Genomic DNA, 69,863 nt, shown 5'->3' with positions numbered 1-69,863 from the left:
TGACTGCCGCTCCTTGGTGTTCTTCTGGTTTGTTTTCCTGAGCTTCGATCTTCAGGCTTTCGGCCTATATTTTTAATAAGAAACTGCATTTGGGCTACTAGTTTGGTTGGGGCCTACTAACGGCGTCTGCCGCTCCTTGGTGTTCTCCTGGTTTGTTTTCCTAAGCTTCGATCTTCAGGCTTTCGGCCTATAATTTTAATAGGAAACTGCATTTGGGCTACTAGTTTGGTTGGGGCCTACTAACGGTGTCTGCCGCTCCTTGGTGTTCTCCTGGTTTGTTTTCCTGAGCTTCGATTTTCAGGCTTTCGGCCTATATTTTTAATAGAAAATTGAATTTGGGCTACTAGTTTGGTTGGGGCCTACTAACTGTGTCTGCCGCTCCTTGGTGTTCTCCTGGTTTGTTTTCCTGAGCTTCGATCTTCAGGCTTTTGGCCTATATTTTTAATCTGAAACTGCATTTGGGCTACTAGTTTCGTTGGGGCCTACTAACGGTGTCTTCCGCTCCTTGGAGTTCTCCTGGTTTGTTTTCCTGAGCTTCGATCTTCAAGCTTTCGGCCATTATTTTTAAAAAGAAACTGCATTTGGGCTACTAGTTTGGTTGGGGCCTACTAACGGCGTCTGCCGCTCCTTGGTGTTCTCCTGGTTTGTTTTCCTGAGCTTCGTTCTTCAAGCTTTCAACCTATATTTTTAATCTGAAACTGTATTTGGGCTACTAGTTTGGTTGGGGCCTACTAACGGTGTCTGCCGCTCCTTGGTGTTCTCCTGGTTTGTTTTCCTGAGCTTCGATCTTCAGGCTTTCGGGCTATATTTTTAATCTGAAACTGCATTTGGGCTACTAGTTTGGTTGGGGCCTACTAACGGTGTCTGCCGCTCCTTGGTGTTCTACTGGTTTGTTTTCCTGAGCTTCGATGTTCAGGCTTTCGGCCTATATTTTTAATAGGAAACTGAATTTGGGCTACTAGTTTGGTTGGGGCCTACTAACGGTGTCTGCCGCTCGTTGGTGTTCTCCTTGTTTGTTTTCCTGAGCTTCGATCTTCAGTTCCTTCGGGCTATATTTTTGATCTGAAACTACGTTTGGGCTACTAGTTTGGTGGGGGCCTACTAACGATGTCTGCCGCTCCTTGGTGTTCTCCTGGTTTGTTTTCCTGAGCTTCGATCTTCAGGCTTTCGACCTATATTTTTAATCTGAAACTGCACTTGGGCTTCTAGTTGGTTGGGCCTACTAACAGTGTCTGCCACTCCTTGGTGTTCTCCTGTTTTTTTCCTGAGCTTCGATCTTCAGGCTTTCGGCCTATATTTTTAATCTAAACTGTATTTGGGCTTCTAGTTGGTTGGGGCCTACTAATGGTGTCTGCCGCTCCTTGGTGCTCTCCTGATTTATTTTCCTGAGCTTCGATCATCAGGTTTTCGGCCTATATTTTTAATCTGAAACTGCATTTGGGCTGCTAGTTTGGTTGGGGCCTACTAACGGTGTCTGCCGCTCCTTGGTGTTCTCCTGGTTTGTTTTCCTGAGCTTTGATCTTCAGGTTTTCGGCCTATATTTTTAATAGAAACTGCATTTGGGCTACTAGTTTGGTTGGGTCCTACTAACGGCGTCTGCCGTTCCTTGGTGTTCTTCTGGTTTCTTTTCCTGAGCTTCGAACTTCAGGCTTTCGGCCTATATTTTTAATCTGAAACTGCATTTGGGCTACTAGTTTGGTTGGGGCCTACTAATGGTGTCTGCCGCTCCTTGGTGTTCTCCTGGTTTGTTTTCCTGAGCTTCGATCTTCAGGTTTTCGGCCTACATTTTAAAAGGAAACTGCATTTGGGCTACTAGTTTGGTTGGGGCCTACTAACGGTGTCTGCCACTCCTTGGTGTTCTCCTGTTTTTTTTTCCTGAGCTTCGATCTTCAGGCTTTCGGCTTATGTTTTTAATCTGAAACTGCATTTGGGCTACTAGTTGGTTGGGGCCTACTAACGGTGTCTGCCGCTCCTTGGTGTTCTCCTGGTTTGTTTTCCTGAGATTCGATCTTCAGGCTTTCGGCCTATATTTTTAATAAGAAACTGCATTTGGGCTACTAGTTTGGTTGGGGCCTACTAACGGTGTCTGCCGCTCCTTGGTGTTCTCCTGGTTTGTTTTCCTGAGCTTCGATCTTCAGGCTTTCGGCCTATATTTTTAATCTGAAACTGCATTTGGGCTACTAGTTTGGTTGGGGCCTACTAACGGTGTCTGCCGCTCCTTGGTGTTCTCCTGGTTTGTTTTTCTGAGCTTTGATCTTCAGGCTTTCGACCTATATTTTTAATCTGAAACTGCATTTGGGCTACTAGTTGGTTGGGCCTATTAACAGTGTCTGCCACTCCTTGGTGTTCTCCTGTTTTTTTCCTGAGCTTCGATCTTCAGGCTTTCGGCCTATATTTTTAATCTGAAACTGCATTTGGGCTACTAGTTTGGTTGGGGCCTACTAACCATGTCTGCCGCTCCTTGGTGTTCTCCTGGTTTGTTTTTCTGAGCTTCGATCTTCAGGCTTTTGGGCCTATATTTTTAATCTGAAACTGCGTTTGGGCTGCTAGTTTGGTTGGGGCCTACTAACGGTGTCTGCCGCTCCTTGGTGTTCTCCTGGTTTGTTTTATTGATCTTCGATCTTCAGGCTTTCGACCTATATTTTTAATCTGAAACTGCATTTGGGCTACTAGTTGGTTGGGCCTATTAACAGTGTCTGCCACTCCTTGGTGTTCTCCTGTTTTTTTCCTGAGCTTCGATCTTCAGGCTTTCGGCCTATATTTTTAATCTGAAACTGCATTTGGGCTTCTAGCTGGTTGGGGCCTACTAATGGTGTCTGCCGCTCCTTGGTGCTCTCCTGGTTTATTTTCCTGAGCTTCGATCTTCAGGCTTTCGGCCTATATTTTTATTCTGAAACTGCATTTGGGCTGCTAGATTGATTGAGGCCTACTAACGGTGTCTGCCGCTCCTTGATGTTCTCCTGGTTTTTTTGCCTTAGCTTCAATCTTCAGGCTTTCTGCCTATATTTTTAATATTAAACTGCATTTGTCCTACTAGTTTGGTTGGGCCCCACTAACGGTGTCTGCCGCTCCTTGGTGTTGTCGTCCAAGGAAAAAAGCTGAGCTTCAGTTTTCAGGCTTTCGGCCTATACAAGTTATATCACTGAATTTGGCCTACTAGTTTGTTTGGGGCCTACTAACGGTGTCTGCCGCTTTTTGGTGTTCTCCTGGTTTGTTTTCCTTAGCTTCGATCTTCAGGCTTTCGGCCTATATATTTATTAGGAAACTGCATTTGGGCTACTAGTTTGATTGGGGCCTACTAACGGTGTCTGCCACTCCTTGGTGTTCTCCTGTTTTTTTCCTGAGCTTCGATCTTCAGGCTTTCGGCCTATATTATTAATAGAAAACTGAATTTGGGCTACTAGTTTGGTTGGGGCCTACTAACGGTGTCTGCCGCTCCTTGGTGTTCTCCTGGTTTGTTTTCCTGAGCTTCCATCTTCAGGCTTTCGGCCTATATTTTTAATAGGAATCTGCATTTGGGCTACGAGTTTGGTTGGGGCCTACTAACGGTGTCTGCCGCTCTTTGGTGTTTTCCTGGTTTGTTTTCCTGAGCTTCGATCTTCAGGCTTTCGGCCTATATTTTTAATCTGAAACTGCATTTGGGCTACTAGTTCGTTGGGGCCTACTAACGGTGACTGCCGCTCCTTGGTGTTCTTCTGGTTTGTTTTCCTGAGCTTCGATCTTCAGGCTTTCGGCCTATATTTTTAATAAGAAACTGCATTTGGGCTACTAGTTTGGTTGGGGCCTACTAACAGCGTCTGCCGCTCCTTGGTGTTCTCCTGGTTTGTTTTCCTAAGCTTCGATCTTCAGGCTTTCGGCCTATAATTTTAATAGGAAACTGCATTTGGGCTACTAGTTTGGTTGGGGCCTACTAACGGTGTCTGCCGCTCCTTGGTGTTCTCCTGGTTTGTTTTCCTGAGCTTCGATTTTCAGGCTTTCGGCCTATATTTTTAATAGAAAATTGAATTTGGGCTACTAGTTTGGTTGGGGCCTACTAACTGTGTCTGCCGCTCCTTGGTGTTCTCCTGGTTTGTTTTCCTGAGCTTCGATCTTCAGGCTTTTGGCCTATATTTTTAATCTGAAACTGCATTTGGGCTACTAGTTTCGTTGGGGCCTACTAACGGTGTCTTCCGCTCCTTGGAGTTCTCCTGGTTTTTCCTGAGCTTCGATCTTCAAGCTTTCGGCCATTATTTTTAAAAAGAAACTGCATTTGGGCTACTAGTTTGGTTGGGGCCTACTAACGGCGTCTGCCGCTCCTTGGTGTTCTCCTGGTTTGTTTTCCTGAGCTTCGTTCTTCAAGCTTTCAACCTATATTTTTAATCTGAAACTGTATTTGGGCTACTAGTTTGGTTGGGGCCTACTAACGGTGTCTGCCGCTCCTTGGTGTTCTCCTGGTTTGTTTTCCTGAGCTTCGATCTTCAGGCTTTCGGGCTATATTTTTAATCTGAAACTGCATTTGGGCTACTAGTTTGGTTGGGGCCTACTAACGGTGTCTGCCGCTCCTTGGTGTTCTACTGGTTTGTTTTCCTGAGCTTCGATGTTCAGGCTTTCGGCCTATATTTTTAATAGGAAACTGAATTTGGGCTACTAGTTTGGTTGGGGCCTACTAACGGTGTCTGCCGCTCGTTGGTGTTCTCCTTGTTTGTTTTCCTGAGCTTCGATCTTCAGTTCCTTCGGGCTATATTTTTGATCTGAAACTACGTTTGGGCTACTAGTTTGGTGGGGGCCTACTAACGATGTCTGCCGCTCCTTGGTGTTCTCCTGGTTTGTTTTCCTGAGCTTCGATCTTCAGGCTTTCGACCTATATTTTTAATCTGAAACTGCACTTGGGCTTCTAGTTGGTTGGGCCTACTAACAGTGTCTGCCACTCCTTGGTGTTCTCCTGTTTTTTTCCTGAGCTTCGATCTTCAGGCTTTCGGCCTATATTTTTAATCTAAACTGTATTTGGGCTTCTAGTTGGTTGGGGCCTACTAATGGTGTCTGCCGCTCCTTGGTGCTCTCCTGGTTTATTTTCCTGAGCTTCGATCATCAGGTTTTCGGCCTATATTTTTAATCTGAAACTGCATTTGGGCTGCTAGTTTGGTTGGGGCCTACTAACGGTGTCTGCCGCTCCTTGGTGTTCTCCTGGTTTGTTTTCCTGAGCTTTGATCTTCAGGTTTTCGGCCTATATTTTTAATAAGAAACTGCATTTGGGCTACTAGTTTGGTTGGGTCCTACTAACGGTGTCTGCCGCTCCTTGGTGTTCTTCTGGTTTCTTTTCCTGAGCTTCGAACTTCAGGCTTTCGGCCTATATTTTTAATCTGAAACTGCATTTGGGCTACTAGTTTGGTTGGGGCCTACTAATGGTGTCTGCCGCTCCTTGGTATTCTCCTGGTTTGTTTTCCTGAGCTTCGATCTTCAGGTTTTCGGCCTACATTTTAAAAGGAAACTGCATTTGGGCTACTAGTTTGGTTGGGGCCTACTAACGGTGTCTGCCACTCCTTGGTGTTCTCCTGTTTTTTTTTCCTGAGCTTCGATCTTCAGGCTTTCGGCTTATGTTTTTAATCTGAAACTGCATTTGGGCTACTAGTTGGTTGGGGCCTACTAACGGTGTCTGCCGCTCCTTGGTGTTCTCCTGGTTTGTTTTCCTGAGATTCGATCTTCAGGCTTTCGGCCTATATTTTTAATAAGAAACTGCATTTGGGCTACTAGTTTGGTTGGGGCCTACTAACGGTGTCTGCCGCTCCTTGGTGTTCTCCTGGTTTGTTTTCCTGAGCTTCGATCTTCAGGCTTTCGGCCTATATTTTTAATCTGAAACTGCATTTGGGCTACTAGTTTGGTTGGGGCCTACTAACGGTGTCTGCCGCTCCTTGGTGTTCTCCTGGTTTGTTTTTCTGAGCTTTGATCTTCAGGCTTTCGACCTATATTTTTAATCTGAAACTGCATTTGGGCTACTAGTTGGTTGGGCCTATTAACAGTGTCTGCCACTCCTTGGTGTTCTCCTGTTTTTTTCCTGAGCTTCGATCTTCAGGCTTTCGGCCTATATTTTTAATCTGAAACTGCATTTGGGCTACTAGTTTGGTTGGGGCCTACTAACCATGTCTGCCGCTCCTTGGTGTTCTCCTGGTTTGTTTTTCTGAGCTTCGATCTTCAGGCTTTTGGGCCTATATTTTTAATCTGAAACTGCGTTTGGGCTGCTAGTTTGGTTGGGGCCTACTAACGGTGTCTGCCGCTCCTTGGTGTTCTCCTGGTTTGTTTTATTGATCTTCGATCTTCAGGCTTTCGACCTATATTTTTAATCTGAAACTGCATTTGGGCTACTAGTTGGTTGGGCCTATTAACAGTGTCTGCCACTCCTTGGTGTTCTCCTGTTTTTTTCCTGAGCTTCGATCTTCAGGTTTTCGGCCTATATTTTTAATCTGAAACTGCATTTGGGCTTCTAGCTGGTTGGGGCCTACTAATGGTGTCTGCCGCTCCTTGGTGCTCTCCTGGTTTATTTTCCTGAGCTTCGATCTTCAGGCTTTCGGCCTATATTTTTATTCTGAAACTGCATTTGGGCTGCTAGATTGATTGAGGCCTACTAACGGTGTCTGCCGCTCCTTGATGTTCTCCTGGTTTTTTTGCCTTAGCTTCAATCTTCAGGCTTTCTGCCTATATTTTTAATATTAAACTGCATTTGTCCTACTAGTTTGGTTGGGCCCCACTAACGGTGTCTGACGCTCCTTGGTGTTGTCGTCCAAGGAAAAAAGCTGAGCTTCAGTTTTCAGGCTTTCGGCCTATACAAGTTATATCACTGAATTTGGCCTACTAGTTTGTTTGGGGCCTACTAACGGTGTCTGCCACTTTTTGGTGTTCTCCTGGTTTGTTTTCCTTAGCTTCGATCTTCAGGCTTTCGGCCTATATATTTATTAGGAAACTGCATTTGGGCTACTAGTTTGATTGGGGCCTACTAACGGTGTCTGCCACTCCTTGGTGTTCTCCTGTTTTTTTCCTGAGCTTCGATCTTCAGGCTTTCGGCCTATATTATTAATAGAAAACTGAATTTGGGCTACTAGTTTGGTTGGGGCCTACTAACGGTGTCTGCCGCTCCTTGGTGTTCTCCTGGTTTGTTTTCCTGAGCTTCCATCTTCAGGCTTTCGGCCTATATTTTTAATAGGAATCTGCATTTGGGCTACGAGTTTGGTTGGGGCCTACTAACGGTGTCTGCTGCTCTTTGGTGTTTTCCTGGTTTGTTTTCCTGAGCTTCGATCTTCAGGCTTTCGGCCTATATTTTTAATCTGAAACTGCATTTGGGCTACTAGTTCGTTGGGGCCTACTAACGGTGACTGCCGCTCCTTGGTGTTCTTCTGGTTTGTTTTCCTGAGCTTCGATCTTCAGGCTTTCGGCCTATATTTTTAATAAGAAACTGCATTTGGGCTACTAGTTTGGTTGGGGCCTACTAATGGCGTCTGCCGCTCCTTGGTGTTCTCCTGGTTTGTTTTCCTAAGCTTCGATCTTCAGGCTTTCGGCCTATAATTTTAATAGGAAACTGCATTTGGGCTACTAGTTTGGTTGGGGCCTACTAACGGTGTCTGCCGCTCCTTGGTGTTCTCCTGGTTTGTTTTCCTGAGCTTCGATTTTCAAGCTTTCGGCCTATATTTTTAATAGAAAATTGAATTTGGGCTACTAGTTTGGTTGGGGCCTACTAACTGTGTCTGCCGCTCCTTGGTGTTCTCCTGGTTTGTTTTCCTGAGCTTCGATCTTCAGGCTTTTGGCCTATATTTTTAATCTGAAACTGCATTTGGGCTACTAGTTTCGTTGGGGCCTACTAACGGTGTCTTCCGCTCCTTGGAGTTCTCCTGGTTTGTTTTCCTGAGCTTCGATCTTCAAGCTTTCGGCCATTATTTTTAAAAAGAAACTGCATTTGGGCTACTAGTTTGGTTGGGGCCTACTAACGGCGTCTGCCGCTCCTTGGTGTTCTCCTGGTTTGTTTTCCTGAGCTTCGTTCTTCAAGCTTTCAACCTATATTTTTAATCTGAAACTGTATTTGGGCTACTAGTTTGGTTGGGGCCTACTAACGGTGTCTGCCGCTCCTTGGTGTTCTCCTGGTTTGTTTTCCTGAGCTTCGATCTTCAGGCTTTCGGGCTATATTTTTAATCTGAAACTGCATTTGGGCTACTAGTTTGGTTGGGGCCTACTAACGGTGTCTGCCGCTCCTTGGTGTTCTACTGGTTTGTTTTCCTGAGCTTCGATGTTCAGGCTTTCGGCCTATATTTTTAATAGGAAACTGAATTTGGGCTACTAGTTTGGTTGGGGCCTACTAACGGTGTCTGCCGCTCGTTGGTGTTCTCCTTGTTTGTTTTCCTGAGCTTCGATCTTCAGTTCCTTCGGGCTATATTTTTGATCTGAAACTACGTTTGGGCTACTAGTTTGGTGGGGGCCTACTAACGATGTCTGCCGCTCCTTGGTGTTCTCCTGGTTTGTTTTCCTGAGCTTCGATCTTCAGGCTTTCGACCTATATTTTTAATCTGAAACTGCACTTGGGCTTCTAGTTGGTTGGGCCTACTAACAGTGTCTGCCACTCCTTGGTGTTCTCCTGTTTTTTTCCTGAGCTTCGATCTTCAGGCTTTCGGCCTATATTTTTAATCTAAACTGTATTTGGGCTTCTAGTTGGTTGGGGCCTACTAATGGTGTCTGCCGCTCCTTGGTGCTCTCCTGGTTTATTTTCCTGAGCTTCGATCATCAGGTTTTCGGCCTATATTTTTAATCTGAAACTGCATTTGGGCTGCTAGTTTGGTTGGGGCCTACTAACGGTGTCTGCCGCTCCTTGGTGTTCTCCTGGTTTGTTTTCCTGAGCTTTGATCTTCAGGTTTTCGGCCTATATTTTTAATAAGAAACTGCATTTGGGCTACTAGTTTGGTTGGGTCCTACTAACGGTGTCTGCCGCTCCTTGGTGCTCTCCTGGTTTATTTTCCTGAGCTTTGATCTTCAGGTTTTCGGCCTATATTTTTAATCTGAAACTGCATTTGGGCTACTAGTTTGGTTGGGGCCTACTAATGGTGTCTGCCGCTCCTTGGTGTTCTCCTGGTTTGTTTTCCTGAGCTTCGATCTTCAGGTTTTCGGCCTACATTTTAAAAGGAAACTGCATTTGGGCTACTAGTTTGGTTGGGGCCTACTAACGGTGTCTGCCACTCCTTGGTGTTCTCCTGTTTTTTTTTCCTGAGCTTCGATCTTCAGGCTTTCGGCTTATGTTTTTAATCTGAAACTGCATTTGGGCTACTAGTTGGTTGGGGTCTACTAACGGTGTCTGCCGCTCCTTGGTGTTCTCCTGGTTTGTTTTCCTGAGATTCGATCTTCAGGCTTTCGGCCTATATTTTTAATAAGAAACTGCATTTGGGCTACTAGTTTGGTTGGGGCCTACTAACGGTGTCTGCCGCTCCTTGGTGTTCTCCTGGTTTGTTTTCCTGAGCTTCGATCTTCAGGCTTTCGGCCTATATTTTTAATCTGAAACTGCATTTGGGCTACTAGTTTGGTTGGGGCCTACTAACGGTGTCTGCCGCTCCTTGGTGTTCTCCTGGTTTGTTTTTCTGAGCTTTGATCTTCAGGCTTTCGACCTATATTTTTAATCTGAAACTGCATTTGGGCTACTAGTTGGTTGGGCCTATTAACAGTGTCTGCCACTCCTTGGTGTTCTCCTGTTTTTTTCCTGAGCTTCGATCTTCAGGCTTTCGGCCTATATTTTTAATCTGAAACTGCATTTGGGCTACTAGTTTGGTTGGGGCCTACTAACCATGTCTGCCGCTCCTTGGTGTTCTCCTGGTTTGTTTTTCTGAGCTTCGATCTTCAGGCTTTTGGGCCTATATTTTTAATCTGAAACTGCGTTTGGGCTGCTAGTTTGGTTGGGGCCTACTAACGGTGTCTGCCGCTCCTTGGTGTTCTCCTGGTTTGTTTTATTGATCTTCGATCTTCAGGCTTTCGACCTATATTTTTAATCTGAAACTGCATTTGGGCTACTAGTTGGTTGGGCCTATTAACAGTGTCTGCCACTCCTTGGTGTTCTCCTGTTTTTTTCCTGAGCTTCGATCTTCAGGCTTTCGGCCTATATTTTTAATCTGAAACTGCATTTGGGCTTCTAGCTGGTTGGGGCCTACTAATGGTGTCTGCCGCTCCTTGGTGCTCTCCTGGTTTATTTTCCTGAGCTTCGATCTTCAGGCTTTCGGCCTATATTTTTATTCTGAAACTGCATTTGGGCTGCTAGATTGATTGAGGCCTACTAACGGTGTCTGCCGCTCCTTGATGTTCTCCTGGTTTTTTTGCCTTAGCTTCAATCTTCAGGCTTTCTGCCTATATTTTTAATATTAAACTGCATTTGTCCTACTAGTTTGGTTGGGCCCCACTAACGGTGTCTGCCGCTCCTTGGTGTTGTCGTCCAAGGAAAAAAGCTGAGCTTCAGTTTTCAGGCTTTCGGCCTATACAAGTTATATCACTGAATTTGGCCTACTAGTTTGTTTGGGGCCTACTAACGGTGTCTGCCGCTTTTTGGTGTTCTCCTGGTTTGTTTTCCTTAGCTTCGATCTTCAGGCTTTCGGCCTATATATTTATTAGGAAACTGCATTTGGGCTACTAGTTTGATTGGGGCCTACTAACGGTGTCTGCCACTCCTTGGTGTTCTCCTGTTTTTTTCCTGAGCTTCGATCTTCAGGCTTTCGGCCTATATTATTAATAGAAAACTGAATTTGGGCTACTAGTTTGGTTGGGGCCTACTAACGGTGTCTGCCGCTCCTTGGTGTTCTCCTGGTTTGTTTTCCTGAGCTTCCATCTTCAGGCTTTCGGCCTATATTTTTAATAGGAATCTGCATTTGGGCTACGAGTTTGGTTGGGGCCTACTAACGGTGTCTGCCGCTCTTTGGTGTTTTCCTGGTTTGTTTTCCTGAGCTTCGATCTTCAGGCTTTTGGCCTATATTTTTAATCTGAAACTGCATTTGGGCTACTAGTTTCGTTGGGGCCTACTAACGGTGTCTTCCGCTCCTTGGAGTTCTCCTGGTTTGTTTTCCTGAGCTTCGATCTTCAAGCTTTCGGCCATTATTTTTAAAAAGAAACTGCATTTGGGCTACTAGTTTGGTTGGGGCCTACTAACGGCGTCTGCCGCTCCTTGGTGTTCTCCTGGTTTGTTTTCCTGAGCTTCGTTCTTCAAGCTTTCAACCTATATTTTTAATCTGAAACTGTATTTGGGCTACTAGTTTGGTTGGGGCCTACTAACGGTGTCTGCCGCTCCTTGGTGTTCTCCTGGTTTGTTTTCCTGAGCTTCGATCTTCAGGCTTTCGGGCTATATTTTTAATCTGAAACTGTATTTGGGCTACTAGTTTGGTTGGGGCCTACTAACGGTGTCTGCCGCTCCTTGGTGTTCTACTGGTTTGTTTTCCTGAGCTTCGATGTTCAGGCTTTCGGCCTATATTTTTAATAGGAAACTGAATTTGGGCTACTAGTTTGGTTGGGGCCTACTAACGGTGTCTGCCGCTCGTTGGTGTTCTCCTTGTTTGTTTTCCTGAGCTTCGATCTTCAGTTCCTTCGGGCTATATTTTTGATCTGAAACTACGTTTGGGCTACTAGTTTGGTGGGGGCCTACTAACGATGTCTGCCGCTCCTTGGTGTTCTCCTGGTTTGTTTTCCTGAGCTTCGATCTTCAGGCTTTCGACCTATATTTTTAATCTGAAACTGCACTTGGGCTTCTAGTTGGTTGGGCCTACTAACAGTGTCTGCCACTCCTTGGTGTTCTCCTGTTTTTTTCCTGAGCTTCGATCTTCAGGCTTTCGGCCTATATTTTTAATCTAAACTGTATTTGGGCTTCTAGTTGGTTGGGGCCTACTAATGGTGTCTGCCGCTCCTTGGTGCTCTCCTGGTTTATTTTCCTGAGCTTCGATCATCAGGTTTTCGGCCTATATTTTTAATCTGAAACTGCATTTGGGCTGCTAGTTTGGTTGGGGCCTACTAACGGTGTCTGCCGCTCCTTGGTGTTCTCCTGGTTTGTTTTCCTGAGCTTTGATCTTCAGGTTTTCGGCCTATATTTTTAATAAGAAACTGCATTTGGGCTACTAGTTTGGTTGGGTCCTACTAACGGTGTCTGCCGCTCCTTGGTGCTCTCCTGGTTTATTTTCCTGAGCTTTGATCTTCAGGTTTTCGGCCTATATTTTTAATCTGAAACTGCATTTGGGCTACTAGTTTGGTTGGGGCCTACTAATGGTGTCTGCCGCTCCTTGGTGTTCTCCTGGTTTGTTTTCCTGAGCTTCGATCTTCAGGTTTTCGGCCTACATTTTAAAAGGAAACTGCATTTGGGCTACTAGTTTGGTTGGGGCCTACTAACGGTGTCTGCCACTCCTTGGTGTTCTCCTGTTTTTTTTTCCTGAGCTTCGATCTTCAGGCTTTCGGCTTATGTTTTTAATCTGAAACTGCATTTGGGCTACTAGTTGGTTGGGGTCTACTAACGGTGTCTGCCGCTCCTTGGTGTTCTCCTGGTTTGTTTTCCTGAGATTCGATCTTCAGGCTTTCGGCCTATATTTTTAATAAGAAACTGCATTTGGGCTACTAGTTTGGTTGGGGCCTACTAACGGTGTCTGCCGCTCCTTGGTGTTCTCCTGGTTTGTTTTCCTGAGCTTCGATCTTCAGGCTTTCGGCCTATATTTTTAATCTGAAACTGCATTTGGGCTACTAGTTTGGTTGGGGCCTACTAACGGTGTCTGCCGCTCCTTGGTGTTCTCCTGTTTTTTTGCCTTAGCTTCAATCTTCAGGCTTTCTGCCTATATTTTTAATATTAAACTGCATTTGTCCTACTAGTTTGGTTGGGCCCCACTAACGGTGTCTGCCGCTCCTTGGTGTTGTCGTCCAAGGAAAAAAGCTGAGCTTCAGTTTTCAGGCTTTCGGCCTATACAAGTTATATCACTGAATTTGGCCTACTAGTTTGTTTGGGGCCTACTAACGGTGTCTGCCGCTTTTTGGTGTTCTCCTGGTTTGTTTTCCTTAGCTTCGATCTTCAGTTCCTTCGGGCTATATTTTTGATCTGAAACTACGTTTGGGCTACTAGTTTGGTGGGGGCCTACTAACGATGTCTGCCGCTCCTTGGTGTTCTCCTGGTTTGTTTTTCTGAGCTTTGATCTTCAGGCTTTCGACCTATATTTTTAATCTGAAACTGCATTTGGGCTACTAGTTGGTTGGGCCTATTAACAGTGTCTGCCACTCCTTGGTGTTCTCCTGTTTTTTTCCTGAGCTTCGATCTTCAGGCTTTCGGCCTATATTTTTAATCTGAAACTGCATTTGGGCTACTAGTTTGGTTGGGGCCTACTAACCATGTCTGCCGCTCCTTGGTGTTCTCCTGGTTTGTTTTTCTGAGCTTCGATCTTCAGGCTTTTGGGCCTATATTTTTAATCTGAAACTGCGTTTGGGCTGCTAGTTTGGTTGGGGCCTACTAACGGTGTCTGCCGCTCCTTGGTGTTCTCCTGGTTTGTTTTATTGATCTTCGATCTTCAGGCTTTCGACCTATATTTTTAATCTGAAACTGCATTTGGGCTACTAGTTGGTTGGGCCTATTAACAGTGTCTGCCACTCCATGGTGTTCTCCTGTTTTTTTCCTGAGCTTCGATCTTCAGGCTTTCGGCCTATATTTTTAATCTGAAACTGCATTTGGGCTTCTAGCTGGTTGGGGCCTACTAATGGTGTCTGCCGCTCCTTGGTGCTCTCCTGGTTTATTTTCCTGAGCTTCGATCTTCAGGCTTTCGGCCTATATTTTTATTCTGAAACTGCATTTGGGCTGCTAGATTGATTGAGGCCTACTAACGGTGTCTGCCGCTCCTTGATGTTCTCCTGGTTTTTTTGCCTTAGCTTCAATCTTCAGGCTTTCTGCCTATATTTTTAATATTAAACTGCATTTGTCCTACTAGTTTGGTTGGGCCCCACTAACGGTGTCTGCCGCTCCTTGGTGTTGTCGTCCAAGGAAAAAAGCTGAGCTTCAGTTTTCAGGCTTTCGGCCTATACAAGTTATATCACTGAATTTGGCCTACTAGTTTGTTTGGGGCCTACTAACGGTGTCTGCCGCTTTTTGGTGTTCTCCTGGTTTGTTTTCCTTAGCTTCGATCTTCAGGCTTTCGGCCTATATATTTATTAGGAAACTGCATTTGGGCTACTAGTTTGATTGGGGCCTACTAACGGTGTCTGCCACTCCTTGGTGTTCTCCTGTTTTTTTCCTGAGCTTCGATCTTCAGGCTTTCGGCCTATATTATTAATAGAAAACTGAATTTGGGCTACTAGTTTGGTTGGGGCCTACTAACGGTGTCTGCCGCTCCTTGGTGTTCTCCTGGTTTGTTTTCCTGAGCTTCCATCTTCAGGCTTTCGGCCTATATTTTTAATAGGAATCTGCATTTGGGCTACGAGTTTGGTTGGGGCCTACTAACGGTGTCTGCCGCTCTTTGGTGTTTTCCTGGTTTGTTTTCCTGAGCTTCGATCTTCAGGCTTTCGGCCTATATTTTTAATCTGAAACTGCATTTGGGCTACTAGTTCGTTGGGGCCTACTAACGGTGACTGCCGCTCCTTGGTGTTCTTCTGGTTTGTTTTCCTGAGCTTCGATCTTCAGGCTTTCGGCCTATATTTTTAATAAGAAACTGCATTTGGGCTACTAGTTTGGTTGGGGCCTACTAACGGCGTCTGCCGCTCCTTGGTGTTCTCCTGGTTTGTTTTCCTGAGCTTCGATTTTCAGGCTTTCGGCCTATATTTTTAATAGAAAATTGAATTTGGGCTACTAGTTTGGTTGGGGCCTACTAACTGTGTCTGCCGCTCCTTGGTGTTCTCCTGGTTTGTTTTCCTGAGCTTCGATCTTCAGGCTTTTGGCCTATATTTTTAATCTGAAACTGCATTTGGGCTACTAGTTTCGTTGGGGCCTACTAACGGTGTCTTCCGCTCCTTGGAGTTCTCCTGGTTTGTTTTCCTGAGCTTCGATCTTCAAGCTTTCGGCCATTATTTTAAAAAAGAAACTGCATTTGGGCTACTAGTTTGGTTGGGGCCTACTAACGGCGTCTGCCGCTCCTTGGTGTTCTCCTGGTTTGTTTTCCTGAGCTTCGTTCTTCAAGCTTTCAACCTATATTTTTAATCTGAAACTGTATTTGGGCTACTAGTTTGGTTGGGGCCTACTAACGGTGTCTGCCGCTCCTTGGTGTTCTACTGGTTTGTTTTCCTGAGCTTCGATGTTCAGGCTTTCGGCCTATATTTTTAATAGGAAACTGAATTTGGGCTACTAGTTTGGTTGGGGCCTACTAACGGTGTCTGCCGCTCGTTGGTGTTCTCCTTGTTTGTTTTCCTGAGCTTCGATCTTCAGTTCCTTCGGGCTATATTTTTGATCTGAAACTACGTTTGGGCTACTAGTTTGGTGGGGGCCTACTAACGATGTCTGCCGCTCCTTGGTGTTCTCCTGGTTTGTTTTCCTGAGCTTCGATCTTCAGGCTTTCGACCTATATTTTTAATCTGAAACTGCACTTGGGCTTCTAGTTGGTTGGGCCTACTAACAGTGTCTGCCACTCCTTGGTGTTCTCCTGTTTTTTTCCTGAGCTTCGATCTTCAGGCTTTCGGCCTATATTTTTAATCTAAACTGTATTTGGGCTTCTAGTTGGTTGGGGCCTACTAATGGTGTCTGCCGCTCCTTGGTGCTCTCCTGGTTTATTTTCCTGAGCTTCGATCATCAGGTTTTCGGCCTATATTTTTAATCTGAAACTGCATTTGGGCTCCTAGTTTGGTTGGGGCCTACTAACGGTGTCTGCCGCTCCTTGGTGTTCTCCTGGTTTGTTTTCCTGAGCTTTGATCTTCAGGTTTTCGGCCTATATTTTTAATAAGAAACTGCATTTGGGCTACTAGTTTGGTTGGGTCCTACTAACGGCGTCTGCCGCTCCTTGGTGTTCTTCTGGTTTCTTTTCCTGAGCTTCGAACTTCAGGCTTTCGGCCTATATTTTTAATCTGAAACTGCATTTGGGCTACTAGTTTGGTTGGGGCCTACTAATGGTGTCTGCCGCTCCTTGGTGTTCTCCTGGTTTGTTTTCCTGAGCTTCGATCTTCAGGTTTTCGGCCTACATTTTAAAAGGAAACTGCATTTGGGCTACTAGTTTGGTTGGGGCCTACTAACGGTGTCTGCCACTCCTTGGTGTTCTCCTGTTTTTTTTTCCTGAGCTTCGATCTTCAGGCTTTCGGCTTATGTTTTTAATCTGAAACTGCATTTGGGCTACTAGTTGGTTGGGGCCTACTAACGGTGTCTGCCGCTCCTTGGTGTTCTCCTGGTTTGTTTTCCTGAGATTCGATCTTCAGGCTTTCGGCCTATATTTTTAATAAGAAACTGCATTTGGGCTACTAGTTTGGTTGGGGCCTACTAACGGTGTCTGCCGCTCCTTGGTGTTCTCCTGGTTTGTTTTCCTGAGCTTCGATCTTCAGGCTTTCGGCCTATATTTTTAATCTGAAACTGCATTTGGGCTACTAGTTTGGTTGGGGCCTACTAACGGTGTCTGCCGCTCCTTGGTGTTCTCCTGGTTTGTTTTTCTGAGCTTTGATCTTCAGGCTTTCGGCCTATATTTTTTATCTGAAACTGCGTTTGGGCTACTAGTTTGGTTGGGGCCCACTAACGCTGTCTACCGCTCTTTGGTGTTCTCCTGGTTTGTTTTCCTGAGCTTCGATGTTCAGGCTTTCGACCTATGTTTTTAATCTGAAACTGCATTTGGGCTACTAGTTGGTTGGGCCCCACTAACGGTGTCTGCCGCTCCTTGGTGTTGTCCTCCAAGGAAAAAAGCTGAGCTTCAGTCTTTAGGCTTTTGGCCTATATTAGATATTTCACTGCATTTGGCCTACTAGTTTGGTTGGTGCCTATTAACGGTGTCTGCCGCTCCTTGGTGTTCTCCTGGTTTTGTTTTCCCGAGCTTCGATCTTCAGGCTTTCGGGCGATATTTTTAATCTGAAACTGCATTTGGGCTACTAGTTTGGTTGTGGCCTACTAACGGTGTCTGCCGCTCCTTGGTGTTCTCCTGGTTTGTTTTCCTGAGCTTCGATCTTCAGGCTTTCGGCCTATATTTTTAATCTGAAACTGCATTTAGGCTACTAGTTGGTTGGGGCCTACTAATGGTGTCTGCCGCTCCTTGGTGTTCTCCTGGTTTGTTTTCCTGAGCTTCGATCTTCAGGCTTTCGGCCTATATTTTTAATCTGAAACTGCATTTGGGCTACTAGTTGGTTGGGCCTACTAATGGGGTCTGCCGCTTCTTGGTGTTGTCCTGGTTTTTTTGCTTTAGCTTCAATCTTCAGGCTTTCGGCCTATATTTTTAATATTTAACTGCATTTGGCCTACTAGTTTGGTTGGGGCCTACTAACGGTGTCTGCCGCTCCTTGGTGTTCTCCTGGTTTGTTTTCCTGAGCTTCGATCTTCAGGCTTTCGGGCTATATTTTTAATCTGAAACTGCATTTGGGCTACTAGTTTGGTTGGGGCCTACTAAAGGTGTCTGCCGCTCCTTGGTGATCTCCTGGTTTGTTTTCCTGAGCTTCGATCTTCATGCTTTCGGCCTATATTTTTAATAGGAACTGTATTTGGGCTACTAGTTTGGTTGGGGCCTACTAAAGGTGTCTGCCGCTCGTTGCTGTTCTCCTGGTTTGTTTTCCTGAGCTTCGATCTTCAGGCTTTCGGCCTATATTTTTAATCTGAAACTGCATTTGGGCTACTAGTTTGGTTGGGACCTACTACGGTGTCTGCCACTCCTTGGTGTTCTCCTGGTTTGTTTTTCTGAGCTTCGATCTTCAGGCTTTCAGCCTATATTTAAAATCTGAAACTGCGTTTGGGCTACTAGTTTGGTTTGGGCCTACTAACGATGTCTGCTGCTCCTTAGTGTTCTCCTTGTTTGTTTTCCTAAGCTTCGATCTTCAGGCTTTCGACCTATATTTTTAATGTGAAACTGCATTTGGGCTACTAGTTGGTTGGGCCTACTAACAGTGTCTGCCACTCCTTGGTGTTCTCTTGTTTTTTTTCCTGAGCTTCGATCTTCAGGCTTTCGGCCTATATTTTTAATCTGAAACTGCATTTGGGTTTCTAGTTGGTTGGGGCCTACTAATGGTGTCTGCCGCTCCTTGGTGCTCTCCTGGTTTATTTTCCTGAGCTTCGATCTTCAGGCTTTCGGCCTATATTTTTAATCTGAAACTGCATTTGGGCTGCTAGTTTGGTTGGGGCCTACTAACGGTGTCTGCCGCTCCTTGGTGTTCTTCTGATTGTTTTGCCTTAGCTTCAATCTTCAGGCTTTCGGCCTATATTTTTAATATTAAACTGCATTTGGCCTACTAGTTTGCTTGGGCTCCACTAACGGTGTCTGCCGCTCCTTGGTGTTGTCGTCCAAGGAAAAAAGCTGAGCTTCCGTCTTCAGGCTTTCGGCCTATATCAGTTATATCACTGCATTTGGCCTACTAGTTTGGTTGGGGCCTAATAACGGTGTCTGCCGCTCCTTGGTGTTCTCCTGGTTTACTTTCCTGAGCTTCAATCTTCAGGCTTTCGGCCTATATTTTTAGTCTGAAACTGCATTTGGGCTGCTAGTTGGTTGGGCCTACTAACAGTGTCTGCCACTCCTTGGTGTTCTCCTGTTTTTTTCCTGAGCTTCGATCTTCAGGCTTTCGGCCTATATTTTTAATCTAAACTGTATTTGGGCTTCTAGTTGGTTGGGGCCTACTAATGGTGTCTGCCGCTGCTTGGTGCTCTCCTGGTTTATTTTCCTGAGCTTCGATCATCAGGCTTTCGGCCTATATTTTTAATCTGAAACTGCATTTGGGCTGCTAGTTTGGTTGGGGCCTACTAACGGTGTCTGCCGCTCCTTGGTGTTCTCCTGGTTTGTTTTCCTGAGCTTTGATCTTCAGGTTTTCGGCCTATATTTTTAATAAGAAACTGCATTTGGGCTACTAGTTTGGTTGGGTCCTACTAACGGCGTCTGCCGCTCCTTGGTGTTCTCCTGGTTTGTTTTCCTGAGCTTCGATCTTCAGGTTTTCGGCCTACATTTTAAAAGGAAACTGCATTTGGGCTACTAGTTTGGTTGGGGCCTACTAACGGTGTCTGCCGCTCCTTGGTGTTCTTCTGGTTTGTTTTCCTGAGCTTTGATCTTCCGGTTTTCGGCCTATATTTTTAATCTGAAACTGCATTTGGGCTACTAGTTTAGTTGGGGCCTACTAATGGTGTCTGCCGCTCCTTAGTGTTCTCCTGGTTTGTTTTCCTGAGCTTCGATCTTCAGGTTTTCGGCCTACATTTTAAAAGGAAACTGCATTTGGGCTACTAGTTTGGTTGGGGCCTACTAACGGTGTCTGCCGCTCCTTGGTGTTCTCCTGTTTTTTTTTCCTGAGCTTCGATCTTCAGGCTTTCGGCTTATGTTTTTAATCTGAAACTGCATTTGGGCTACTAGTTGGTTGGGGCCTACTAACGGTGTCTGCCGCTCCTTGGTGTTCTCCTGGTTTGTTTTCCTGAGATTCGATCTTCAGGCTTTCGGCCTATATTTTTAATAAGAAACTGCATTTGGGCTACTAGTTTGGTTTGGGCCTACTAACGGTGTCTGCCGCTCCTTGGTGTTCTCCTGGTTTGTTTTCCTGAGCTTCGATCTTCAGGCTTTCGGCCTATATTTTTAATCTGAAACTGCGTTTGGGCTACTAGTTTGGTTGGGGCCCACTAACGGTGTCTACCGCTCTTTGGTGTTCTCCTGGTTTGTTTTCCGGAGCTTCGATGTTCAGGCTTTCGACCTATGTTTTTAATCTGAAACTGCATTTGGGCTACTAGTTGGTTGGGCCCCACTAACGGTGTCTGCCGCTCCTTGGTGTTGTCCTCCAAGGAAAAAAGCTGAGCTTCAGTCTTTAGGCTTTTGGCCTATATTAGATATTTCACTGCAATTGGCCTACTAGTTTGGTTGGTGCCTACTAACGGTGTCTGCCGCTCCTTGGTGTTATGCTGGTTTTGTTTTCCCGAGCTTCGATCTTCAGGCTTTCGGGCGATATTTTTAATCTGAAACTGCATTTGGGCTACTAGTTTGGTTGTGGCCTACTAACGGTGTCTGCCGCTCCTTGGTGTTCTCCTGGTTTGTTTTCCAGAGCTTCGATCTTCAGGCTTTCGGCCAATATTTTTAATCTGAAACTGCATTTGGGCTACTAGTTTGGTTGGGGCCTACTAAAGGTGTCTGCCGCTCGTTGGTGTTCTCCTGGTTTGTTTTTCTGAACTTCGATCTTCAGGCTTTCGGCCTATATTTTTAATCTGAAACTGCATTTGGGCTACTAGTTGGTTGGGGCCTACTAATGGTGTCTGCCGCTCCTTGGTGTTCTCCTGGTTTGTTTTCCTGAGCTTCGATCTTCAGGCTTTCGGCCTATTTTTTTAATCTGAAACTGCATTTGGGCTACTAGTTGGTTGGGCCTACTAATGGGGTCTGCCGCTTCTTGGTGTTGTCCTGGTTTTTTTGCTTTAGCTTCAATCTTCAGGCTTTCGGCCTATATTTTTAATATTTAACTGCATTTGGCCTACTAGTTTGGTTGGGGCCTACTAACGGTGTCTGCCGCTCCTTGGTGTTCTCCTGGTTTGTTTTCCTGAGCTTCGATCTTCAGGCTTTCGGGCTATATTTTTAATCTGAAACTGCATTTGGGCTACTAGTTTGGTTGGGGCCTACTAACGGTGTCTGCCGCTCCTTGGTGATCTCCTGGTTTGTTTTCCTGAGCTTCGATCTTCATGCTTTCGGCCTATATTTTTAATAGGAAACTGCATTTGGGCTACTAGTTTGGTTGGGGCCTACTAAAGGTGTCTGCCGCTCGTTGGTGTTCTCCTGGTTTGTTTTCCTGAGCTTCGATCTTCAGGCTTTCGGCCTATATTTTTAATCTGAAACTGCATTTGGGCTACTAGTTTGGTTGGGGCCTACTACGGTGTCTGCCGCTCCTTGGTGTTCTCCTGGTTTGTTTTTCTGAGCTTCGATCTTCAGGCTTTCAGCCTATATTTAAAATCTGAAACTGCGTTTGGGCTACTAGTTTGGTTGGGGCCTACTAACGATGTCTGCCGCTCCTTAGTGTTCTCCTTGTTTGTTTTCCTAAGCTTCGATCTTCAGGCCTTCGACCTATATTTTTAATGTGAAACTGCATGTGGGCAACTAGTTGGTTGGGCCTACTAACAGTGTCTGCCACTCCTTGGTGTTCTCTTGTTTTTTTTCCTGAGCTTCGATCTTCAGGCTTTCGGCCTATATTTTTAATCTGAAACTGCATTTGGGCTTCTAGTTGGTTGGGGCCTACTAATGGTGTCTGCCGCTCCTTGGTGTTCTTCTGATTGTTTTGCCTTAGCTTCAATCTTCAGGCTTTCGGCCTATATTTTTAATATTAAACTGCATTTGGCCTACTAGTTTGCTTGGGCTCCACTAACGGTGTCTGCCGCTCCTTGGTGTTGTCGTCCAAGGAAAAAAGCTGAGCTTCCGTCTTCAGGCTTTCGGCCTATATCAGTTATATCACTGCATTTGGCCTACTAGTTTGGTGGGGGCCTACTAATGGTGTCTGCCGCTCCTTGGTGTTCTCCTGGTTTATTTTCCTGAGCTTCAATCTTCAGGCTTTCGGCCTATATTTTTAGTCTGAAACTGCATTTGGGCTGCTAGTTTGGTTGGGGCCTACTAACGGTGTATGCCGCTCCTTGGTGTTCTCCTGTTTTTTTTTGCCTTAGCTTTAATCTTCAGGCTTTCGGCCTATATTTTTAATATTAAACTGCATTTCGCCTACTAGTTTGGTTGGGACCCACTAACGGTGACTGCCGCTCCTTGGTGTTGTCCTCCAAGGAAAAAAGCTGAGCTTCAGTCTTCAGGCTTTCGGCCTATATCAGATATTTTACTGCATTTGGCCTACTAGTTTGGTTGGGGCCTACTAACGGTGTCTGCCGCTCCTTGGTGTTCTCATGGTTTGTTTTCCTGAGCTTCGATCTTCAGGCTTTCGGCCTATATTTTTAATAGGAAACTACATTTCGGCTACTAGTTTGGTTGGGGCCTACTAACGGTGTCTGCCACTCCTTGGTGTTCTCCTGGTTTGTTTTCCTGAGCTTCGATCTTCAGGCTTTCGGCCTTTTTTTTTAATAGAAAACTGCATTTGGGCTACTACTTTGGTTGGGGCCTACTAATGGTGTCTGCCGCTCCTTGGTGTTCTCCTGGTTTGTTTTCCTGAGCTTCGATCTTCAGGCTTTCGGCCTATATTTTTAATCTGAAACTGCATTTGGGCTACTAGTTGGTTGGGGCCTACTAACGGTGTCTGACGCTCCTTGGTGTTCTCCTGGTTTGTTTTCCCGAGCTTCGATGTTCAGGCTTTCGGCCTATATTTTTAATAGGAAACTGCATTTGGGCTACTAGTTTGATTGGGGCCTACTAACGGTGTCTGCCGCTCCTTGGTGTTCTCCTGTTTTTTTCCTGAGCTTTGATCTTCAGGCTTTCGGCCTATATTTTTAATCTGAAACTGCATTTGGGCTTCTAGTTGGTTGGGGCCTACTAACGGTGTCTGCCACTCCTTGGTGCTCTCCTGGTTTATTTTCCTGAGCTTCGATCTTCAGGCTTTCAGCCTATATTTTTAATCTGAAACTGCATTTGTGATGCTAGTTTGGTTGGGGCCTACTAACGGTGTCTGCCGCTCCTTGGTGTTCTCCTGGTTTTTTTGCCTTAGCTTCAATCTTCAGGCTTTCGCCCTATATTTTTAATATTAAACTATATTTGGACTACTAATTTGGTTGGGCCCCACTAACGGTGACTGCCACTCCTTGGTTTTATCCTGGTTTGTTTTCCTGATCTTCGATCTTCAGGCTTTCGGCCTATATTTTTAATCTGAAACTGCATTTGGGCTACTAGTTTGGTTGGGGCCTACTAACGACGTCTGCCGCTCCTTGGTGTTCTTCTGGTTTTTTTTCCTGAGCTTCGATCTTCAGGCTTTCGGCCTATATTTTTAATCTGAAACTGCATTTGGGCTACTAGTTGGTTGGGGCCTACTAACGGTGTCTGCCGCTCTTTGGTGATCTCCTGGTTTGTCTTCCTGAGATTCGATCTTCAGGCTTTCGGCCTATATTTTTAATAAGAAACTGCATTTGGGCTACTAGTTTGGTTGGGGCCTACTAACGGTGTCTGCCGCTCCTTGGTGTTCTCCTGATTTGTTTTCCTGAGCTTCGATCTTCAGGCTTTCGGCCTATATTTTTAATCTGAAACTGCATTTGGGCTACAAGTTGCTTGGGCCTACTAATGGGGTCTGCCGCTTCTTGGTGTTGTCCTGGTTTTTTTGCTTTAGCTTCAATCTTCAGGCTTTCGGCCTATATTTTTAATATTAAACTGCATTTGGCCTACTAGTTTGGTTGGGCCCCACTAACAGTGTCTGCCGATCCTTGGTGTTGTCCTCCAAGGAAAAAAGCTGACCTTCAGTCTTCAGGCTTTCGGCCTATATCAGATATTTTACTGCATTTGGCCTACTATTTTGGTTGGGGCCTACTAACGGTGTCTGCAGCTCCTTGGTGTTCTCCTGGTTTGTTTTCCTGAGCTTCGATCTTCAGGCTTTCGGCCTATATTTTTAATCTGAAACTGCATTTGGGCTACTAGTTGGTTGGGGCCTACTAACGGTGTCTGCCGCTCCTTGGTGTTCTCCTGGTTTGTTTTCCTGAGCTTCGATGTTCAGGCTTTCGGCCTATATTTTTAATAGGAAACTGCATTTGGGCTACTAGTTTGATTGGGGCCTACTAACGGTGTCTGCCGCTCCTTGGTGTTCTCCTGTTTTTTTCCTGAGCTGTGATCTTCAGGCTTTCGGCCTATATTTTTAATCTGAAACTGCATTTGGGCTTCTAGTTGGTTGGGGCCTACTAACGGTGTCTGCCACTCCTTGGTGCTCTCCTGGTTTATTTTTCTGAGCTTCGATCTTCAGGCTTTCAGCCTATATTTTTAATCTGAAACTGCATTTGGGCTACTAGTTGGTTGGGCCTACTAATGGGGTCTGCCGCTTCTTGGTGTTGTCCTGGTTTTTTTGCTTTAGCTTCAATCTTCAGGCTTTCGGCCTATATTTTTAATATTTAACTGCATTTGGCCTACTAGTTTGGTTGGGGCCTACTAACGGTGTCTGCCGCTCCTTGGTGTTCTCCTGGTTTGTTTTCCTGAGCTTCGATCTTCAGGCTTTCGGGCTATATTTTTAATCTGAAACTGCATTTGGGCTACTAGTTTGGTTGGGGCCTACTAACGGTGTCTGCCGCTCCTTGGTGATCTCCTGGTTTGTTTTCCTGAGCTTCGATCTTCAAGCTTTCGGCCTATATTTTTAATAGGAAACTGCATTTGGGCTACTAGTTTGGTTGGGGCCTACTAAAGGTGTCTGCCGCTCGTTGGTGTTCTCCTGGTTTGTTTTCCTGAGCTTCGATCTTCAGGCTTTCAGCCTATATTTTTAATCTGAAACTGCATTTGGGCTACTAGTTTGGTTGGGACCTACTACGGTGTCTGCCGCTCCTTGGTGTTCTCCTGGTTTGTTTTTCTGAGCTTCGATCTTCAGGCTTTCAGCCTATATTTAAAATCTGAAACTGCGTTTGGGCTACTAGTTTGGTTGGGGCCTACTAACGATGTCTGCCGCTCCTTAGTGTTCTCCTTGTTTGTATTCCTAAGCTTCGATCTTCAGGCTTTCGACCTATATTTTTAATGTGAAACTGCATTTGGGCTACTAGTTTGTTGGGCCTACTAACAGTGTCTGCCACTCCTTGGTGTTCTCTTGTTTTTTTTCCTGAGCTTCGATCTTCAGGCTTTCGGCCTATATTTTTAATCTGAAACTGCGTTTGGGCTTCTAGTTGGTTGGGGCCTACTAATGGTGTCTGCCGCTCCTTGGTGCTCTCCTGGTTTATTTTCCTGAGCTTCGATCTTCAGGCTTTCGGCCTATATCTTTAATCTGAAACTGCATTTGGGCTGCTAGTTTGGTTGGGGCCTACTAACGGTGTCTGCCGCTCCTTGGTGTTCTTCTGATTGTTTTGCCTTAGCTTCAATCTTCAGGCTTTCGGCCTATATTTTTAATATTAAACTGCATTTGGCCTACTAGTTTGCTTGGGCTCCACTAACGGTGTCTGCCGCTCCTTGGTGTTGTCGTCCAAGGAAAAAAGCTGAGCTTCCGTCTTCAGGCTTTCGGCCTATATCAGTTATATCACTGCATTTGGCCTACTAGTTTGGTTGGGGCCTACTAACGGTGTCTGCCGCTCCTTGGTGTTCTCCTGGTTTATTTTCCTGAGCTTCAATCTTCAGGCTTTCGGCCTATATTTTTAGTCTGAAACTGCATTTGGGCTGCTAGTTTGGTTGGGGCCTACTAACGGTGTCAGCCGCTCCTTGGTGTTCTCCTGGTTTTTTTTGCCTTAGCTTTAATCTTCAGGCTTTCGGCCTATATTTTTAATATTAAACTGCATTTGGCCTACTAGTTTGGTTGGGACCCACTAACGGTGACTGCCGCTCCTTGGTGTTGTCCTCCAAGGAAAAAAGCTGAGCTTCAGTCTTCAGGCTTTCGGCCTATATCAGATATTTTACTGCATTTGGCCTACTAGTTTGGTTGGGGCCTACTAACGGTGTCTGCCGCTCCTTGGTGTTCTCATGGTTTGTTTTCCTGAGCTTCGATCTTCAGGCTTTCGGCCTATATTTTTAATAGGAAACTGCATTTCGGCTACTAGTTTGGTTGGGGCCTACTAACGGTGTCTGCCACTCCTTGGTGTTCTCCTGGTTTGTTTTCCTGAGCTTCGATCTTCAGGCTTTCGGCCTTTTTTTTAATAGAAAACTGCATTTGGGCTACTACTTTGGTTGGGGCCTACTAATGGTGTCTGCCGCTCCTTGGTGTTCTCCTGGTTTGTTTTCCTGAGCTTCGATCTTCAGGCTTTCGGCCTATATTTTTAATCTGAAACTGCATTTGGGCTACAAGTTGCTTGGGCCTACTAATGGGGTCTGCCGCTTCTTGGTGTTGTCCTGGTTTTTTTGCTTTAGCTTCAATCTTCAGGCTTTCGGCCTATATTTTTAATATTAAACTGCATTTGGCCTACTAGTTTGGTTGGGCCCCACTAACAGTGTCTGCCGATCCTTGGTGTTGTCCTCCAAGGAAAAAAGCTGACCTTCAGTCTTTAGGCTTTTGGCCTATAATAGATATTTCACTGCATTTGGCCTACTAGTTTGGTTGGGGCCTACTAACGGTGTCTGCCGCTCCTTGGTGTTCTCCTGGTTTTGTTTTCCTGAGCTTCGATCTTCAGGCTTTCGGGCGATATTTTTAATATTAAACTGCATTTGGCCTACTAGTTTGGTTGGGACCCACTAACGGTGACTGCCGCTCCTTGGTGTTGTCCTCCAAGGAAAAAAGCTGAGCTTCAGTCTTCAGGCTTTCGGCCTATATCAGATATTTTACTGCATTTGGCCTACTATTTTGGTTGGGGCCTACTAACGGTGTCTGCAGCTCCTTGTTGTTCTCCTGGTTTGTTTTCCTGAGCTTCGATCTTCAGGCTTTCGGCCTATATTTTTAATAGGAAACTGCATTTCGGCTACTAGTTTGGTTGGGGCCTACTAACGGTGTCTGCCACTCCTTGGTGTTCTCCTGGTTTGTTTTCCTGAGCTTCGATCTTCAGGCTTTCGGCCTTTTTTTTAAATAGAAAACTGCATTTGGGCTACTACTTTGGTTGGGGCCTACTATTGGTGTCTGCCGCTCCTTGGTGTTCTCCTGGTTTGTTTTCCTGAGCTTCGATCTTCAGGCTTTCGGCCTATATTTTTAATCTGAAACTGCATTTGGGCTAGTTGGTTGGGGCCTACTAACGGTGTCTGCCGCTCCTTGGTGTTCTCCTGGTTTGTTTTCCTGAGCTTCGATGTTCAGGCTTTCGGCCTATATTTTTAATAGGAAACTGCATTTGGGCTACTAGTTTGGTTGGGGCCTACTAACGATGTCTGCCACTCCTTGGTGTTCTCCTGGTTTGTTTTCTTGAGCTTCGATCTTCAGTCTTTCGGCTTTTATTTTTAATAGAAAAGTTCATTTGGGCTACTAGTTTGGTTGGGGCCTACTAACGGTGTCTGTCCCTCCTTGGCATTCTCCTGATTTATTTTCCTGAGCTTCGATCTTCAGGCTTTCGGCCTATATTTTTAATCTGAAACTGCATTTGGGCTGCTAGTTTGGTTGGGGCCTACTAACGGTGTCTGCCGCTCCTTGGTATTCTCCTGGTTTATTTTCCTGAGCTTCGATCTTCAGGCTTTCGGCCTATATTTTTAATAGGAAACTGCATTTTGGCTACTAGTTTGGTTGGGGCCAACTAACGGTGTCTGCCGCTCCTTGGTGTTCTCCTGGTTTGTTTTCCTGAGCTTCGATCTTCAAGCTTTTGACCTCTAGTTTTAATTGGAAACTGCATTTGGGCTACTAGTTTGGTTGGGGCCTACTAACGGTGTCTGCCGCTCCTTGGTGTTCTCCTGGTTTGTTTTCCTGAGCTTCGATCTTGAGGCTATCGGCCTATATTTTTAATAGGAAACTGCATTTGGGCTACTAGTTTGGTTGGGGCCTACTAACGATGTCTGCCACTCCTTGGTGTTCTCCTGGTTTGTTTTCTTGAGCTTCGATCTTCAGTCTTTCGGCTTTTATTTTTAATAGAAAAGTTCATTTGGGCTACTAGTTTGGTTGGGGCCTACTAACGGTGTCTGCCGCTCCTTGGTGTTCTCCTGGTTTGTTTTCCTGAGCTTCGATCTTAAGGCTTTCGGCCTATATTTTTAATCTGAAACTGCATTTGGGCTACTAGTTTGGTTGGGGCCTACTAACGGTGTCTGCCGCTCCTTGGTGTTCTCCTGGTTTGTTTTCCTGAGCTTCGATCTTCAGGCTTTCGGCCTATATTTTTAATCTGAAACTGCATTTGGGCTACTAGTTTGGTTGGGGCCTACTAACGGTGTCTGCCGCTCCTTGGTGTTCTCCTGGTTTGTTTTCCTGAGCTTCGATTTTCAGGCTTTCGGCCTATATTTTTAATCTGAAACTGCATTTGGGCTACTAGTTGGTTGGGCCTACTAACGGGGTCTGCCGCTCCTTCGAGTTCTCCTGTTTTTTTTTCCTGAGCTTCGATCTTCAGGCTTTCGGCCTATATTTTTAATCTGAAACTGCATTTGGGCTTCTAGTTGGTTGGGGCCTACTAACGGTGTCTGTCCCTCCTTGGCATTCTCCTGATTTATTTTCCTGAGCTTCGATCTTCAGGCTTTCTGCCTATATTTTTAATCTGAAACTGCATTTGGGCTGCTAGTTTGGTTGGGGCCTACTAACGGTGTCTGCCGCTCCTTGGTATTCTCCTGGTTTATTTTCCTGAGCTTCGATCTTCAGGCTTTCGGCCTATATTTTTAATAGGAAACTGCATTTGGGCTACTAGTTGGTTGGGCCTACTAACGGGGTCTGCCGCTCCTTCGTGTTCTCCTGTTTTTTTTTCCTGAGCTTCGATCTTCAGGCTTTCGGCCTATATTTTTAATCTGAAACTGCATTTGGGCTTCTAGTTGGTTGGGGCCTACTAACGGTGTCTGTCCCTCCTTGGCATTCTCCTGATTTATTTTCCTGAGCTTCGATCTTCAGGCTTTCTGCCTATATTTTTAATCTGAAACTGCATTTGGGCTGCTAGTTTGGTTGGGGCCTACTAACGGTGTCTGCCGCTCCTTGGTATTCTCCTGGTTTATTTTCCTGAGCTTCGATCTTCAGGCTTTCGGCCTATATTTTTAATAGGAAACTGCATTTGGGCTACTAGTTTGGTTGGGGCCAACTAGCGGTGTCTGCCGCTCCTTGGTGTTCTCCTGGTTTGTTTTCCTGAGCTTCGATCTTCAAGCTTTTGACCTATATTTTTAATAGGAAACTGCATTTGGGCTACTAGTTTGGTTGGGGCCAGCTAACGGTGTCTGCCGCTGCTTGGTTTTCTCCTGGTTTGTTTTCCTGAGCTTCGATCTTCAAGCTTTTGACCTATATTTTTAATAGGAAACTGCATTTGGGCTACTAGTTTGGTTGGGGCCTACTAACGGTGTCTGCCGCTCCTTGGTGTTCTCCTGGTTTGTTTTCCTGAGCTTCGATCTTCAGGCTTTCGGCCTATATTTTTAATAGGAAACTGCATTTGGGCTACTAGTTTGGTTGGGCCTGCTAACGGTGTCTGCCGCTCCTTGGTGTTCTCCTGGTTTGTTTTCCTGAGCTTCGATCTTCAGGCATTCGGCCTATATTTTTAATCTGAAACTGCATTTGGGATGCTAGTTTGGTTGGGGCCTACTAACGGTGTCTGCCGCTTCTTGGTGTTCTCCTGGTTTTTTTGCCTTAGCTTCAATCTTCAGGCTTTCGGCCTATATTTTTAATATTAAACTGCATTCGGCCTACTAGTTTGGTTGGGCCCCACTAACGGTGTCTGCCGCTCCTTGGTGTCGTCTTCCAAGGAAAGAAGCTGAGCTTCAGTCTTCAGGCTTGCAGCCTATATCAGATATTTCACTGTATTTGGCCTACTAGTTTGGTTGGGGCCTACTAACGGTGTCTGCCGCTCCTTGGTGTTCTCCTGGTTTGCTTCCCTGAGCTTCGATCTTCAGGCTTTCGGGCTATATTTTTAATAGGAAACTGCATTTGGGCTACTAGTTTGGTTGGGGCCTACTAACGGTGTCTGCCGCTCCTTGGTGTTCTCCTGGTTTGTTTTCCTGAGCTTAGATCTTCAGGCTTTCGGCCTATATTTTTAATAGGAAACTGCATTTGGGCTACTAGTTTGGTTGGGCCTGCTAACGGTGTCTGTCGCTCCTTGGTGTTCTCCTGGTTTGTTTTCCTGAGCTTCGATCTTCAGGCTTTCGGCCTATATTTTTAATCTGAAACTGCATTTGGGCTACTAGTTGGTTGGGCCTACTAACGGTGTCTGCAACTCCTTGGTGCTCTCCTGGTTTATTTTCCTGAGCTTCGATCTTCAGGCTTTCAGCCTATATTTTTAATCTGAAACTGCATTTGGGATGCTAGTTTGGTTGGGGCCTACTAACGGTGTCTGCCGCTCCTGAGTGTTCTCCTGGTTTTTTTGCCTTAGCTTCAATCTTCAGGCTTTCGGCCTATATTTTTAATATTAAACTGCATTCGTCCTACTAGTTTGGTTGGGCCCCACTAACGGTGTCTGCCGCTCCTTGGTGTTCTCCTGGTTTTTTTTCCTGAGCTTCGATCTTCAGGCTTTCGGGCTATATTTTTAATAGGAAACTGCATTTGGGCTACTAGTTTGGTTGGGCCTGCTAACGGTGTCTGCCGCTCCTTGGTGTTCTCCTGGTTTGTTTTCCTGAGCTTCGATCTTCAGGCTTTCGGGCTATATTTTTAATCTGAAACCTCATTTGGGCTACTAGTTGTTTGGGCCTACTAACGGTGTCTGCGACTCCTTGGTGCTCTCCTGGTTTATTTTCCTGAGCTTCGATCTTCAGGCTTTCGGCCTATATTTTTAATCTGAAACTGCATTTGGGATGCTAGTTTGGTTGGGGCCTACTAACGGTGTCTGCCGCTTCTTGGTGTTCTCCTGTTTTTTTTGCCTTAGCTTTAATCTTCAGGCTTTCGGCCTATATTTTTAATATTAAACTGCATTCGGCCTACTAGTTTGGTTGGGCCCCACTAACGGTGTCTACCGCTCCTTGGTGTCGTCTTCCAAGGAAAAAAGCTGAGCTTCAGTCTTCAGGCTTGCAGCCTATATCAGATATTTCACTGTATTTGGCCTACTAGTTTGGTTGGGGCCTACTAACGGTGTCTGCCGCTCCTTGGTGTTCTCCTGGTTTGCTTTCCTGAGCTTCGATCTTCAGGCTTTCGGGCTATATTTTTAATAGGAAACTGCATTTGGGCTACTAGTTTGGTTGGGGCCTACTAACGGTGTCTGCCGCTCTTTGGTGTTCTCCTGGTTTGTTTTCCTGAGCTTCGATCTTCAGGCTTTCGGCCTATATTTTTAATCTGAAACTGCATTTGGGCTACTAGTTTGGTTGGGGCCTACTAACGGTGTCTGCCGCTCCTTGGTGTTCTCCTCGTTTGTTTTTCTGAGCTTTGATCTTCAGGCTTTCGACCTATATTTTTAATCTGAAACTGCATTTGGGCTACTAGTTGGTTGGGCCTATTAACAGTGTCTGCCACTCCTTGGTGTTCTCCTGTTTTTTTCCTGAGCTTCGATCTTCAGGCTTTCGGCCTATATTTTTAATCTGAAACTGCATTTGGGCTACTAGTTTGGTTGGGCCTGCTAACGGTGTCTGCCGCTCCTTGGTGTTCTCCTGGTTTGTTTTCCTGAGCTTCGATCTTCAGGCTTTCGGCCTATAATTTTAATCTGAAACTGCATTTGGGCTGCTAGTTGGTTGGGCCTACTAACGGTGTCTGCAACTCCTTGGTGCTCTCCTAGTTTATTTTCCTGAGCTTCGATCTTCAGGCTCTCAGCTTATATTTTTAATCTGAAACTGCATTTGGGCTAATAGTTTGGTTGGGGCCTACTAACGGTGTCTGCCGCTCCTTGGTGTTCTCCTGGTTTTTTTTGCCTTAGCTTCAATCTTCAGGCTTTCGGCCTATATTTTTAATATTAAACTGCATTCGGCCTACTAGTTTGGTTGGGCTCCACTAACGGTGTCTGCCGCACCTTGGTGTCGTCTTCCAAGGAAAAAAGCTGAGCTTCAGTCTTCAGGCTTGCAGCCTATATCAGATATTTCACTGTATTTCGCCTACTAGTTTGGTTGGGGCCTACTAACGGTGTCTGCCGCTCCTTGGTGTTCTCCTGGTTTGTTTTCCTGAGCTTCAATCTTCAGGCTTTTGGCCTATATTTTTAATCTGAAACTGCATTTGGGCTACTAGTTTGGTTGGAGCCTACTAATGGTGTCTGCCGCTCCTTGATGTTCTCCTGGTTTGTTTTCCTGAGCTTCGATCTTCAGGCTTTAGGCCTATATTTTTAATACGAAACTGCATTTGGGCTACTAGTTTGATTGGGGCCTACTAACGGTGTCTGCCGCTCCTTGGTGTTCTCCTGGTTTGTTTTTCTGAGCTTCGATCTTCAGGCTTTCGGCCTATATTTTTAATAGGAAACTGCATTTGGGCTACTAGTTTGGTTGGGGCCTACTAAAAGTGTCTGCCGCTCCTTGGTGTTCTCCTGGTTTGTTTTCCTGAGCTTCAATCTTCAGGCTTTCGGCCTATATTTTTAATCTGAAACTGCATTTGGGCTACTAGTTTGGTTGGGGCCTACTAACGGTGTCTGCCGCTCCTTGGTGTTCCCCTAGTTCAATTTCCTGAGCTTCGATCTTCAGGCTTTTGGCCTATATTTTTAATCTGAAACTGCATTTGGGCTACTAGTTTAGTTGGGGCCTACTAACGGTGTCTGCCGCTCCTTGGTGTTCTCCTGGTTTGTTTTCCTGAGCTTCGATCTTCAGGTTTTCGGCCTATATTTTTAATAAGAAACTGCATTTGGGCTACTAGTTTGGTTGGGGCCTACTAACGGTGTCTGCCGCTCCTTGGTGTTCTCCTGGTTTGTTTTCCTGAGCTTCAATCTTCAGGCTTTTGGCCTATATTTTTAATCTGAAACTGCATTTGGGCTACTAGTTTGGTTGGGGCCTACTAATGGTGTCTGCCACTCCTTGGTGTTCTCCTGGTTTGTTTTCCTGAGCTTCGATCTTCAGGTTTTCGGCCTATATTTTTAATACGAAACTGCATTTGGTCTACTAGTTTGGTTGGGCCTACTAATGGTGTCTGCCACTCCTTGGTGTTCTCCTGGTTTGTTTTCCTGAGCTTCGATCTTCAGGCTTTCGGCCTATATTTTTAATCTGAAACTGCATTTGGGCTACTAGTTGGTTGGGCCTACTAACGGGGTCTGCCGCTCCTTCGTGTTCTCCTGTTTTTTTTCCTGAGCTTCTATCTTCAGACTTTCGGCCTATATTTTTAATCTGAAACTGCATTTGGGCTTCTAGTTGATTGGGGCCTACTGACGGTGTCTGCCGCTCCTTGGTATTCTCCTGATTTATTTTCCTGAGCTTCGATCTTCAGGCTTTCGGACTATATTTTTAATCTGAAACTGCATTTGGGCTGCTAGTTTGGTTGGGGCTTACTAACGGTGTCTGCTGCTCCTTGGTGTTCTCCTGGTTTGTTTTCCTGAGCTTCGATCTTCAGGCTTTCGGCCTATATTTTTAATAGGAAACTGCATTTGGGCTACTAGTTTGGTTGGGGCCTACTAACGGTGTCTGCCGCTCCTTGGTGTTCTCCTGGTTTGTTTTCCTGAGCTTCGATCTTCAAGCTTTCGGTCTATATTTTTAACAGGAAACTGCATTTGGGCTACCAGTTTGGTTGGGCCTGCTAACGGTGTCTGCCGCTCCTTGGTGTTCTCCTGGTTTGTTTTCCTGAGCTTCGATCTTCAGGCTTTCGGCCTATATTTTTAATAGTAAACTGCATTTGGGCTACTAGTTTGTTTGGGGCCTACTAACGGTGTCTGCCGCTCCTTGGTGTTCTCCTGGTTTGTTTTCCTGAGCTTCGATCTTCAGGCTTTCGGCCTATATTTTTAATAGGAAACTGCATTTGGGCTACTAGTTTGGTTGGGCCTGCTAACGGTGTCTGCCGCTCCTTGGTGTTCTCCTGGTTTGTTTTCCTGAGCTTCGATCTTCAGGCTTTCGGCCTATATTTTTAATCTGAAACTGCATTTGGGCTACTAGTTGGTTGGGCTTACTAACGGTGTCTGCGACTCCTTGGTGCTCTCCTGGTTTGTTTTCCAGAGCTTCGATCTTCAGGCTTTCGGCCTATATTTTTAATAGGAAACTGCATTTGGGCTACTAGTTTGGTTGGGGCCTACTAACGGTGTCTGCCGCTCCTTGGTGTTCTCCTGGTTTGTTTTCCTGAGCTTCGATCTTCAGGCTTTCGGCCTATATTTTTAATAGGAAACTGCATTTGGGCTACTAGTTTGGTTGGGGCCTACTAACGGTGTCTGCCGCTCCTTGGTATTCTCCTAGTTCGTTTTCCTGAGCTTCGATCTTCAGGCTTTCGGCCTATATTTTTAATCTGAAACTGCATTTGGGCTACTAGTTTAGTTGGGGCCTACTAGCGGTGTCTGCCGCTCCTTGGTGTTCTCCTGGTTTGTTTTCCTGAGCTTCGATCTTCAGGTTTTCGGCCTATATTTTTAATACGAAACTGCATTTGGTCTACTAGTTTGGTTGGGGCCTACTAACGGTGTCTGCCGCTCCTTGGTGTTCTCCTGGTTTGTTTTCCTGAGCTTCGATCTTCAGGCTTTCGGCCTATATTTTTAATCTGAAACTGCATTTGGGCTACTAGTTGGTTGGGCCTACTAACGGGGTCTGCCGCTCCTTCGTGTTCTCCTGTTTTTTTTCCTGAGCTTCGATCTTCAGACTTTCGGACTATATTTTTAATCTGAAACTGCATTTGGGCTTCTAGTTGATTGGGGCCTACTGACGGTGTCTGCCGCTCCTTGGTATTCTCCTGATTTATTTTCCTGAGCTTCGATCTTCAGGCTTTCGGACTATATTTTTAATCTGAAACTGCATTTGGGCTGCTAGTTTGGTTGGGGCTTACTAACGGTGTCTGCTGCTCCTTGTTGTTCTCCTGGTTTGTTTTCCTGAGCTTCGATCTTCAGGCTTTCGGCCTATATTTTTAATAGGAAACTGCATTTGGGCTACTAGTTTGGTTGGGGCCTACTAACGGTGTCTGCCGCTCCTTGGTGTTCTCCTGGTTTGTTTTCCTGAGCTTCGATCTTCAAGCTTTCGGTCTATATTTTTAATAGGAAACTGCATTTGGGCTACTAGTTTGGTTGGGCCTGCTAACGGTGTCTGCCGCTCCTTGGTGTTCTCCTGGTTTGTTTTCCTGAGCTTCGATCTTCAGGCTTTCGGCCTATATTTTTAATAGGAAACTGCATTTGGGCTACTAGTTTGGTTGGGGCCTACTAACGGTGTCTGCCGCTCCTTGGTGTTCTCCTGGTTTGTTTTCCTGAGCTTCGATCTTCAGGCTTTCGGCCTATATTTTTAATAGGAAACTGCATTTGGGCTACTAGTTTGGTTGGGCCTGCTAACGGTGTCTGCCGCTCCTTGGTGTTCTCCTGGTTTGTTTTCCTGAGCTTCGATCTTCAGGCTTTCGGCCTATATTTTTAATCTGAAACTGCATTTGGGCTACTAGTTGGTTGGGCTTACTAACGGTGTCTGCGACTCCTTGGTGCTCTCCTGGTTTGTTTTCCTGAGCTTCGATCTTCAGGCTTTCGGCTTATATTTTTAATCTGAAACTGCATTTGGGATGCTAGTTTGGTTGGGGCCTACTAACGGTGTCTGCCGCTTCTTGGTGTTCTCCTGGTTTTTTGCCTTAGCTTTAATCTTCAGGCTTTCGGCCTATATTTTTAATATTAAACTGCATTCGGCCTACTAGTTTGGTTGGGCCCCACTAACGGTGCCGGCCGCTCCTTGGTGTCGTCTTCCAAGGAAAAAAGCTGAGCTTCAGTCTTCAGGCTTGCAGCCTATATCAGATATTTCACTGTATTTGGCCTACTAGTTTGGTTGCGGCCTACTAACGGTGTCTGCCACTCCTTGGTGTTCTCCTGGTTTGTTTTCCTGAGCTTCGATGTTCAGGCTTTCGGGCTATATTTTTAATAGGAAACTGCATTTGGGCTACTAGTTTGGTTGGGGCCTACTAACGGTGTCTGCCGCTCCTTGGTGTTCTCCTGGTTTGTTTTCCTGAGCTTCGATCTTAAGGCTTTCGGCCTATATTTTTAATAGGAAACTGCATTTGGGCTACTAGTTTGGTTGGTCCTGCTAACGGTGTCTGCCGCTCCTTGGTGTTCTCCTGGTTTGTTTTCCTGAGCTTCGATCTTCAGGCTTTCGGCCTATATTTTTAATCTGAAACTGCATTTGGCCTACTAGTTTGGTTGGGGCCTACTAACGGTGTCTGCCGCTCCTTGGTGTTCTCCTGGTTTGTTTTCCTGAGCTTCAATCTTCAGGCTTTTGGCCTATATTTTTAATCTGAAACTGCATTTGGGCTACTAGCTTGGTTGGGGCCTACTAATGGTGTCTGCCGCTCCTTGATGTTCTCCTGGTTTGTTTTCCTGAGCTTCGATCTTCAGGCTTTAGGCCTATATTTTTAATACGAAACTGCATTTGGGCTACTAGTTTGATTGGGGCCTACTAACGGTGTCTGCCGCTCCTTGGTGTTCTCCTGGTTTGTTTTCCTGAGCTTCGATCTTCAGGCTTTCGGCCTATATTTTTAATAGGAAACTGCATTTGGGCTACTAGTTTGGTTGGGGCCTACTAAAAGTGTCTGCCGCTCCTTGGTGTTCTCCTGGTTTGTTTTCCTGAGCTTCAATCTTCAGGCTTTCGGCCTATATTTTTAATCTGAAACTGCATTTGGGCTACTAGTTTGGTTGGGGCCTACTAACGGTGTCTGCCGCTCCTTGGTGTTCTCCTAGTTCGTTTTCCTGAGCTTCGATCTTCAGGCTTTCGGCCTATATTTTTAATCTGAAACTGCATTTGGGCTACTAGTTTAGTTGGGGCCTACTAACGGTGTCTGCCGCTCCTTGGTGTTCTCCTGGTTTGTTTTCCTAAGCTTCGATCTTCAGGCTTTCGGCCTATATTTTTAATAAGAAACTGCATTTGGGCTACTAGTTTGGTTGGGGCCTACTAACGGTGTCTGCCGCTCCTTGGTGTTCTCCTGGTTTGTTTTCCTGAGCTTCAATCTTCAGGCTTTTGGCCTATATTTTTAATCTGAAACTGCATTTGGGCTACTAGTTTGGTTGGGGCCTACTAATGGTGTCTGCCACTCCTTGGTGTTCTCCTGGTTTGTTTTCCTAAGCTTCGATCTTCAGGTTTTCGGCCTATATTTTTAATACGAAACTGCATTTGGTCTACTAGTTTGGTTGGGGCCTACTAACGGTGTCTGCCGCTCCTTGGTGTTCTCCTGGTGTGTTTTCCTGAGCTTCGATCTTCAGGCTTTCGGCCTATATTTTTAATCTGAAACTGCATTTGGGCTACTAGTTGGTTGGGCCTACTAACGGGGTCTGCCGCTCCTTTGTGTTCTCCTGTTTTTTTTTCCTGAGCTTCGATCTTCAGACTTTCGGCCTATATTTTTAATCTGAAACTGCATTTGGGCTTCTAGTTGATTGGGGCCTACTGACGGTGTCTGCCGCTCCTTGGTATTCTCCTGATTTATTTTCCTGAGCTTCGATCTTCAGGCTTTCGGCCTATATTTTTAATAGGAAACTGCATTTGGGCTACTAGTTTGGTTGGGCCTGCTAACGGTGTATGCCGCTCCTTGGTGTTCTCCTGGTTTGTTTTCCTGAGCTTCGATCTTCAGGCTTTCGGCCTATATTTTTAATCTGAAACTGCATTTGGGCTACAAGTTGGTTGGGCTTACTAACGGTGTCTGCGACTCCTTGGTGCTCTCTTGGTTTGTTTTCCTGAGCTTCGATCTTCAGGCTTTCGGCTTATATTTTTAATCTGAAACTGCATTTGGGATGCTAGTTTGGTTGGGGCCTACTAACGGTGTCTGCCGCTTCTTGGTGTTCTCCTGGTTTTTTTGCCTTAGCTTTAATCTTCAGGCTTTCGGCCTATATTTTTAATATTAAACTGCATTCGGCCTACTAGTTTGGTTGGGCCCCACTAACGGTGTCTGCCGCTCCTTGGTGTCGTCTTCCAAGGAAAAAAGCTGAGCTTCAGTCTTCAGGCTTGCAGCCTATATCAGATATTTCACTGTATTTGGCCTACTAGTTTGGTTGCGGCCTACTAACGGTGTCTGCCACTCCTTGGTGTTCTCCTGGTTTGTTTTCCTGAGCTTCGATGTTCAGGCTTTCGGGCTATATTTTTAATAGGAAACTGCATTTGGGCTACTAGTTTGGTTGGGGCCTACTAACGGTGTCTGCCGCTCCTTGGTGTTCTCCTGGTTTGTTTTCCTGAGCTTCGATCTTAAGGCTTTCGGCCTATATTTTTAATAGGAAACTGCATTTGGGCTACTAGTTTGGTTGGTCCTGCTAACGGTGTCTGCCGCTCCTTGGTGTTCTCCTGGTTTGTTTTCCTGAGCTTCGATCTTCAGGCTTTTGGCCTATATTTTTAATCTGAAACTGCATTTGGGCTACTAGTTGGTTGGGCCTACTAACGGTGTCTGCAACTCCTTGGTGCTCTCCTGGTTTATTTTCCTGAGCTTCGATCTTCAGGCTTTCAGCCTATATTTTTAATCTGAAACTGCATTTGGGCTACTAGTTTGGTTGGGGCCTACTAACGGTGTCTGCCGCTCCTTGGTGTTCTCCTGGTTTTTTTGCCTTAGCTTCAATCTTCAGGCTTTCGGCCTATATTTTTAATATTAAACTGCATTCGGTCTACTAGTTTGGTTGGGCCCCACTAACGGTGTCTGCCGCTCCTTGGTGTCGTCTTACAAGGAAAAAAGCTGAGCTTCAGTCTTCAGGCTTGCAGCCTATATCAGATATTTCACTGTATTTGGCCTACTAGTTTGGTTGGGGCCTACTAACGGTGTCTGCCGCTCCTTGGTGTTCTCCTGGTTTGTTTTCCTGAGCTTCAATCTTCAGGCTTTTGGCCTATATTTTTAATCTGAAACTGCATTTGGGCTACTAGCTTGGTTGGGGCCTACTAATGGTGTCTGCCGCTCCTTGATGTTCTCCTGGTTTGTTTTCCTGAGCTTCGATCTTCAGGCTTTAGGCCTATATTTTTAATACGAAACTGCATTTGGGCTACTAGTTTGATTGGGGCCTACTAACGGTGTCTGCCGCTCCTTGGTGTTCTCCTGGTTTGTTTTCCTGAGCTTCGATCTTCAGGCTTTCGGCCTATATTTTTAATAGGAAACTGCATTTGGGCTACTAGTTTGGTTGGGGCCTACTAAAAGTGTCTGCCGCTCCTTGGTGTTCTCCTGGTTTGTTTTCCTGAGCTTCAATCTTCAGGCTTTCGGCCTATATTTTTAATCTGAAACTGCATTTGGGCTACTAGTTTGGTTGGGGCCTACTAACGGTGTCTGCCGCTCCTTGGTGTTCTCCTAGTTCGTTTTCCTGAGCTTCGATCTTCAGGCTTTCGGCCTATATTTTTAATCTGAAACTGCATTTGGGCTACTAGTTTAGTTGGGGCCTACTAACGGTGTCTGCCGCTCCTTGGTGTTCTCCTGGTTTGTTTTCCTAAGCTTCGATCTTCAGGCTTTCGGCCTATATTTTTAATAAGAAACTGCATTTGGGCTACTAGTTTGGTTGGGGCCTACTAACGGTGTCTGCCGCTCCTTGGTGTTCTCCTGGTTTGTTTTCCTGAGCTTCAATCTTCAGGCTTTTGGCCTATATTTTTAATCTGAAACTGCATTTGGGCTACTAGTTTGGTTGGGGCCTACTAATGGTGTCTGCCACTCCTTGGTGTTCTCCTGGTTTGTTTTCCTAAGCTTCGATCTTCAGGTTTTCGGCCTATATTTTTAATACGAAACTGCATTTGGTCTACTAGTTTGGTTGGGGCCTACTAACGGTGTCTGCCGCCCCTTGGTGTTCTCCTGGTGTGTTTTCCTGAGCTTCGATCTTCAGGCTTTCGGCCTATATTTTTAATCTGAAACTGCATTTGGGCTACTAGTTGGTTGGGCCTACTAACGGGGTCTGCCGCTCCTTCGTGTTCTCCTGTTTTTTTTCCTGAGCTTCGATCTTCAGACTTTCGGCCTATATTTTTAATCTGAAACTGCATTTGGGCTTCTAGTTGATTGGGGCCTACTGACGGTGTCTGCCGCTCCTTGGTATTCTCCTGATTTATTTTCCTGAGCTTCGATCTTCAGGCTTTCGGACTATATTTTTAATCTGAAACTGCATTTGGGCTGCTAGTTTGGTTGGGGCCTGCTAACGGTGTCTGCTGCTCCTTGGTGTTCTCCTGGTTTGTTTTCCTGAGCTTCGATCTTCAGGCTTTCGGCCTATATTTTTAATAGGAAACTGCATTTGGGCTACTAGTTTGGTTGGAGCCTACTAACGGTGTCTGCCGCTCCTTGGTGTTCTCCTGGTTTGTTTTCCTGAGCTTCGATCTTCAAGCTTTCAGCTTATATTTTTAATAGGAAACTGCATTTGGGCTACCAGTTTGGTTGGGCCTGCTAACGGTGTCTGCCGCTCCTTGGTGTTCTCCTGGTTTGTTTTCCTGAGCTTCGATCTTCAGGCTTTCGGCCTATATTTTTAATAGGAAACTGCATTTCGGCTACTAGTTTGGTTGGGGCCTACTAACGGTGTCTGCCGCTCCTTGGTGTTCTCCTGGAATGTTTTCCTGAGCTTCGATCTTCAGGCTTTCGGCCTATATTTTTAATAGGAAACTGCATTTGGGCTTCTAGTTTGGTTGGGCCTGCTAACGGTGTCTGCAGCTCCTTGGTGTTCTCCTGGTTTGTTTTCCTGAGCTTCGATCTTCAGGCTTTCGGCCTATATTTTTAATTTGAAACTGCATTTGGGCTACTAGTTGGTTGGGCCTACTAACGGTGTCTGCGACTCCTTGGTGCTCTCCTGGTTTATTTTCCTGAGCTTCGATCTTCAGGCTTTCGGCCTATATTTTTAATCTGAAACTGCATTTGGGATGCTAGTTTGGTTGGGGCCTACTAACGGTGTCTGCCGCTTCTTGGTGTTCTCCTGGTTTTTTTGCCTTAGCTTTAATCTTCAGGCTTTCGGCCTATATTTTTAATATTAAACTGCATTCGGCCTACTAGTTTGGTTGGGCCCCACTAACGGTGTCTGCCGCTCCTTGGTGTCGTCTTCCAAGGAAAAAAGCTGAGCTTCAGTCTTCAGGCTTGCAGCCTATATCAGATATTTCACTGTATTTGGCCTACTAGTTTGGTTGGGGCCTACTAACGGTGTCTGCCGCTCCTTGGTGTTCTCCTGGTTTGCTTTCCTGAGCTTCGATCTTCAGGCTTTCGGGCTATATTTTTAATAGGAAACTGCATTTGGGCTACTAGTTTGGTTGGGGCCTACTAACGGTGTCTGCTGCTCCTTGGTGTTCTCCTGGTTTGTTTTCCTGAGCTTCGATCTTAAGGCTTTCGGCCTATATTTTTAATAGGAAACTCCATTTGGGCTACTAGTTTGGTTGGGCCTGCTAACGGTGTCTGCCGCTCCTTGGTGTTCTCCTGGTTTGTTTTCCTGAGCTTCGATCTTCAGGCTTTCTGCCTATATTTTTAATCTGAAACTGCATTTGGGCTACTAGTTGGTTGGGCCTACTAACGGTGTCTGCAACTCCTTGGTGCTCTCCTGGTTTATTTTCCTGAGCTTCGATCTTCAGGCTTTCAGCCTATATTTTTAATCTGAAACTGCATTTGGGCTACTAGTTTGGTTGGGGCCTACTAACGGTGTCTGCCGCTCCTTGGTGTTCTCCTGGTTTTTTTGCCTTAGCTTCAATCTTCAGGCTTTCGGCCTATATTTGTAATATTAAACTGCATTCGGCCTACTAGTTTGGTTGGACCCCACTAACGGTGTCTGCCGCTCCTTGGTGTCGTCTTCCAAGGAAAAAAGCTGAGCTTCAGTCTTCAGGCTTGCAGCCTATATCAGATATTTCACTGTATTTGGCCTACTAGTTTGGTTGGGGCCTACTAATGGTGTCTGCCGCTCCTTGGTGTTCTCCTGGTTTGTTTTCCTGAGCTTCAATCTTCAGGCTTTTGGCCTATATTTTTAATAGGAAACTGCATTTGGGCTACTAGTTTGGTTGGGGCCTACTAAAAGTGTCTGCCGCTCCTTGGTGTTCTCCTGGTTTGTTTTCCTGAGCTTCGATCTTCAGGCTTTCGGACTATATTTTTAATCTGAAACTGCATTTGGGCTGCTAGTTTGGTTGGGGCCTACTAACGGTGTCTGCTGCTCCTTGGTGTTCTCCTGGTTTGTTTTCCTGAGCTTCGATCTTCAGGCTTTCGGCCTATATTTTTAATCTGAAACTGCATTTGGGCTACTAGTTTGGTTGGGGCCTACTAACGGTGTCTGCCGCTCCTTGGTGTTCTCCTGGTTTGTTTTCCTGAGCTTCGATCTTCAAGCTTTCGGCCTATATTTTTAATAGGAAACTGCATTTGGGCTACCAGTTTGGTTGGGCCTGCTAACGATGTCTGCCGCTCCTTGGTGTTCTCCTGGTTTGTTTTCCTGAGCTTCGATCTTCAGGCTTTCGGCCTATATTTTTAATAGGAAACTGCATTTGGGCTACTAGTTTGGTTGGGGCCTACTAACGGTGTCTGCCGCTCCTTGGTGTTCTCCTGGTTTGTTTTCCTGAGCTTCGATCTTCAGGCTTTTGGCCTATATTTTTAATAGGAAACTGCATTTGGGCTACTAGTTTGGTTGGGCCTGCTAACGGTGTCTGCCGCTCCTTGGTGTTCTCCTGGTTTGTTTTCCTGAGCTTCGATCTTCAGGCTTTCGGCCTATATTTTTAATCTGAAACTGCATTTGGGATGCTAGTTTGGTTGGGGCCTACTAACGGTGTCTGCCGCTCCTTGGTGTTCTCCTGGTTTGTTTTCCTGAGTTCCGATCCTCAGGCTTTCGGCCTATATTTTTAATCTGAAACTGCATTTGGGCTACTAGTTGGTTGGGCCTACCAACGGTGTCTGCCACTCCTTGGTGCTCTCCTCGTTTATTTTCCTGAGCTTCGATCTTCAGGCTTTCGGCCTATATTTTTAATCTGAAACTGCATTTGGGATGCTTGTTTGGTTGGGGCCTACTAACGGTGTCTGCCGCTCCTTGGTGTTTTCCTGTTTTTTTTGCCTTAGCTTCAATCTTCAGGCTTTCGGCCTATATTTTTAATGTTAAACTGCATTCGGCCTAGTAGTTTGGTTGGGCCCCACTAACGGTGTCTGCCGCTCCTTGGTGTTGTCTTCCAAGGAAAAAAGCTGAGCTTCAGTCTTCAGGCTTTCAGCCTATATCAGATATTTCACTATATTTGGCCTACTAGTTTGGTTGGGGCCTACTAACGGTGTCTGCCGCTCCTTGGTGTTCTCCTGGTTTGTTTTCCTGAGCTTTGATCTTCACGCTTTCGGCCTATATTTTTAATCTGAAACTGCATTTGGGCTACTCGTTTGGTTGGGGCCTAGTGACGGTGTCTGCCGGTCCTTGGTGTTCTCCTGGTTTGTTTTCCTGAGCTTCGATCTTCAGGCTTTCGGCCTATATTTTTAATAAGAAACTGCATTTGGGCTACTAGTTTGGTTGGGGCCTACTAACGGCGTCTGCCACTCCTTGGTGTTCTCCTGGTTTGTTTTCCTGAGCTTCTATCTTCAGGCTTTCGGCCTATGTTTTTAATCTGAAACTGCATTTGGGCTACTAGTATGGTTGGGGCCTACTAATGGTGTCTGCCGCTCCTTGGTGTTCTCCTGGTTTGTTTTCCTGAGCTTCGATCTTCAGGCTTTCGGCCTATATTTAAAAAGGAAACTGCATTTGGGCTACTAGTTTGGTTGGGGCCTACTAACGGTCTCTGCCGCTCCTTGGTTTTCTCCTGGTTTGTTTTCCTGAGCTTCAATCTACAGGCTTTCAGCCTATATTTCTAATCTGAAACTGCATTTGGGCTACTAGTTTGGTTGGGGCCTACTAATGGTGTCTGCCGCTCCTTGGAGTTCTCCTGGTTTGTTTTCCTGAGCTTCGATCTTCAGGCTTTCGGCCTATATTTTTAATCTGAAACTGCATTTGGGATGCTTGTTTGGTTGGGGCCTACTAACGGTGTCTGCCGCTCCTTGGTGTTTTCCTGTTTTTTTTGCCTTAGCTTCAATCTTCAGGCTTTCGGCCTATATTTTTAATGTTAAACTGCATTCGGCCTAGTAGTTTGGTTGGGCCCCACTAACGGTGTCTGCCGCTCCTTGGTGTTGTCTTCCAAGGAAAAAAGCTGAGCTTCAGTCTTCAGGCTTTCAGCCTATATCAGATATTTCACTATATTTGGCCTACTAGTTTGGTTGGGGCCTACTAACGGTGTCTGCCGCTCCTTGGTGTTCTCCTGGTTTGTTTTCCTGAGCTTTGATCTTCACGCTTTCGGCCTATATTTTTAATCTGAAACTGCATTTGGGCTACTCGTTTGGTTGGGGCCTAGTGACGGTGTCTGCCGGTCCTTGGTGTTCTCCTGGTTTGTTTTCCTGAGCTTCGATCTTCAGGCTTTCGGCCTATATTTTTAATAAGAAACTGCATTTGGGCTACTAGTTTGGTTGGGGCCTACTAACGGCGTCTGCCACTCCTTGGTGTTCTCCTGGTTTGTTTTCCTGAGCTTCTATCTTCAGGCTTTCGGCCTATGTTTTTAATCTGAAACTGCATTTGGGCTACTAGTATGGTTGGGGCCTACTAATGGTGTCTGCCGCTCCTTGGTGTTCTCCTGGTTTGTTTTCCTGAGCTTCGATCTTCAGGCTTTCGGCCTATATTTAAAAAGGAAACTGCATTTGGGCTACTAGTTTGGTTGGGGCCTACTAACGGTCTCTGCCGCTCCTTGGTTTTCTCCTGGTTTGTTTTCCTGAGCTTCAATCTACAGGCTTTCAGCCTATATTTCTAATCTGAAACTGCATTTGGGCTACTAGTTTGGTTGGGGCCTACTAATGGTGTCTGCCGCTCCTTGGAGTTCTCCTGGTTTGTTTTCCTGAGCTTCGATCTTCAGGCTTTCGGCCTATATTTTTTTAAATCTGAAACTGCATTTGGGCTTCTAGTTGGATGGGGCCTACTAACGGTGTCTGCCGCTCCTCGGTGTTCTTCTGTTTTTTTTGCTTTAGCTTCAATCTTCTGGCTTTCGGCCTATATTTTTAATACTAAACTGCATTTGGTCTACTAGTTTGGATGGGCCCCACTAACGGTGTCTGCTGCTGCTTGGTTTTGTACTCAACGGAAAAAAGCTGAGCTTCAGTCTTTAGTCTTTTGGCCTATATCAGATATTTCACTGCATTTGGCCTACAAGTTTGGTTGGGGCCTACTAACGGTGTCTTCCGCTACTTGGTGTTCTCCTGGTTTGTTTTCCTGAGCTTCGATCTTCAGGCTTTCGGCCTATATTTTTAATCTGAAACTTCATTTGGCTTCTAGTTGGTTGGGGCGTACTAACGGTGTCTGCCGCTCCTTGGTGCTCTCCTGGTTTATTTTCCTGAGCTTCGATCTTCAGGCCTTCGGCCTATATTTTTAATCTGAAACTGCATTTGGGCTGCTAGTTTGGTTGGGGTTTACTAACGGTGTGTGCCACTCCTTGGAGTTCTCCTGGTTTTTTTTGCCTTAGCTTCAATCTTCAGGCTTTTGGCCTATATTTTTAATATTAAACTGCATTTTGCCTACTAGTTTGGTTGGGCCCCACTATCGGTGTCTGCCGCTCCTTGGTGTTGTCCTCCAAGGAAAAAAGCTGAGCTTCAGTCTTCAAGCTTTCGGCCTATATCAGACATTTCACTGCATTTGGCCTACTAGTTTTGTTGGGGCCTACTAACGGTGTCTGCCGCTGCTTGGTGTTCTCCTGGTTTGTTTTCCTGAGCTTCGATCTTCAGGCTTAAAGCCTTAATTTTTAATAGGAAACTGCATTTGGGCTACTAGTTTGGTTGGGGCCAACTAACGGTGTCTGCCGCTCCTTGGTGTTCTCCTGGTTTGTTTTCCTGAGCTTCAATCTTCAGGCTTTCGGTCTATATTTTAAATACGAAACTGCATTTGGGCTATTAGTTTGGTTGGGGCCTACTAACGGTGTCTGCCGCTCCTTGGTGTTCTCCTGGTTTGTTTTCCTGAGCTTCGATCTTCAGGCTTTCGGCCTATATTTTTAATCTGAAACTGAATTTGGGCTACTAGTTTGGATGGGGCCTACTAACGGTGTCTGCCGCTCCTTGGTGTTCTCCTGGTTTGTTTTTCTGAGCTTCGATCTTCAGGCTTTCGGCCTATATTTTTAATCTGAAACTACATTTGGGCTACTAGTCGGTTGGGCCCCACTAACGGTGTCTGCCTCTCCTTGGTGTTGTCGTCCAGGGAAAAAAGCTAAGCTTCAGTCTTTAGGCTTTCGGCCTATATCAGATATTTCACTGCATTTGGCCTACTAGTTTTGTTGGGGTCTACTAACGGTGTCTGCCGCTCCTTGGTGTTCTCCTGTTTTGTTTTCCTGAGCTTCGATCTTCAGGCTTTCGGCCTTAATTTTTAATAGGAAACTGCATTTGGGCTACTAGTTTGGTTGGGGCCTGCTAACGGTGTCTGCCGCTCCTTGGTGTTCTCCTGGTTTGTTTTCCTGAGCTTCAATCTTCAGGCTTTCGGCCTATATTTTTAATAGGAAACTGCATTTGGGCTACTAGATTGGTTGGGGCCTACTAACGGTGTCTGCCGCTCCTTGGTGTTCTCCTGGTTTGTTTTCCTGAGCTTCGATCTTCAGGCTTTCGGCCTATATTTTTAATCTGAAACTGCATTTGGCTTCTAGTTGGTTGGGGCCTACTAACGGTGTCTGCCGCTCCTTGGTGCTCTCCTGGTTTGTTTTCCTGAGCTTTGATCTTCAGGCTTTCGGCCTATATTTTTAATCTGAAACTGCATTTGGGCTGCTAGTTTGGTTGGGGCCTACTAACGGTGTCTGCCGCTCCATAGTGTCCTTCTTGTTTTTTTTGCCTTAGCTTCAATCTTCAGGCTTTTGGCCTATATTTTTAATATTAAACTGCATTTTGCCTACTAGTTTGGTTTGGCCACAATAACAGTGTCTGCCGCTCCTTGGTGTTGTCCTCCAAGGAAAAAATCTGAGCTTCAGTCTTCAGGCTTTTGGCCTATATCAGATATTTCACTGCATTTGGCCTACTAGTTTGGTTGGGGCCTACTAACGGTGTCTGCGCTCCTTGGTGTTCTCCTGGTTTGTTTTCCTGAGCTTCGATCTTCAGGTTTTCGGCCTATATTTTTTATAGGAAACTGCATTTGGGCTACTAGTTTGGTTGGGGCCTACTAACGGTGTCTGCCGCTCCTTCGTGTTCTCCTGGTTTGTTTTCCTGAGCTTCAATCTTCAGGCTTTCGCCCTATATTTTTAATCTGAAACTGCATCTGGGCTACTAGTTTGGTTGGGGCCTACTAATGGTGTCTGCTGCTCCTTGGTGTTCTCCTGGTTTGTTTTCCTGAGCTTCAATCTTCAGGCTTTCGGCCTATATTTTTAATAAGAAACTGCATTTGGGCTACTAGTTTGGTTGGGCCTACTAACGGTGTCTGCCGCTCCTTGGTGTTCTCCTGGTTTGTTTTTCTGACCTTCGATCTTCAGGCTTTCGTCCTATATTTTTAATAAGAAACTGCATTTGGGCTACTAGTTTAGTTGGGGCCTACTAACGGTGTCTGCCGCTCCTTGGTGTTCTCCTGGTTTGTTTTCCTGAGCTTCAAACTTCAGGTTTTTGGCCTATATTTTTAATCTGAAACTGCATTTGGGCTACTAGTTTGGTTGGGGCCTACTAATGGTGTCTGCCGCTGCTTGGTGTTCTCCTGGTTTGTTTTCCTGAGCTTTGATCTTCAGGCTTTCGGCCTATATTTTTAATCTGAAACTACATTTGGGCTACTAGTCGGTTGGGCCCCACTAACGGTGTCTGCCTCTCCTTGGTGTTGTCGTCCAGGGAAAAAAGCTAAGCTTCAGTCTTTAGGCTTTCGGCCTATATCAGATATTTCACTGCATTTGGCCTACTAGTTTTGTTGGGGTCTACTAACGGTGTCTGCCGCTCCTTGGTGTTCTCCTGTTTTGTTTTCCTGAGCTTCGATCTTCAGGCTTGCGGCCTTAATTTTTAATAGGAAACTGCATTTGGGCTACTAGTTTGGTTGGGGCCTGCTAACGGTGTCTGCCGCTCCTTGGTGTTCTCCTGGTTTGTTTTCCTGAGCTTCGATCTTCAGGCTTTCGGCCTATATTTTTAATAGGAAACTGCATTTGGGCTACTAGTTTGGTTGGGGCCTAGTAACGGTGTCTGCCGCTCCTTGGTGTTCTCCTGGTTTGTTTTCCTGAGCTTCGATCTTCAGGCTTTCGGCCTATATTTTTAATCTGAAACTGCATTTGGCTTCTAGTTGGTTGGGGCCTACTAACGGTGTCTGCCGCTCCTTGGTGCTCTCCTGGTTTATTTTCCTGAGTTTGATCTTCAGGCTTTCGGGCTATATTTTTAATCTGAAACTGCATTTGGGCTGCTAGTTTGGTTGGGGCCTACTAACGGTGTCTGCCGCTCCTTGGTGTTCTCCTGGTTTTTTTTGCCTTAGCTTCAATCTTCAGGCTTTTGGCCTATATTTTTAATATTAAACTGTATTTTGCCTACTAGTTTGGTTTGGCCACAATAACAGTGTCTGCCGCTCCTTGGTGTTGTCCTCCAAGGAAAAAATCTGAGCTTCAGTCTTCAGGCTTTTGGCCTACATCAGATATTTCACTGCATTTGGCCTACTAGTTTGGTTGGGGCCTACTAACGGTGTCTGCGCTCCTTGGTGTTCTCCTGGTTTGTTTTCCTGAGCTTCGATCTTCAGGTTTTCGGCCTATATTTTTTATAGGAAACTGCATTTGGGCTACTAGTTTGGTTGGGGGTCTACTAATGGTGTCTGCCGCTCCTTAGTGCTCTCCTGGTTTATTTTCCTGAGCTTCGATCTTCAGGCTTTCGGCCTATATTTTTAATCTGAAACTGCATTTGGGCTACTAGTTTGGTTGGGGCCTACTAATGGTGTCTGCCGCTGCTTGGTGTTCTCCTGGTTTGTTTTCCTGAGCTTTGATCTTCAGGCTTTCGGCCTATATTTTTAATCTGAAACTGCATTTGGGCTACTAGTTTGGTTGGGGCCTACTAACGGTGTCTGCCGCTCCTTCGTGTTCTCCTGGTTTGTTTTCCTGAGCTTCAATCTTCAGGCTTTCGCCCTATATTTTTAATCTGAAACTGCATCTGGGCTACTAGTTTGGTTGGGGCCTACTAATGGTGTCTGCTGCTCCTTGGTGTTCTCCTGGTTTGTTTTCCTGAGCTTCAATCTTCAGGCTTTCGGCCTATATTTTTAATAAGAAACTGCATCTGGGCTACTAGTTTGGTTGGGGCCTACTAATGGTGTCTGCTGCTCCTTGGTGCTCTCCTGGTTTGTTTTTCTGAGCTTCGATCTTCAGGCTTTCAGTCTTTTTTTTTAATCTGAAACTGCATTTGGGCTACTAGTTTGGTTGGGGGTCTACTAATGGTGTCTGCCACTCCTTGGTGTTCTCCTGTTTTTTGTCCTGAGCTTCGATCTTCAGGCTTTCGGCCTATATTTTTAATCTGAAACTGCATTTGGGCTACTAGTTGGTTGGGGCCTATTAACGGTGTCTGCCGCTCCTTAGTGCTCTCCTGGTTTATTTTCCTGAGCTTCGATCTTCAGGCTTTCGGCCTATATTTTTAATAAGAAACTGCATTTGGGCTACTAGTTTAGTTGGGGCCTATTAACGGTGTCTGCCGCTCCTTGGTGTTCTCCTGGTTTGTTTTCCTGAGCTTCGATCTTCAGGCTTTCGGCCTATATTTTTAATCTGAAACTGCATTTGGGCTACTAGTTTAGTTGGGGCCTACTAATGGTGTCTGCCGCTCCTTGGTGTTCTCCTGGTTTGTTTTCCTGAGCTTCGATCTTCAGGCTTTCAGTCTTTTTTTTTAATCTGAAACTGTATTTGGGCTACTAGTTTGGTTGGGGGTCTACTAATGGTGTCTGCCGCTCCTTAGTGCTCTCCTGGTTTATTTTCCTGAGCTTCGATCTTCAGGCTTTCGGCCTATATTTTTAATCTGAAACTGCATTTGGGCTACTAGTTTGGTTGGGGCCTACTAATGGTGTCTGCCGCTGCTTGGTGTTCTCCTGGTTTGTTTTCCTGAGCTTTGATCTTCAGGCTTTCGGCCTATATTTTTAATCTGAAACTGCATTTGGGCTACTAGTTTGGTTGGGGCCTTCTAATGGTGTCTGCCGCTCCTTGGTGTTCTCCTGGTTTGTTTTCCTGAGCTTCGATCTTCAGGCTTTGGGCCTATATTTTAAATGGAAACTGCATTTGGGCTACTAGTTTGGTTGGGGCCTACTAACGGTGTCTGCCGCTCCTTGGTGTTCTCCTGGTTTGTTTTCCTGAGCTTCGATCTTCAGGCTTTCGGCCTATATTTTAAATCTGAAACTGCATTTGGGCTACTAGTTTAGTTGGGGCCTACTAATGGTGTCTGCCGCTCCTTGGTGTTCTCCTGGTTTGTTTTCCTGAGCTTCGATCTTCAGGCTTTCAGTCTTTTTTTTTAATCTGAAACTGAATTTGGGCTACTAGTTTGGTTGGGGGTCTACTAATGGTGTCTGCCACTCCTTGGTGTTCTCCTGTTTTTTGTCCTGAGCTTCGATCTTCAGGCTTTCGGCCTATATTTTTAATCTGAAACTGCATTTGGGCTACTAGTTGGTTGGGGCCTATTAACGGTGTCTGCCACTCCTTAGTGCTCTCCTGGTTTATTTTCCTGAGCTTCGATCTTCAGGCTTTCGGCCTAAATTTTTAATCTGAAACTGCATTTGGGCTACTAGTTGGTTGGGGCCTATTAACGGTGTCTGCCGCTCCTTAGTGCTCTCCTGGTTTGTTTTCCTGAGCTTCGATCTTCAGGCTTTCATCCTATATTTTTAATCTGAAACTGCATTTGGGCTACTAGTTTGGTTGGGGCCTACTAATGGTGTCTGACGCTCCTTGGTGTTCTCCTGGTTTGTTTTCCTGAGCTTCGATCTTCAGGCTTTGAGCCTATATTTTAAAAGAAAACTGCATTTGGGCTACTAGTTTGGTTGGGGCCTACTAACGGTGTCTGCCGCTCCTTGGTGTTCTCCTGGTTTGTTTTCCTGAGCTTCGATCTTCAGGCTTTCGGCCTATATTTTTAATCTGAAACTGCATTTGGGCTACTAGTTTAGTTGGGGCCTACTAACGGTGTCTGCCGCTCCTTGGTGTTCTCCTGGTTTGTTTTCCTGAGCTTCGATCTTTAGGCTTTCAGTCTTTTTTTTAAATCTGAAACTGCATTTGGGCTACTAGTTTGGTTGGGGGTCTACTAATGGTGTCTGCCACTCCTTGGTGTTCTCCTGTTTTTTTTTCCTGAGCTTCGATCTTCAGGCTTTCGGCCTATATTTTTAATCTGAAACTGCATTTGGGCTACTAGTTGGTTGGGGCCTATTAACGGTGTCTGCCGCTCCTTAGTGCTCTCCTGGTTTATTTTCCTGAGCTTCGATCTTCAGGCTTTCGCCCTATATTTTTAATCTGAAACTGCATTTGGGCTACTAGTTTGGTTGGGGCCTACTAACGGTGTCTGCCGCTCCTTGGGGTACTCCTGTTTTTTTTGCCTTAGCTTCAATCTTCAGGCTATCAGCCTATATTTTTAATATTAAACTGCATTTGGCCTACTAGTTTGTTTGGGGCCTAATAATGGTGTCTGCCGCTCCTTGGTGTTCTCCTGGTTTGTTTTCCTGAGCTTCGATCTTCAGACTTTCGGCCTATATTTTTAATCTGAAACTGCATTTTGGCTACTAGTTTGGTTGGTGCTTACTAAAGGTGTCTGCCGCTCCTTGGTGTTCTCCTGGTTTGTTTTCCTGAGCTTCAAACATCAGGCTTTCGGCCTATATTTTTAATCTGAAACTGCATTTGGGCTACTAGTTTGGTTGGGGCCTACTAATGGTGTCTGCCGCTCCTTGGTGTTCTCCTGGTTTGTTTTCCTGGGCTTCGATCTTCAGGCTTTCGCCCTATATTTTTAATCTGAAACTGCATTTGGGCTACTAGTTTGGTTGGGGCCTACTAACGGTGTCTGCCGCTCCTTAGTGTCCTCCTGGTTTTTTTGCCTTAGCTTCAATCTTCAGGCTTTCAGCCTATATTTTTAATATTAAACTGCACTTGGCCTACTAGTTTGGTTGGGCCACACTAACGGTGTCTGCCGCTCCTTGGTGTTGTCCTCCAAGGAAAAAATCTGAGCTTCAGTCTTCAGGCTTTTGGCCTATATCAGATATTTCACTGCATTTGGCCTACAAGTTTGGTTGGGGCCTACTAACGGTTTCTGCGCTCCTTGGTGTTCTCCTGGTTTGTTTTCCTGAGCTTCGATCTTCAGGCTTACGGCCTATATTTTTAATAGGACACTGCATTTGGGCTACTAGTTTGTTTGGGGCCTAATAATGGTGTCTGCCGCTCCTTGGTGTTCTCCTGGTTTGTTTTCCTGAGCTTCGATCTTCAGGCTTTCGCCCTATATTTTTAATCTGAAACTGCATCTGGGCTACTAGTTTGGTTGGGGCCTACTAATGGTGTCTGCTGCTCCTTGGTGTTCTCCTGGTTTGTTTTCCTGAGCTTCGATCTTCAGGCTTTCGGCCTATATTTTTAATAAGAAACTGCACTTGGCCTACTAGTTTGGTTGGGGCCTTCTAACGGTGTCTGCCGCTCCTTGGTGTTCTCTTGGTTTGTTTTCCTGAGCTTCGATCTTCAGGCTTTCGGCCTATATTTTTAATCTGAAACTGCATTTGGGCTACTAGTTTGGTTGGGGCCTACTAATGGTGTCTGCCGCTCCTTGGTGTTCTCCTGGTTTGTTTTCCTGAGCTTCGATCTTCAGGCTTTCGGCCTATATTTTAAAAGGAAACTGCATTTAAGCTACTAGTTTGGTTGGGGCCTACTAACGGTGTCTGCCGCTCCTTGGTGTTCTCCTGTTTTTTTTCATGAGCTTCGATCTTCGGGCTTTCGGCCTATATTTTTAATCTGAAACTGCCTTTGGGCTACTAGTTGGTTGGGGCCTACTAACGGTGTCTGCCGCTCCTTGGTGCTCTCCTGCTTTATTTTCCTGAGCTTCGATCTTCAGGCTTTCGGCCTATATTTTTCATCTGAAACTGCATTTGGGCTACTAGTTTGGTTGGGGCCTACTAACGGTGTCTGCCGCACCTTGGTGTTCTCCTGGTTTTTTTGCTTTAGCTTCAATCTTCAGGATTTTGGCCTATAATTTAAATATTAAACTGCATTTGGCCAACTAGTTTAGTTGGGCCCCACTAACGGTGTCTGCTGCTCCTTGGTGTTGTCCTCAAAGGAAAAAAGCTGAGCTTCAGTCTTAAGGCTTTTGGGCTATATCAGATATTTCACTGCATTTGGTCTACTAGTTTGGTTGGGGCCTACTAATGGTGTCTGCTGCTCCTTGGTGTTCTCCTGGTTTGTATTCCTGAGCTTCCATCTTCAGGCTTTCGGCCTATATTTTATATAGGAAACTGCATTTGGGTTACTAGTTTGGTTGGGGCCTACTAACGGTGTCTTCCGCTCCTTGGTGTTCTCCTGGTTTGTTTTCCTGAGCTTCGATGTTCAGGCTTTCGGCCTATATTTTTAATCTGAAACTGCATTTGGGCTACAAGTTGGTTGGGCCTACTAACAGTGTCTGCCACTCCTTGGTGTTCTCCTGTTTTTTTCCTGAGCTTCGATCTTCAAGCTTTTGGCCTATATTTTTAATCTGAAACTGCATTTGGGCTACTAGTTTGGTTGGGGCCTACTAACGTTGTCTGCCGCTCCTTGGTGTTCTCCTGGTTTTTTTGCCTTAGCTTCAATCTTCAGGCTTTCGGCCTATATTTTTAATATTAAACTTCATTTGGCCTACTAATTTGGTTGGGCCCCACTAACGGTGTCTGCCGCTCCTTGGTGTTGTCGTCCAAGGAAAAAAGCTGAGCTTCATTCTTCAGGCTTTCGGCCTTTATCAGATATTTCACTGCATTTGGCCTACTAGTTTAGTTGGGGCCTACTAACGGTGTCTGCCGCTCCTTGGTGTTCTCTTGGATTGTTTTCCTGAGCTTCGATCTTCAGGCTTTCGGCCTATATTTTTAATAGGAAACTGCATTTGGGCTACTCGTTTGATTGGGGCCTACTAACGGTGTTTGCCGCTCCTTGGTGTTCTCCTGGTTTGTTTTCCTGAGCTTCGATCTTCAGGCTTTCGGTCTATATTTTTAATAGGAAACTGCATTTGGGCTACTAGTTTGATTGGGGCCTACTAACGGTGTCTGCTGCTCCGTGGTGTTCTCCTGGTTTGTTTTCTTGAGCGTCGATCTTCAGGCTTTCGGCCTATATTTTTAATCTGAAACTGCATTTTGGCTTCTAGTTTGGTTGGGTCCTACTGATGGTGTCTGCCGCTCCTTGGTGTTCTCCTGGTTTGTTTTCCTGAGCTTCGATCTTCAGGCTTTCGGTCTATATTTTTAATCTGAAACTGCATTTGGGCTACTAGTTTGGTTGGGGCCTACTAATGGTGTCTGCCGCTCCTTGGTGTTCTCCTGTTTCTTTTCCTGAGCTTCGATCTTCAGGCTTTCGGCCTATATTTTTAATCTGAAACTGCATTTGGGCTACTAGTTGGTTGGGGCCTACTAACGGTGTCTGCCGCTCCTCGGTGCTATCCTGGTTTATTTTTCTGAGCTTCGATCTTCAGGCTTTCGCCCTATATTTTTAATCTGAAACTACATTTGGGCTACTAGTTTGGTTGGGACCTACTAACGGTGTCTGCCGCTCCTTGGTGTCCTCCTGGTTTTTTTGCCTTAGTTTCAATCTTCAGGCTTTCAGCCTATATTTTTTATTTTAAACTGCATTTGGCCTACTAGTTTGGTTGGGCCACACTAACGGTGTCTGCCGCTCCTTGGTGTTGTCCTCCAAGGAAAAAATCTGAGCTTCAGTCTTCAGGCTTTTGGCCTATATCAGATATTTCACTGCATTTGGCCTACTAGTTTGGTTGGGGCCTACTAACGGTGTCTGCGCTCCTTGGTGTTCTCCTGGTTTGTTTTCCTGAGCTTCGATCTTCAGGCTTTCGGCCTATATTTTTAATAGGAAACTACATTTGGGCTACTAGTTTGGTTAGGGCCTACTAACGGTGTCTGCCGCTCCTTCGTGTTCTCCTGGTTTGTTTTCCTGAGCTTCGATCTTCAGGCTTTCGCCCTATATTTTTAATCTGAAACTGCATCTGGGCTACTAGTTTGGTTGGGGCCTACTAATGGTGTCTGCCGCTCCCTGGTGTTTTCCTGGTTTGTTTTCCTGAGCTTCGATCTTCAGGCTTTCGGCCTATATTTTAAATAAGAAACTGCATTTGGGCTACTAGTTTGGTTGAGCCTACTAACGGTGTCTGCCGCTCCTTGGTGTTCTCCAGGTTTGTTTTCCTGAGCTTCGATCTTCAGGCTTTCGTCCTATATTTTTAATCTGAAACTGCATTTGGGCTACTAGTTGGGTTGGGGCCTACTAACGGTGTCTGCCGCTCCTTGGTGTTCTCCTAATTTGTTTTCTTGAGCTTCGATCTTCAGGCTTTCGGCCTATATTTTTAATAAGAAAATGCATTTGGGCTACTAGTTTGGTTGGGGCCTACTAATGGTGTCTGCCACTCCATGGTGTTCTCCTGTTTTTTTTTCCTGAGCTTCGATCTTCAGGCTTTCGGCCTATATTTTTAATCTGAAACTGCATTTGGGCTACTAGTTTGGTTGGGGCCTACTAATGGTGTCTGCCACTCCATGGTGTTCTCCTGTTTTTTTTTCCTGAGCTTCGATCTTCAGGCTTTCGGCCTATATTTTTAATCTGAAACTGCATTTGGGCTACTAGTTGGTTGGGGCCTACTAACGGTGTCTGCCGCTCCTTAGTGCTCTCCTAGTTTATTTTCCTGAGCTTCGATCTTCAGGCTTTCGCCCTATATTTTTAATCTGAAACTGCATTTGGGCTACTAGTTTGGTTAGGGTCTACTTATGGTGTCTGCCGCTCCTTGGGGTACTCCTGTTTTTTTTTGCCTTAGCTTCAATCTTCAGGCTATCAGCCTATATTTTTAATATTAAACTGCATTTGGCCTACTAGTTTGGTTGGGCCACACTAATGGTGTCTGCCGCTCCTTGGTGTTGTCCTCCAAGGAAAAAATCTGAGCTTCAGTCTTCAGGCTTTTGGACTATATCACATATTTCACTGCATTTGGCTTACTAGTTTGGTTGGGGCCTACTAACGGTGTCTGCGCTCCTTTGTGTTCTCCTAGTTTGTTTTCCTGAGCTTCGATCTTCAGGCTTTCGGGAAATATTTTTAGTAAGAAACTGCATTTGGCCTACTAGTTTGGTTGGGGCCTACTAACGGTGTCTGCCGCTCCTTGGTGTTCTCCTGGTTTGTTTTCCTGAGCTTCGATCTTCAGGCTTTCGGCCTATATTTTTAATCTGAAACTGCATTTGGGCTACTAGTTTAGTTGGGGCCTACTAACGGTGTCTGCCGCTCCTTGGTGTTCTCCTGGTTTGTTTTCCTGAGCTTCGATCTTTAGGCTTTCAGTCTTTTTTTTAAATCTGAAACTGCATTTGGGCTACTAGTTTGGTTGGGGGTCTACTAATGGTGTCTGCCACTCCTTGGTGTTCTCCTGTTTTTTTTTCCTGAGCTTCGATCTTCAGGCTTTCGGCCTATATTTTTAATCTGAAACTGCATTTGGGCTACTAGTTTGGTTGGGGCCTACTAACGGTGTCTGCCGCTCCTTGGGGTGTTCCTGTTTTTTTTGCCTTAGCTTCAATCTTCAGGCTATCAGCCTATATTTTTAATATTAAACTGCATTTGGCCTACTAGTTTGGTTGGGCCACACTAACGGTGTCTGCTGCTCCTTGGTGTTGTCCTCCAAGGAAAAAATCTGAGCTTCAGTCTTCAGGCTTTTGGCCTACATCAGATATTTCACTGCATTTGGCCTACTAGTTTTGTTGGGGCGTACTAACGGTGTCTGCGCTCCTTGCCGTTCTCCTGGTTTGTTTTCCTGAGCTTCGATCTTCAGGCTTTCGCCCTATATTTTTAATCTGAAACTGCATTTGGGCTACTAGTTTGGTTGGGGCCTACTAACGGTGTCTGCCGCTCCTTCGTGTTCTCCTGGTTTGTTTTCGTGAGCTTCGATCTTCAGGCTTTCGCCCTATATTTTTAATCTGAAACTGCATTTGGGCTACTAGTTTGGTTGGGGCCTACTAACGCTGTCTGCCGCTCCTTGGTGTTCTCCTAGTTTGTTTTCCTGAGCTTCGATCTTCAGACTTTCGGCCTATATATTTAATCTGAAACTGCATTTTGGCTACTAGTTTGGTTGGTGCTTACTAAAGGTGTCTGCCGCTCCTTGGTGTTCTCCTGGTTTGTTTTCCTGAGCTTCAAACATCAGGCTTTCGGCCTATATTTTTAATCTGAAACTGCATTTGGGCTACTAGTTTAGTTGGGGCCTACTAACGGTGTCTGCCGCTCCTTGGTGTTCTCCTGGTTTGTTTTCCTGAGCTTCGATCTTCAGGCTTTCGTCCTATATTTTTAATCTGAAACTGCATTTGGGCTACTAGTTTGGTTGGGGCCTACTAACGGCGTATGCCGCTCCTTGGTGTTCTCCTGGTTTGTTTTCCTGAGCTTCGATCTTCAGGCTTTTGTCCTATATTTTTAATCTGAACCTGCATTTGGGCTACTAGTTTGGTTGGGGCCTACTAATGGTGTCTGCCGCTCCTTGGTGTTCTCCTGGTTTGTTTTCCTGGGCTTCGATCTTCAGGCTTTCGCCCTATATTTTTAATCTGAAACTGCATTTGGGCTACTAGTTTGGTTGGGGCCTACTAACGGTGTCTGCCGCTCCTTAGTGTCCTCCTGGTTTTTTTGCCTTAGCTTCAATCTTCAGGCTTTCAGCCTATATTTTTAATATTAAACTGCACTTGGCCTACTAGTTTGGTTGGGCCACACTAACGGTGTCTGCCGCTCCTTGGTGTTGTCCTCCAAGGAAAAAATCTGAGCTTCAGTCTTCAGGCTTTTGGCCTATATCAGATATTTCACTGTATTTGGCCTACAAGTTTGGTTGGGGCCTACTAACGGTTTCTGCGCTCCTTGGTGTTCTCCTGGTTTGTTTTCCTGAGCTTCGATCTTCAGGCTTACGGCCTATATTTTTAATAGGACACTGCATTTGGGCTACTAGTTTGTTTGGGGCCTAATAATGGTGTCTGCCGCTCCTTGGTGTTCTCCTGGTTTGTTTTCCTGAGCTTCGATCTTCAGGCTTTCGCCCTATATTTTTTATCTGAAACTGCATCTGGGCTACTCGTTTGGTTGGGGCCTACTAATGGTATCTGCTGCTCCTTGGTGTTCTCCTGGTTTGTTTTCCTGAGCTTCGATCTTCAGGCTTTCGGCTCATATTTTTAATAAGAAACTGCACTTGGCCTACTAGTTAGGTTGGGGCCTTCTAACGGTGTCTGCCGCTCCTTGGTGTTCTCTTGGTTTGTTTTCCTGAGCTTCGATCTTCAGGCTTTCGGCCTATATTTTTAATCTGAAACTGCATTTGGGCTACTAGTTTGGTTGGGGCCTACTAATGGTGTCTGCCGCTCCTTGGTGTTCTCCTGGTTTGTTTTCCTGAGCTTCGATCTTCAGGCTTTCGGCCTATATTTTAAAAGGAAACTGCATTTAAGCTACTAGTTTGGTTGGGGCCTACTAACGGTGTCTGCCGCTCCTTGGTGTTCTCCTGTTTTTTTTCATGAGCTTCGATCTTCGGGCTTTCGGCCTATATTTTTAATCTGAAACTGCCTTTGGGCTACTAGTTGGTTGGGGCCTACTAACGGTGTCTGCCGCTCCTTGGTGCTCTCCTGCTTTATTTTCCTGAGCTTCGATCTTCAGGCTTTCGGCCTATATTTTTCATCTGAAACTGCATTTGGGCTACTAGTTTGGTTGGGGCCTACTAACGGTGTCTGCCGCACCTTGGTGTTCTCCTGGTTTTTTTGCTTTAGCTTCAATCTTCAGGATTTTGGCCTATAATTTAAATATTAAACTGCATTTGGCCAACTAGTTTAGTTGGGCCCCACTAACGGTGTCTGCTGCTCCTTGGTGTTGTCCTCAAAGGAAAAAAGCTGAGCTTCAGTCTTAAGGCTTTTGGGCTATATCAGATATTTCACTGCATTTGGTCTACTAGTTTGGTTGGGGCCTACTAATGGTGTCTGCTGCTCCTTGGTGTTCTCCTGGTTTGTATTCCTGAGCTTCCATCTTCAGGCTTTCGGCCTATATTTTATATAGGAAACTGCATTTGGGTTACTAGTTTGGTTGGGGCCTACTAACGGTGTCTTCCGCTCCTTGGTGTTCTCCTGGTTTGTTTTCCTGAGCTTCGATCTTCAGGCTTTCGGCCTATATTTTTAATCTGAAACTGCATTTGGGCTACAAGTTGGTTGGGCCTACTAACAGTGTCTGCCACTCCTTGGTGTTCTCCTGTTTTTTTCCTGAGCTTCGATCTTCAAGCTTTTGGCCTATATTTTTAATCTGAAACTGCATTTGGGCTACTAGTTTGGTTGGGGCCTACTAACGTTGTCTGCCGCTCCTTGGTGTTCTCCTGGTTTTTTTGCCTTAGCTTCAATCTTCAGGCTTTCGGCCTATATTTTTAATATTAAACTTCATTTGGCCTACTAATTTGGTTGGGCCCCACTAACGGTGTCTGCCGCTCCTTGGTGTTGTCGTCCAAGGAAAAAAGCTGAGCTTCATTCTTCAGGCTTTCGGCCTTTATCAGATATTTCACTGCATTTGGCCTACTAGTTTAGTTGGGGCCTACTAACGGTGTCTGCCGCTCCTTGGTGTTCTCTTGGATTGTTTTCCTGAGCTTCGATCTTCAGGCTTTCGGCCTATATTTTTAATAGGAAACTGCATTTGGGCTACTAGTTTAGTTGGGGCCTACTAACGGTGTCTGCCGCTCCTTGGTGTTCTCCTGGTTTGTTTTCCTGAGCTTCAATCTTCAGACTTTTGGCCTATATTTTTAATCTGAAACTGCATTTGGGCTACTAGTTTGGTTGGGGCCTACTAACGGCGCCTGCCGCTCCTTGGTGTTCTCCTGGTTTGTTTTCCTGAGCTTCGATCTTCAGACTTTTGGCCTATATTTTTAATCTGAAACTGCATTTGGGCTACTAGTTTGGTTGGGACCTACTAATGGTGTCTGCAGCTCCTTGGTGTTCTCCTGGTTTGTTTTCCTGAGCTTCGATCTTCAAGCTTTCGGCCTATATTTTTAATAGGAAACTGCATTTGGGCTACTAGTTTGGTTGGGGCCTTCTAACGGTGTCTGCCGCTCCTTCGTGTTCTCCTGGTTTGTTTTCCTGAGCTTCGATCTTCAGGCTTTCGGCCTATATTTTTAATCTGAAACTGCATTTGGGCTACAGGTTTGGTTGGGGCATACTAACGGTGTCTGCCGCTCCTTAGTGTCCTCCTGGTTTTTTTGCCTTAGCTTCAATCTTCAGGCTTTCAGCCTATATTTTTAATATTAAACTGCACTTGGCCTACTAGTTTGGTTGGGCCACACTAACGGTGTCTGCCGCTCCTTGGTGTTGTCCTCCAAGGAAAAAATCTGAGCTTCAGTCTTCAGGCTTTTGGCCTATATCGGATATTTCACTGCATTTGGCCTACTAGTTTGGTTGGGGCCTACTAACGGTTTCTGCGCTCCTTGGTGTTCTCCTGGTTTGTTTTCCAGAGCTTCGATCTTCAGGCTTACAGCCTATATTTTTAATAGGAAACTGCATTTGGGCTACTAGTTTGGTTGGGGGTCTACTAATGGTGTCTGCCACTCCTTGGTGTTCACCTGTTTTTTTTTCCTGAGCTTCGATCTTCAGGCTTTCGCCCTATATTTTTAATCTGAAACTGCATTTGGGCTACTAGTTTGGTTGGGACCTACTAACGGTGTCTGCCGCTCCTTGGTGTCCTCCTGGTTTTTTTGCCTTAGCTTCAATCTTCAGGCTTTCGGCCTATATTTTTAGCTGAAACTGCATCTGGGCTACTAGTTTGGTTGGGGGTCTACTAATGGTGTCTGCCACTCCTTGGTATTCTCCTGTTATTTTTTTGCTGAGCTTCGATCTTCAGGCTTCCGGCCTATATTTTTAATCTGAAACTGCATTTGGGCTACTCGTTGGTTGGGGCCTACTAACGGTGTCTGCCGCTCCTTGGTGTTCTCCTGGTTTGTTTTCCTGAGCTTCGATCTTCAGGCTTCCGGCCTATATTTTTAATCTGAAACTGCATTTGGGCTACTCGTTGGTTGGGGCCTACTAACGGTGTCTGCCGCTACTTAGGGCTCTCCTGGTTTATTTTCCTGAGCTTCGATCTTCAGGCTTTCGCCCTATATTTTTAATCTGAAACTGCATTTTGGCTACTAGTTTGGTTGGGGCCTACTAACGCTGTCAGCCGCTCCTTGGTGTTCTCCTAGTTTGTTTTCCTGAGCTTCGATCTTCAGGCTTTCGGCTTATATTTTTAATAAGAAACTGCATTTGGGCTACTAGTTGGTTGGGGCCTACTAACGGTGTATGCCGTTCCTTGGTGTTCTCCTAGTTTGTTTTCCTGAACTTCAAACTTCAGGCTATCGGACTATATTTTTAATCTGAAACTGCATTTGGGCTACTAGTTTGGTTGAGGCCTACTAACGGTGTCTGTCGCTCCTTGGTGTTCTCCTGGTTTGTTTTCCTGAGCTTCAAACTTCAGGCTTTCGGCCTATATTTTTAATCTGAAACTGCATTTGGGCTACTAGTTTAGTTGGGGCCTACTAACGGTGTCTGCCGCTCCTTGGTGTTCTCCTGGTTTGTTTTCCTGAGCTTCAATCTTCAGACTTTTGGCCTATATTTTTAATCTGAAACTGCATTTGGGCTACTAGTTTGGTTGGGGCCTACTAACGGCGCCTGCCGCTCCTTGGTGTTCTCCTGGTTTGTTTTCCTGAGCTTCGATCTTCAGACTTTTGGCCTATATTTTTAATCTGAAACTGCATTTGGGCTACTAGTTTGGTTGGGACCTACTAATGGTGTCTGCAGCTCCTTGGTGTTCTCCTGGTTTGTTTTCCTGAGCTTCGATCTTCAAGCTTTCGGCCTATATTTTTAATAGGAAACTGCATTTGGGCTACTAGTTTGGTTGGGGCCTTCTAACGGTGTCTGCCGCTCCTTCGTGTTCTCCTGGTTTGTTTTCCTGAGCTTCGATCTTCAGGCTTTCGGCCTATATTTTTAATCTGAAACTGCATTTGGGCTTCTAGTTGGTTGGGCCTACTAACGGTGTTTGCCGCTTCTTGAGGCTCTCCTGGTTTATTTTCCTGAGCTTCGATCTTCAGGCTTTCGCCCTATATTTTTAATATGAAACTGCATTGGGGCTACTAGTTTGGTTGGGGCCTACTAACGGTGTCTGCCGCTCCTTGGTGTCCTCCTGGTTTTTTTGCCTTAGCTTCAATCTTCAGGCTTTCGGCCTATATTTTTAATCTGAAACTGCATTTGGGCTACTAGTTTGGTTGGGGCCTACTAACCGTGTCTGCCGCTCCTTGGTGTTCTCCTGGTTTGTTTTCCTGAGCTTCAAACTTCAGGCTTTCGGCCTATATTTTTAATCTGAAACTGCATTTGGGCTGCTAGTTTGGTTGGGGCGTACTAATGGTGTCTGCTGCTCCTTGGTGTTCTCCTTGTTTGTTTTCCTGAGCTTCGATCTTCAGGCTTTCGGCCTATATTTTTAATCTGAAATTGTATTTGGGCTACAGGTTTGGTTGGGGCCTACTAACGGTGTCTGCCGCTCCTTAGTGTCCTCCTGGTTTTTTTGCCTTAGCTTCAATCTTCAGGCTTTCAGCCTATATTTTTAATATTAAACTGCACTTGGCCTACTAGTTTGATTGGGCCACACTAACGGTGTCTGCCGCTCCTTGGTGTTGTCCTCCAAGGAAAAAATCTGAGCTTCAGTCTTCAGGCTTTTGGCCTATATCAGATATTTCACTGCATTTGGCCTACTAGTTTGGTTTGGGCCTACTAACGGTTTCTGCGCTCCTTGGTGTTCTCCTGGTTTGTTTTCCTGAGCTTCGATCTTCAGGCCTACGGCCTATATTTTTAATAGGAAACTGCATTTGGGCTACTAGTTTGGTTGGGGCCTTCTAACGGTGTCTGCCGCTCCTTCGTGTTCTCCTGGTTTGTTTTCCTGAGCTTCGCTATTCAGGCTTTCGCCCTATATTTTTAATCTGAAACTGCATCTGGGCTACTAGTTTGGTTGCGGCCTACTAATCGTGTCTGCCGCTCCTTGGTGTTCTCCTGGTTTGTTTTCCTGAGCTTCGATCTTCAGGCTTTCGGCCTATATTTTTAATAAGAAACTGCATTTGGCCTACTAGTTTCGTTGGGGCCTACTAACGGTGTCTGCCGCTCCTTGGTGTTCTCCTGGTTTGTTTTCCTGAGCTTCAAACTTCAGGCTTTCGGCCTATATTTTTAATTTGAAACTGCATTTGGGCTACTAGTTTGGTTGGGGCCTACTAATGGTGCCTGCTGCTCCTTGGTGTTCTCCTGGTTTGTTTTCCTGAGCTTCGATCTTCAGGCTTTCGGCCTATATTTTTAATCTGAAACTGCATTTGGGCTTCTAGTTGGTTGGGCCTACTAACGGTGTTTGCCGCTTCTTGAGGCTCTCCTGGTTTATTTTCCTGAGCTTCGATCTTCAGGCTTTCGGCCTATATTTTTAATCTGAAACTGCATTTGGGCTACTAGTTTGGTTGGGGCCTACTAACGTTGTCTGCCGCTCCTTGGTGTTCTCCTGGTTTTTTTGCCTTAGCTTCAATCTTCAGGCTTTCGGCCTATATTTTTAATCTTTAACTGCATTTGGGCTACTAGTTTGGTTGGGGCCTACTAACGGTGTCTGCCGCTCCTTGGTGTTCTCCTGGTTTGTTTTCCTGAGCTTCAAACTTCAGGCTTTCGGCCTATATTTTTAATTTGAAACTGCATTTGGGCTACTAGTTTGGTTGGGGCCTACTAATGGTGCCTGCTGCTCCTTGGTGTTCTCCTGGTTTGTTTTCCTGAGCTTCGATCTTCAGGCTTTCGGCCTATATTTTTAATCTGAAACTGCATTTGGGCTTCTAGTTGGTTGGGCCTACTAACGGTGTTTGCCGCTTCTTGAGGCTCTCCTGGTTTATTTTCCTGAGCTTCGATCTTCAGGCTTTCGGCCTATATTTTTAATCTGAAACTGCATTTGGGCTACTAGTTTGGTTGGGGCCTACTAACGGTGTCTGCCGCTCCTTGGTGTCCTCCTGGTTTTTTTGCCTTAGCTTCAATCTTCAGGCTTTCGGCCTATATTTTTAATCTGAAACTGCATTTGGGCTACTAGTTTGGTTGGGGCCTACTAACGGTGTCTGCCGCTCCTTGGTGTTCTCCTGGTTTGTTTTCCTGAGCTTCAAACTTCAGGCTTTCGGCCTATATTTTTAATCTGAAACTGCATTTGGGCTACTAGTTTGGTTGGGGCGTACTAATGGTGTCTGCTGCTCCTTTGTGTTCTCCTGGTATGTTTTCCTGAGCTTCGATCTTCAGGCTTTCAGCCTATATTTTTAATACGAAACTGCATTTGGGCTTCTAGTTGGTTGGGCCTACTAACGGTGTTTGCCGCTTCTTGAGGCTCTCCTGGTTTATTTTCCTGAGCTTCGATCTTCAGGCTTTCGCCCTATATTTTTAATCTGAAACTGCATTTGGGCTACTAGTTTGGTTGGGGCCTACTAACGGTTTCTGCCGCTCCTTGGTGTCCTCCTGGTTTTTTTGCCTTAGCTTCAATCTTCAGGCTTTCAGCCTATATTTTTAATATTAAACTGCATTTGGCCTACTAGTTTGGTTGGGACCTACTAATGGTGTCTGCCGTTCCTTGGTGTTCTCCTGGTTTGTTTTCCTGAGCTTCGATCTTCAGGCTTTCGGCCTATATTTTTAATAAGAAACTGCATTTAGGCTACAAGTTTGGTTGGGCCTATTAACGGTGTCTGCCGCTCCTTGGTGTTCTCCTGGTTTGTTTTCCTGAGCTTCGATCTTCAGGCTTTCGTCCTATATTTTTAATCTGAAACTGCATTTGGGCTACTAGTTTGGTTGGGGCCTACTAACGGTGTCTGCCGCTCCTTGGTGTTCTCTCAGTTTGTTTTCCTGAGCTACGATCTTCAGGCTTTCGGCCTGTATTTTTAATAAGAAACTGCATTTGGCCTACTAGTTTGGTTGGGGCCTACTAACGGTGTCTGCCACTCCTTGGTGTTCTCCTGGTTTGTTTTCCTGAACTTCAGACTTCAGGCTTTCGGCCTATATTTTTAATCTGAAACTGCATTTGGGCTTCTAGTTGGTTGGGCCTACTAACAGTGTTTGCCGCTTCTTGGTGCTCTCCTGGTTTATTTTCCTGAGCTTCGATCTTCAGGCTTTCGCCTTATATTTTTAATCTGAAACTGCATTTGGGCTGCTAGTTTGGTTGGGGCCTACTAACGGTGTCTGCCGCTCCTTGATGTTCTCCTGGTTTTTTTGCTTTAGCTTCAATCTTCAGGCTTTTGGCCTATATTTTTAATATTAAACTGCATTTGGCCTACTAGTTTGGTTGGGTCCCACTAACGGTGTCTGCCGCTCCTTGGTGTTGTCCTCCAAGGAAAAAAGCTGAGCTTCAGTCTTTAGGCTTTTGGCCTATATCAGATATTTCACTGCATTTAGCCTACTAGTTTGGTTGGAGCCTACTAACGGTGTCTGCCGCTCCTTGGTGTTCTCCTGGTTTGTTTTCCTGAGCTTCGATCTTCAGGCTTTCGGGCTATAATTTTATTGGTAAACGTCATTTGGGCTACTAGTTTGGTTGGGGCCTACTAACGGTGTCTGCCGCTCCTTGGTGTTCTCCTGGTTTGTTTTCCTGAGCTTTGATCTTCAGACTTTCGGCCTATATTTTTAATCTGAAACTGCATTTGGGCTTCTAGTTGGTTGGGGCATACTAATGGTGTCTGCCGCTCCTTAGTGCTCTCCTGATTTATTTTCCTAAGCTTCGATCTTCAGGCTTTCGGCCTATATTTTTAATCTGAAACTGCATTTGGGCTGCTAGTTTGGTTGGGGCCTACTAACGGTGTCTGCCGCTCCTTGGTGTTCTCCTGGTTTTTTTACCTTAGCTTCAATCTTCAGGCTTTCGGCCTATATTTTTAATATTAAACTGCATTTGGCATACTAGTTTGGTTGGGTCCCACTAACGGTGTCTGCCGCTCCTTGGTGTTGTCCTCCAAGGAAAAAAGCTGAGCTTCAGTCTTTAGGCTATTGGCCTATATCCAATATTTCACTGCATTTGGCCTACTAGTTTGGTTGGGGCCTACTAACGGTGTCTGCCGCTCCTTGGTGTTCTCCTGGTTTGTTTTCCTGAGCTTCGATCTTCAGACTTTCGGGCTATATTTTTAATACGAACATCATTTGGGCTACTAGTTTGCTTGGGGCCTACTAACGGTGTCTGCCGCTCCTTGGTGTTCTCCTGGTTTGCTTTCCTGAGCTTTGATCTTCAGGCTTTCGGCCTATATTTTTGATAGGAAATGGCATTTTGGCTACTAGTTTCGTTGGGGCCTAATAACGGTGTCTGCCGCTCCTTGGTGTTCTCCTGGTTTGTTTTCCTGAGCTTCGATCTTCAGGCTTTCGCCCTATATTTTTAATCTAAAACTGCATTTGGGCTGCTAGTTGGTTGGGCCTACTAACGGTGTTTGCCACTCCTTGGTGTTCTCCTTTTTTTTTTCCTGAGCTTCGGTCTTCAGGCTTTCGGCCTATATTTTTAATCTGAAACCGCATTTGGCCTATTAGTTTGGGTGGGCCCCACTAACGGTGTCTGCCGCTCCTTCGTGTTGTCCTCCAAGGAAAAAAGCTGAGCTTCAGTCTTCAGGCTTTCGGCCTATGTCAGATATTTCACTGCATTTGGCCTACTAGTTTGGTTGGGGCCTACTAACGGTTTCTGCCGCTCCTTGGGGTTCTCCTGGTTTGTTTTCCTTAGCTTCGATCTTCAGCCTTTCGGCCTTAATTTTTAATAGGAAACTGCATTTGGGCTACTAGTTTGGTTGGGGCCTACTAACGGTGTCTGCCGCTCCTTGGTGTTCTCCTGGTTTGTTTTCCTGAGCTTCAATCTTCAGGCTTTCGGCCTATATTTTTAATCTGAAACTGCACTTGGGCTACTAATTTGGTTGGGGTCTACTAACGGTGTCTGCCGCTCGTTGGTGTTCTCCTGGTTTGTTTTCCTGAGCTTCGATCTTCAGGCTTTCGGCCTATATTTGTAATAAGAAACTGCACTTGGGCTACTAGTTTTGTTGGGGCCTACTAACGGTGTCTGCCGCTCCTTGGTGTTCTCCTGGTTTGTTTTCCTGAACTTCGTTCTTCAGGTCTTCGGCCTATATTTTTAATAAGATACTGCATTTGGGCTACTAGTTTGGTTGGGGCCTACTAACGGCATCTGCCGCTCCTTGGTGTTCTCCTGTTTTTTTTCCTGAGCTTCGATCTTCAGGCTTTCGGCCTATATTTTTAATCTGAAACTGCATTTGGGCTACTAGTTGGTTGGGGCCTACTAACGGTGTCTGCCGCTCCTTGGTGCTCTCCTGTTTTTTTTGCCTTAGCTTCAATCTTCAGGCTTTCGGCCTATATTTTTAATATTAAACTGCATTTGGCCTAGTAGTTTGGGTGGGCCCCACTAACGGTGTCTGACGCTCATTCGTGTTGTCCTCCAAGGAAAAAAGCTGAGCTTCAGTCTTCAGGCTTTCGGCCTATATCAGATATTTCACTGCATTTGGCCTACTAGTTTGGTTTGGGCCTACTAACGGTGTCTGCTGCTCCTTGGTGTTCTCATGGTTTGTTTTCCTGAGCTTTGATCTTCAGGCTTTCGGCCTATATTTTTAATCTGAAACTGCATTTGGGCTACTAGTTTGGTTGGGGCCTACTAACGGTGTCTGCCGCTCCTTGGTGTCCTCCTAGTTTTTTTGCCTTAGCTTAAAACTTCAGGCTTTCGGCCTATATTTTTAATCTGAAACTGCATTTGGGCTACTAGTTTGGTTGGGGCGTACTAATGGTGTCTGCTGCTCCTTGGTGTTCTCCTGGTTTGTTTTCCTGAGCTTCGATCTTCAGGCTTTCGGCCTATATTTTTAATCTGAAACTGCATTTGAGCTACTAGTTTGGTTGGGGCCTACTAACGGTGTCTGCCGCTCCTTTGTGTCCTCCTGGTTTTTTTGCCTTAGCTTCAATCTTCAGGCTTTCAGCCTATATTTTTAATATTAAACTGCATTTGGCCTACTAGTTTGGTTGGGGCCTACTAATGGTGTCTGCCGCTCCTTGGTGTTCTCCTGGTTTGTTTTCCTGAGCTTCGATCTTCAGGCTTTCGGCCTATATTTTTAATAAGAAACTGCCTTTGGGCTACTAGTTTGGTTGGGCCTACTAACGGTGTCTGCCGCTCCTTGGTGTTCTCCTGGTTTGTTTTCCTGAGCTTCGATCTTCAGGCTTTTGGCCTATATTTTTAATATTAAACTGCATTTGGCCTACTAGTTTGGTTGGGCCCTACTAACGGTGTCTGCCGCTCCTTGGTGTTGTCCTCCAAGGAAAAAAGCTGAGCTTCAGTCGTTAGGCTTTTGGCCTATATCAGATATTTCAATGCATTTGGCCTACTAGTTTGGTTGGAGCCTACTAACGGTGTCTGTTGCTCCTTGGTGTTCTCCTGGTTTGTTTTCCTGAGCTTCGATCTTCAGGCTTTCGGGCTATATTTTTATTGGTAAACGTCATTTGGGCTACTAGTTTGGTTGGGGCCTACTATCGGTGTCTGCCGCTCCTTGGTGTTCTCCTGATTTGTTTTTCTGAGCTTTGATCTTCAGACTTTCGACTTATATTTTTAATCTGAAACTGCATTTGGGCTTCTAGTTGGTTGGGGCCTACTAATGGTGTCTGCCGCTCCTTAGTGCTCTCCTGATTTATTTTCCTAAGCTTCGATCTTCAGGCTTTCGGCCTAAATTTTTAATCTGAAACTGCATTTGGGCTGCTAGTTTGGTTGGGGCCTACTAACGGTGTCTGCCGCTCCTTGGTGTTCTCCTGGTTTGTTTTCCTGAACTTCGTTCTTCAGGTTTTCGGCCTATATTTTTAATAAGAAACTGCATTTGGGCTACTAGTTTGGTTGTGGCCTACTAACGGCATCTGCCGCTCCTTGGTGTTCTCCTGTTTCTTTTCCTGAGCTTCGATCTTCAGGCTTTCGGCCTATATTTTTAATCTGAAACTGCATTTGGGCTACTAGTTGGTTGGGGCCTACTAACGGTGTCTGCCGCTCCTTGGTGCTCTCCTGTTGTTTTTGCCTTAGCTTCAATCTTCAGGCTTTCGGCCTATATTTTTAATATTAAACTGCATTTGGCCTACTAGTTTGGGTGGGCCCCACTAACGCTGTCTGATGCTCCTTCGTGTTGTCCTCCAAGGAAAAAACCTGAGCTTCAGTCTTCAGGCTTTCGGCCTATATCAGATATTTCACTGCATTTGGCCTACTAGTTTGGTTTGGGCCTACTAACTGTGTCTGCCGCTCCTTGGTGTTCTCATGGTTTGTTTTCCTGAGCTTCGATCTTCAGGCTTTCGGCCTATATTTTTAATCTGAAACTGCATTTGGGCTACTAGTTTGGTTGGGGCCTACTAACGGTGTCTGCTGCTCCTTCGTGTTCTCATGGTTTGTTTTCCTGAGCTTCGATCTTCAGGCTTATGGCCTATATTTTTAATAAGAAACTGCATTTGGGCTACTAGTTTGGTTGTGGCCTACTAACGGGGTCTGCCGCTCCTTGGTGTTCTCCTGATTTGTTTTCCTGAGCTACGATCTTCAGGCTTTCGGCCAATATTTTTAATCTGAAACTGCATTTGGGCTACTAGTTTGGTTGGAGCCTACTAACGGTGTCTGCCGCTCCTTGGTGTTCTCATGGTTTGTTTTCCTGAGCTTCGATCTTCAGGCTTTTGGCCTATATTTTTAATAGGAAACTGCATTTGGGCTACTAGTTTGGTTGGAGCCTACTAACGGTGTCTGCCGCTCCTTGGTGTTCTCCTGGTTTGCTTTCCTCAGCTTCGATCTTCAGGCTTTCGGCCTATATTTTTAATAAGAAACTGCATTTGGGCTACTAGTTTGGTTGGGGCCTACTAACGGTGTCTGCAGCTCTTTGGTGTTCTCCTGGTTTGTTTTCCTGAGCTTCGATCTTCAGGCTTTCGGGCTATATTTTTCATCTGAAACTGCATTTGGGCTACTAGTTGGTTGGGCCTACTAACGGTGTCTGCCGCTCCTTGGTGTTCTCCGGTTATTTTTCCTGAGCTTCGATCTTCAGGCTTTCGGCCTATATTTTTAATCTGAAACTGCACTTAGGCTACTAGTTGCTTGGGGCCTACTAACGGTGTCTGC

Source organism: Ranitomeya imitator, chromosome 3 (assembly GCF_032444005.1).
Source record: "Ranitomeya imitator isolate aRanImi1 chromosome 3, aRanImi1.pri, whole genome shotgun sequence".
NCBI lineage: Eukaryota > Metazoa > Chordata > Amphibia > Anura > Dendrobatidae > Ranitomeya > Ranitomeya imitator.
The sequence above is the reverse complement of the archived record's forward strand: the minus strand, read 5'-3'. Positions refer to the sequence as shown.